Here is a 64,892-nt window from a genome sequence, read left to right on the forward strand (position 1 = left end):
TTCGGTTTTTCGGTTCGGTTCAGTTTCTTATGTGCCCAAACTGAAACCAAACCGATTAATTCGGTTCGGTTCGGTTTTTCGTGTGTTCGGTTCGGTTTTTTTCGGTTTCGGTCCGGTTTTTTCGGTTCAGTTTTCGGTTTTTCGGTCTTAAGTGCCACCCCTATGTGAAATGGTTGGTGATCTCTAGTTGATCGAGCATTGCATGCGTGAAAACTCTTCCATAAGATCCAAAATATGATCAAATGGTGAAACCAAATCGGTTTGATATGTATTTAGTGTTGCGTACGTTGATAATATGTGATTCTCAATGTCTAAATGATTTCTAGCTCGACTTATGTTTCGTACGTAGAAATTAGTGATGTAGGAATAGTCGGATTACCGGAACTAAAGCGATAGAGTGGTTCACAAGCGACCTCCCATGACAACCAGAAAATCAAGAGATAGTAACTTGCCAAACGCAGATCACATTCATGAGCACTATATATCTTGCTTGATGCCGGCCAGTATCAATTATTTGAATGAGAGTTCTAATCAAGCATTATATGTGGGGCGACTGAATTAATATTGCTATGACATTCGTGTTTATGAAATGACCACGTACGTACTTCTTGTCAATTTAATTAATTAGCAGATCAAACATTACTGCAAGCCTCGACATATCAACATGCATGGGGAAAGCTAGCTAGTCGTCCCCATCTTTCAGTGAACTATTTTTGTTATATATATGATGACATATATCTTCTCGATCATCAAATTAAGTTTATGTACGTGAATAATGTGCAAAACGGTTGATGAATTTATTATTTCTTGCACTTAATTATAGTAATGAACTATGGACCATGCATGCACACTTGGAGACGAATTGGTATTTGGAGCATGATTGCTCATGCATGAATACCGTCACTGCCAGTCTAGTGCATAGACAAAATAATCAAGGCTGAGAATTAATCTTCACCAGATTACCAGTCTACCAGAAGCATGCAAACTTAGAATTCTAGATGACGCCTTCATTGCCTTGCTTGTTTTTAGAGATTCGTAGAGACTGGCCGGAATCCAGTTTCAGCGAGAGCATTGCTCACAATGGTTGGCATTGAAGAAGTTGTTTAAGATGGAGAGAGTGAAAGCAAAGATGAAGACTGCAGGGACCATTTGGTTAGGGTTAGTAGCCGTCGAAAACAAAGGACTCAATGATGACCCAAGTCGTATAAACTACAACCTCGTCAGCGTATCATCATCGATGAGTCATATGTTTATCCTAGCTCGCCACGTAATCTAGTAGTCGACTCTCTCATTTTAATTTTTGAAGTGTCCCAACAAAACTAGAACCCTGGAAGAACAAAATTGGTAACGAAATCATAAATATCCGGATATTCCTTCATTTTTCCAAAAAAGTAATGTATCCAAATTGACATATATGTCCAGCTTAAGAGCAAATCATCAATGCAACAGATGGACAAAATGGTAAAACACAAGCTTGTTTGGTTACAATCCCATGATCCTATCCAACCCCAAATTGAAGATAAACAATAATTAAGATTCTGACGTTATGTGGGTGCCAACTATAAATAGACCAGTTTGACAGTAGCTGTAAATCTTCACTGTTTTTGTTTTGCCGGAGGATAGACGATTAGACGCCACCTTATTCATCTGTAAGTGTCCTTTCATCTTTGCCTGGTTTATAATCAATTGCTTCTCTGATGGTTTTGTTTTGAACTCGTAAATTTCGATCATAGGGATGGGATGAACACCCTGTTAGAAACAATCAATACAAACGGCTAGTATGAAATTTGGGTTCTTCAAAGTTTGAACCTTTTTCTTGTTTGATTAGTGAAAGTTCAATTTTTTTTATCTGTTTTGATGATATAAAATTGAATCTTTTTTTTTGGTTTGACGATCGGTATTAGATTAATAATTGAATGAATGGTTTCTATATGTGTATCTGGGATTCTGGGTATTGGTCATAGAATCTGTGTGAGTTCATTAATTGATGGGTGGTGATCGGCGGTGGGTGAGCTTTGAGCTGTTATTTAGGTAGTGTTTTGTCTGAGATGATTGATGTACAATTGATTAGTGTCTTGTTCTGTATTGCAGAGGATTTGTAGACCATGAAAATGAAGGCAGAGAAGATACTGTTGCTGCTTGTTTGTGTCAGCTTCTTTACTTTCGCGGTGGTAAATACTGAATAACCTTGTTTCATCTAGAATGTTAAGTCTCTTTTAAACAGTGTTGAACTTTATTTACCCCTGAAATAATGATGGGGATTGTTTTCAATGCAGACTGCTGGTCCACAGACGTGCCCAGCAGATCTTGAGAGTGATTGCAGTGGTTCTGGGGAATGGAAAGGTGAATTTTTTCCAGAGATTCCTAAGATTAAATATGAGGTACATGGGCTTATTCAACGCAATTTTGGTATGGTTGCATTGATCTTTCTTTAATCGTACTTCTCATGTCTTGGTTTTATAATCGGAAGTTATAATCAGTTAATGGTTATTAGTAAACCATTCACACAACTTGATGGGGGCATCTGAATTTTTACTGTTTATTATCTGTCAAGTTTTGCAGCTACTGTATTGTTGTTCTAAGAAACTCCCCCCCAAGACCTACTTTCATGTGCAGTTTATCTAATTGTATACCTGTATCGCTTTTGATCTTGCAGGGCCCCTCTAGCAAGAACCCCCTTTCATACAAATGGTATAATGCAGATGAGGAGATCCTGGGGAAGAAAATGAAGGTTGGTAACTCTTTGTTTTATTTGAGTTTTCAAGCTGCTTGTATTATATAGTTGTCGACTGAATTTTTTTGCCAATGATAGGATTGGATGAGGTTTAGTGTTGCATTTTGGCACACATTCCGTGGATCAGGAGCTGACCCATTTGGTGCGCCTACAAAGAATTGGCCTTGGGAAGATGGAACAAACTCTGTGGCTATGGCCAAAACAAGAAGTAAGAACATTGTCTGTTATCTTTCTCTTCATGTGTCGGTGTGTTTGGAATTACAATTTTATATAAGCGTAACTTAAAAATTCAGTGAAAGCCAACTTTGAGTTCATAAATAAGCTTGGAGTCGATCGGTGGTGCTTCCACGACAGGGATATTGCTCCGGATGGTAAAACCTTAGAGGTAAATTCGTAAGTTACTGGTACACTTCTATGATGGTCTTCAGTTAGAAGAAAGCATGATTCATAAAAATTAGTATTGCTTGTAAATACAAGATAAACTTGAATTTACCTTGTTTTGTTTGCTACAGGAAACTAACAAAAACTTGGATGAGGTGGTGGCCCTTGCCAAGGAGCTTCAGGTAATTTTGTAGATGTACAGCATGAAATAATGTTTTGATCAAATTCTTGTGATAGCTGAATTAGAATTTTCCATGCCAGTGCCAGTTGGGGTACTGTTGTGAAGGCTAAATGGCTAAATGGCTTGTTGGTTGTTTGCTATTTTTCATATACTTAAAGTCCGTCGATGCATTTTAGCTCGGATTTATAGGCAAAGGAGGCTGATCATTGTCAACCTCCAAAAGCCCATCGTAGTCAACAGAATCTCTGATTATCTGTTCTACGGTTCTTCCGAGTCATCTGATTAGTGAAGAAACCCAAATATTAACAAACCAACATTCTTAGCTCATCCTGTTTATTATTGTTGAGAACATCTCACCATGGCTAGCTGTATTCAGACTTTCAGATCATAATAAGTAGTTCTCATATTAATGCCTTGTTATGGTTGCAGGGAACCAAAATCCGACCTTTGTGGGGCACAGCTCAGCTATTTATGCATCCTCGCTACATGCACGGTGGTGCCACTAGGTGGTCTTCTTGCCAATTATTGAATATACTCTGTCCATGGAATGATTTAACACTAATAATCTGAATACATTACAGCCCTGAATTAGGTGTATATGCATATGCTGCCGCTCAAGTTAAGAAAGCTATTGAGGTAGGTTTTGATCCATGTAATGCATCAATCTGTTGCATCATCCAACCTATAGGTGATGGCACCTCTTTGAAATGTTCTTACTAATTCACACATTCTTCAGGTTACACATTATTTAGGTGGTGAAAATTATGTGTTTTGGGGTGGCCGTGAGGGTTACCAGAGTCTCCTGAATACTGACATGGGCCGAGAGCTTGATCATCTGGTGTGTTTGCTGATATTTCAAAATTGAATCCAGAACTAGGCTGTATTTATCAAATGATTTGACCCCCTATCTCTGTTCATTGTCTTCACTGTATTTTATCCTGGTTCCTGAACATGAGTTGGTGGTGTATTAATACTTTGACAGGCAAGGTTTCTTGAAGCTGCCGTTGCTTACAAGAAAAAAATTGGATTTAATGGTAAATTTACTCGATTTTTATTTATTTAAATGCATTCAGAATACTACTGTTGTATAAATGTTGACTCTTGCCATCCACTGTAATTAACGTGAGTGGTCAATTTCTTGATGCTCAATTTGTTTTCAGTATGATCCTGAATCTTTAAGGAGCTAATTTTTGTTTTGTTTCCTCCTGCTATGCAATTCAGGAACATTGTTGATTGAACCGAAGCCTCAAGAACCTACTAAACACCAGTATGTATCTTGCTTGATTAGTTAGAGATATGGACTCTTTTGTTTAGCAATATACATCCCTTACCTGTTGGTATCCTTTTTTAGGTATGACTGGGATGCTGCAACAACAGCAAACTTCCTCCGAAAATATGGTCTTTTAGGTAATCCTCATAGGTGTCCTCATTAATCTTTTTCCCACTCAATGAAGATGCAATATTCTTGTTTCATATACTTTGTAACTATATAGATTCTGGTAGTATCTTACTATCATGTATACAATAAAACATTATAAGTTCAATCTAACATGTCATGTAGTGGATAAGTTCAATCTAACATGTCATGTAGTTGGAATTTTTATCTTTCTCTCTAAAATTATGGGGTTGATTTCTAATTTTCTAATGACTTCATTCCTTCTATACAAAAATAAAAAAAAATTCTTCACATCATATTCTTGTCATTGAAAACTTATGTGCCATATCATTTAATCGTAACTGGTTGCAATCCTCACCTGGTCATTTAATTTCCTTTTGTAGGAGAATTTAAACTTAACATTGAGTGCAACCATGCCACTCTATCTGGTCACAGGTACCTCAAGTTTTTCATCTTACCACTTGAGCTCATTACATTTCAATTTGTCATTGCTCCAATACATAAGAAAATGTGAACCTTCTGCAAACCTGTGATACTTGTGTACCGTGCAGCTGTCATCATGAGCTTGAAACTGCAAGACTCAATGGTTTACTAGGAAACATTGATGCCAACACTGGAGATCCTCAAATTGGTATTTGCTAGCTTTAATATGCCAACATATGTACATATCTTCATCTGTGTGTGTCTGTTTGTGTGTGCGTGCACATGTACATCAGTGTATATATGTAAACTTACGCTTGCAGTAAAATGTTCCAAGAATGTGTGATACAGAGTCTATATTGTCACAGGGTGGGATACAGATGAGTTTCTCACAGACATTGCAGAAGCAACTCGAGTTATGATCACTGTGGTGAAAAATGTACGCCTAAGATTAATGAATCATTTTGCATTTATAAGATTAAATGGTTTAATGTAACATGAAATTTCATATTAGCCAAAGAAAAAGATGTCTTACAGTTTCATGTGCTGAATATCTTTCTTTTGCCCCCTTGTAACAGGGAGGACTAGCACCAGGAGGCTTTAACTTTGATGCAAAATTGTCAGTACCTTTGTTCCATTGAACCTTATTACCATACATGTCTAATGTTTTAAGGTGGCAGATTAGTTAGCTTTTATAATGTTTGTTTCTTTGTAATTTCACAATTCTCAGACGGAGGGAAAGCACAGATGTCGAGGATTTGTTCATTGCTCATATTAGTGGAATGGATACTCTGGCCCGTGGACTCCGTAATGTTGCCAAGCTTATTGAGGTACTGTGTCTGTGTATTTGTGTTTTATTTGGCTAGTATATCATGTAAACTTTTGAATATATGTTTCCTCTTCCCCATGAATAATACTTTTCCCTTTTCTTTATTAATTTAAGGATGGTTCTCTGGCTGAGCTTGTTCGGAAACGATATGAGAGTTTTGATACAGAAGTTGGGGCCCAGATAGAGGTAATAAACTTCAATTGCTATGTTTGATGTCTTAGTTGTGCATGGCTTAGAAGGCTAATGCATGGTATGCAACTTACACAGGCTGGTAAGGGTGATTTTGAATATCTTGAGAAAAAGGCCATGGAATGGGGTGAACCAAAAGTTCCTTCTGCCAAGCAGGTAATTTAAAACATTTGTTTTTGTTACATTATGTGTGTACACAACTGTGTGCGCATCCGTGCGCACGCATCTTTATATGCTGTGGATGCAAATAGTTGATCACTAAGTCTAAATGACTCATGCATTCTGAGTTCGTACATAACTGGAAAATCTGAAGCCTAATGAGCAGTGTCTGACTCTAAATTGTCAAGGGACATAAGAAATTGATAACAAATTAATAAGAAACTGTTTTGCAAAATTTTATCCTTAATAGGAGACAGTGAAGATCGTTTGCTTGTTAAAGTTTTCATGCATGAGTTTAAGAATTCTTTCCTAAATAAGACAGCAATCGCATGAAGCATCAGTACTGTAATATCATTCTCCCTCAAATAAAGCAAGCAAGTTGATTTGAAACCTTACAGTTGGGGAAATATCTTTTGTTCGATAATAATCATGGTGCATTTTAAAACCCGTATGGAAAATAGGTCCTCCATCAAGCTACCAAGATGTAGAGTGTTTGTTGTTATGTCTGATGTGACCTCTCTGCTTACCCTGGCCTTGGAGTTAATATTTTACCAAGTTACGCTTTGTTGCAGGAACTTGCGGAGAGGCTTTTCCAGTTCGCTTTGTAAACATGTAAAGTTATTAACTAGGAATAAGTAACAGCAACAGTTCTCTATTTTGTTTTCGTGAAATATGAATAGTTTGGAGGTGAAATTTGGTCAGGTCAGGAAGGTATATATAACGCTCGTCTCGTGGCCATGATGTCATTGGGAGATGAGCTTTTCTCTCGACTTTTTTGTTTATATAGTTTAAGGACTGGAGCATGCTTTGTCTTTGCAGTTTGGTGATCCAAGCATTTTCCTTAGCTTAAAGAGAAATATCTCAGTAGCTTTAAGTATTACAAATGAGATATTTGCATCTCATCAGATAAAATTAGTTAAAGTGAAAATTTTAAGAACCCTACCTGATAAATGACTCATTCCAAATTAAGGGTAATTTAGTTTTATTAACTTTAAAACGGTACACGACCTCGACCTAATAATTGTACCTGTTGTCTATCTGTCCGTGAATTTTGTGTAATTATTCAATTGTTAAAGGGTAACATAGTCTCTCTCCCTCTCAGACCCAACCCTTTTCCATAATCCCATCCGGCCATCCTACATCGCAAGTTCGCAACGACTGCGAGTGCGATCCCCTTCCCCTTGCAAATAGAAACCACATATTTAATAGATAAACGAAAAACAAAAGCAAAGAAAAATGAGATGATCGGAGCAGTTGGATTGCGAGTGGTGGCGGCTTGTGTGGTGGTTCTAGTTCCGATGCTCTTCTTCAGCGGCGCCCTCTTTATCACTCTTGCCATCGGTGTCCACCTCACCCCTTACTTCCCTTCCGTCACCGACTTCGTCACCACCGTCTCCTTCGTCGTCATCCAAAACCGCCGCGAGTCCTGCCTTTCCCACCCCCACGACGTCCTCTGGGACGTCATTCCCGACGTCGACGACAACACTACATCCCTCAATTACCACAAGTCCTGGACCTAGGGCGCCTCCTCCGTCGTCGTCACTGCCTGTGGCTTCTAGAAGCTCGGCCAATCCGACGCCGCCGATTTGCTCAACGGATCTTGGATCGTCATCGCCGGCGACTCCCAGGCGAGGCTGGTGGCGGTGCACTGCTGGACCTGGTTTTGGAGCCGGAGAGGATGGACAAGATTCAGAGCGACTTGTTCAAGCGGCACAATGATTATCAGATTATGGTGGATGAGATTGGGATGAGGTTATTCTTCTGGGCTCCATATGCTCTCAATTTGACTACACTCCTGGAAGGTTTTAATCGAAATCGAAACTATCCTGATGTGTTGATTATGGGCTCTGGCCTCTGGCACATGCTGCATTTCACTAACGCATCCGATTATGGAGCTTCATTGCATGTATTGAGGAGCCGTGCTGCTTCTCTGGTCTCGTCGTTCGAGCACAATGAAGCGGTGACAAGATGGTTGTGCGATTTTAACCATTAGGATGCTTGTACGATGTGGGTTTGTCATTCACCCATTTGTATATGTATCATTTTCAAGCTCTGTCCCCTTTTTGGACTACAAGGAGAAGCAACTCGAAGTTAATTACCCAGGAAAGAACAACCCATCAATCTGTAACCAGCTGAATTGAAGTAGGTTTCTGAAGATTCAATCGAAGAGAGGAATGCAGAGCGATAGGGAGCTCGTCGATGTTCTTCTTGCATCTATTTAGAAATAGACGAATTTGCCCTTCAAATGTTGACGGAAAGCACAATATTAACCGAGTTTGTCATGGTGTGTACTTAAATTGGGTCAAGATTAAAAAGTCATGTGCGGTTTTGATGTATTAGAAAGTAAGTTCACCAAATGTTAGAGCGAGCAATTTGTCATATACAGTTCATAAAATTTTCACTTAGTTAAAATTCCCATAGATTGAAATATATATTTTGAGCAATGCAAAATTGAAATGTGCAAATTCTTATTCGAGATTAGGTATTACACTACTAATTGTGCATTGAACACTAACAAGCTCAAGCTCAAGCTCAAGCTCCACCTACTTAAGTCCTCTTTATCTTCTGCTTCAAATCAAACACTTGTATTTGGATTTTTCAGTTACACTACCAAAATGGATCCTTGTATGAGCTCCACTACCACCGGCATATATTTATGTCTCACTGGTACTACAGTCAGTACCATGTTATCTCTGTTGCATTGAACTAATTAGAATATGGGGAAATGCCTTCGGTTACCTCGGGAATGATGGAATCATTACCTTGGGAAATGAAAGTGATTCATTTCACTTGTTTGGGAACCAATGGAAAGGAAGAGGGAAAGAAAAATAATTCCCATAACATTGGAAAATTAGTGGGAAAGTGGTTCCCTCCACACATACCCCATATAATCATTTTTCCATCCAAACATAAAACTTAATAGATCAAACTAATCTTAAGTTTGAATTAGAGTTTTTTTCACCAACAGTCCCTCAACTCTGGTGTACCTACCAATGTGATACCTCAACTCTTAATCGTACCAATGTGATACCCAGACTCTAGTATTGCTATCATTGAAGTACTTCCGTTAGTTTTTTTTCAACTTTTCTGTTATCTTGGTGACGTGGCAGGTACGTGAGGTCCACAAAGAGGGCTAAAAGACAAAATTAACCTCATCTGAGAGGAGCAATGTTTTTTCCGCCCTTTACCTCGAGAAAGACACCCAACAATTCCAATTTTGGCGCCAATTTTCCCTCTCTACTCCTTAATTTGTGTCTCTTATCTAAACTAAAGAACTACCGTCAACCAGTCGACCACAATCTGATAAAACCTAGATCAATCTCATTTTCTATTTTTACCCTAGCACTTGTTAAACTAACAGAATAAATATAGAAATTTATATGGAACATCTCATTTCCACAATCTCATAAGAATATAAAAACACATAACTTAACGAAATTCAAATACATGTTTAAGTACCATTAGTTGCCACCTTTTATGTTGATCTGCCATGATTTTTGCTTGTAAGAACTAATGGTACATGTAGTTGAATTTCGTATTTCCAGATTGGATCTGAGCCTCTGTAAAGATGTACGAAATTCAACTACATGTACCATTAGTTCTTACAAGCAAAAATCATGGCAGATCAACATAAAAGGTGGCAACTAATGGTACTTAAACATGTATTTGAATTTCGTTAAGTTATGTGTTTTTATATTCTTATGAGATTGTGGAAATGAGATGTTCCATATAAATTTCTATATTTATTCTGTTAGTTTAACAAGTGCTAGGGTAAAAATAGAAAATGAGATTGATCTAGGTTTTATCAGATTGTGGTCGACTGGTTGGCGGTAGTTCTTTAGTTTAGATAAGAGACACAAATTAAGGAGTAGGGAGGGAAAATTGGCGCCAAAATTGGAATTGTTGGATGTCTTTCTCAATGTAAAGGGCGGGAAAAACATTGCTCCTCTCAGATAAGGTTAATTTTGTCTTTTAACCCTCTTTGTGGGCCTCACGTACCTGCCACGTCACCAAGATAACGGAAAAGTTGAAAAAAACTAAAGGAAGTACTTCAATGATAGCAATACTAGAGTCTGGGTATCACATTGGTACGATTAAGAGTTGAGGTATCACATTGGTAGGTACACCAGAGTTGAGGGACTGTTGGTGAAAAAAACTCTTTGAATTAATATGAGGGTATTATGGAATTTTGCTTTACATTTCTTAGTCTTTCCAAACACAAGAAAAGAAACTTGATGGGAATTCAAATTTCTCATGGCAATGGAAAGACAAAGAAATTAATTTCTTTTTCTTTCAATTCCGTGAGCCAAACAAGGAAGGAATTAAGTGTTAACGAACAAAAATGGTCATGAATTTGTCTATATCAGGGTTACAGGGTTGAAAGGAAGAATTTTGGTTTCAGTAGTTGTTTTGCTGAAAGTGTTTGATTTGAGCCAAGGATTTTATGTGCAAACTCAGTTGCAATATTTTACTAGAACAGAATCCAAACGTGGGGACTTGGGGTAGTACAGATTGTCAGGAATAACAGAATTTAGGTACCGATTAGATAGAGGTAGTGTTTTTTTTTTTTTGAAGGGTGAATAACTTCATTTAGCTATGGCCGTACAGACGGACTAATGTTAGGTCAAGCAAGAGCACAGTCCACTACAAAACGAGGAACAAGGCTCATTAATCATAGAACTACAACAAAATAAAGCCAAAAACCAAAAGTGAGTTCCAAAAGAAATGCAAAACAAAAGAAAAATCAAACAACGCAATAGCATACGACCGAAGAAAGAAAATTAGCTATGAGGGCAAAGAGGAGGTAGAGCCAAACAGTTGTGAATTGCTCCAACACCGTAGAAGGCGGAGCCACTGTACCGTAGTCAGCGTTGATGGACGCTTATTATACTCTAAATTTCAAAATCAGGGTGTTCAGTACTTATGCGAATCTCTTTTAGCAAGGAAGAAAGAATAAATAATTACTCGTTGGTGCTGTTAAATGTACCCAACTGCTTATTTTTAATAAAAATAAATCAATACAATTTACTCATTTCCATTATGCCCTCATCCTCAACAATTGCTCATTCTTTCTTTTTCCAACATCTTGTACCCAGCCAAACAAAACTAATTGCTCATCCCCCCATCGTGGTCTTTTGTTTCAAATGCCAGATCTAGATTGAGATTGTAATCTAATTCGTAAGAACATATTTTACAAAGTGTTCCTTCCAATGCTCCCTCAGGTTTCATGTTCTTGGTTGAAGTTTGCTTGAACTTTGAATTCCAATAATTTGACCCCAAATCCCATAATTGTTATTTTTCTTCAATAAATTTGCAGTTCATCTGTTTTTCTATTCCCTAACAAATGACATGGCGTCAACTCATGTTTCCAATTATTTTACAATCACAACCACATACTCTTAACCATCATTACCATTCTCAACTAGAGAAGACGTACAACAATAAGATGTTTCGACTTTCGACCAATATATTCTGTTTTCTAACACTGATCTTTAGAAAATTTTTAAAATCAATTTAGGTAACTCCGATGAGGATGATAGCATAACGGAAAAAAAATATAATTATTTATTTATATTATTATTTGAAAATTTAATTTAGTACACTAAGAAATTTGTTGGGTACATTTAAAAATACCCATACTCTTTTATTGGACAAATTTAGAGGTTTTAGGTTAAAAAAAGAAAAGAAAAAAGAAGCCAATTTACTTCATATATTTTACCAGATGCGTAAAAAGAAGGTATTAGACGTCAAATTGTCCTTCAAAACTCGAAACTGCCAAATCCGCGATGCTTCCAATTATGTTCCCCAATTCCGATTCCTTTCCCTCTGAACAATTCTGACGACCCTTTATATCATCTCCCCTACACTAAGCACTCAGTACTACTAGTCCTTCAAATTCTCTCATAACCGGCAGACCCTCTCTCTCCTGTCCCTCAGGTCATCTCTCTCTCTCTCTCTCTCTCTCTCTTCACGCAATCTGTAACAAGTTTGATGCTTTGAATTTGCAGGGAGGTACAGCAGGGTTCTGCGTCGACGTTCGAGATCCGATCTCATTTGATTCATGTCCTGAGAGAGCCAATTCGATTCAGACGCAACAAAGAAATGGGGATTCTCTTCACCAAAATGTTCTCCTCCCTCTTTGGGAACAAGGAGGCTCGGATCCTCGTCCTCGGTTTGGACAATGCCGGCAAAACCACTATTCTCTGTACGCCTTTCCCATCTCCATTGATGTAGTTTTCGATTTTCGAGTCGTGGTTTGACACGGAGTTGTGTTTTGTTTTTTTGTGTGCTGCAGATCGGCTTCAGATGGGGGAGGTTGTTTCCACAATTCCAAGTTGGTACTCTTTCTTTTCAATGTTTTGATTGACATCAGGAAATAGTAAAAGCTGTATTGGAATTGTTTATTGAATGGCTGTGTTTACTTGCATGCAGCGATTGGATTCAATGTTGAGACCGTGCAGTACAACAACATCAAGTTCCAAGTCTGGGATCTCGGTATGCCGGCATTTCACTTTTATCTGTATATTCAATTGCATTAGTAACATATTTAGAGATTGTCAGTGTATGTTTAGAAGAACATTAGTGAGTTTAGAAAGCAGCTGTGCCTTGTTTTGATGTAATTTTAAGCTGTCGGTTTGGATTCAAAGTAAAAGTCTCCAATCAGTAATAATGCAAGTGATGTGAAAGCATTAGAGAAGGACGGGAGGAGGAATCAATGGACTTGACAAGCATCTCTAGTCTTCCTTTTCCTGCGAGCTGAGTAAATAAGAAAGGAAGAGAATGTTGGGCTTACGTTGCAGCCAGATTTTTTGGAATTTCATATATAAATCTGGAAATTTCTTGTTTGATTTCAAGTGAACTGACTAATTGACATTTTTTGGGTAACCTCTTTAACCTATTTGGACAAAGAGTTATTATTTTTCCAGGAGCAATAGGTAGAAGAAAGTTTGTACATCTATGTCATTCAATTTTGTTTAATTCATGTTGTGTTTGAAAGATTACAATGGAATGCTATAACCCTTCCATTCCAGATGATGAGAAAATGGATTTGTAATACCTGTTTCCTATCTAAGACGATGCTCAAACATACAAGGGCGGGTAGTCAACGATTTGTGGTGCACCTTTGTCCTTGCAATGGTGTGTTGGTGTATATTTCAGGGAGCAATGTTTCTTGTAACTCAGGCAGGGTGGAAGATTTAAGCTTTTATATCGTTATGCTCCTGATTGTTTTGAATTGACATCTTGCTTTAGCAGAATCATTTTCTTGATTAAAAGGAAAATATTTGTTTATCAGTTTCTGATAAATTTTGTTTTGTTTGTTGTACAGGTGGACAGACAAGTATCAGGTAATTTTTCTATTTTCCCCAGTCATCTTCTTTGTTGATAATTATCCTGCATTATTGGTATGCGAGTATATAAGCAATTTATTGTTATTCAGTCGTTAGTTTGTCCAGCATATCCCTTTTTTCAGTATTTATGGGTCTGAGGTGTTCTTCTTGGGTTTTTTTTCCTGTAGGAGATGTTTTCTTAAGAAATGATTGATACATATACATTATAATATCTGATCTGTGCACTACCTAAATCCATGATTCTGTCCTAATTACAAAATACCTCAACTTCAGTGTAACTTGTTAGTTCCCCCAATTTTAGTTAAAGTGCCAACCCCTTGTGGGGAGATGACTGTGTTGAACCTGAATCCTTACTGTTCTTTCGTTATCTGTTGTATTTCCTCTGGATTAGCAGTGTCTGTAGCACTTTGCTTAGTTTCGACACACCCTCATAATAACTTATGACCAGGGATCTTTGATCAACTTTAGAGCATGGGGTGACAATTCTTTATGTGTTATTGCGGTTCGCATGGTTTCTGACTGATACGTGAGTTTATTATAAGCTCACTATTTGCTTGTTGGTTTTGTGCCCCAGACCATATTGGAGATGCTATTTTCCAAATACTCAAGCCATAATCTATGTCGTTGACTCTAGCGACACGGACAGGCTAGTAATAGCTAAAGAGGAGTTTCATGCTATATTGGAGGTAACTGACCCTGATTTACATTTACAAAGTTAAAAGTAACTATTGCAATGCGTCTTTGAAGTATGCATTGTTATGAGGGATGCCATGCAGGGGATAGAAATGGATCTATTCAGACTTCTCAAACCTTAATATAATAAGTGCTCTGTAACATGGGATGTTGCCTGCAGCATCTTAACGGGAATTTGATGCGAGGGTTATATTATGTAGAGATATATATAAGTCCATTGGGACTTTCAGTAATTGTAATAATTTGTAATACACTAATACGAGTTGTTGCTGGCCACATTGTTAACTGAATACTCTCTCTCTCTCTCTGATATTTTACTGCACATTGTTTTTCAAATTGGATGTAGATTAAGCCTAAAGGTGTTGATTGAGCTTCTTTTCATATTTCACTTTCACTTTTATTTAACCTGATATGACGATTAGTGTTGCTGAAAATTAGTGTCTTTCCTGTCCTTCAGATTTTAACATCTTCATTTTGATCTTATTACTATTTCTTTCTATTCAAATTAACACACTAAACTAACTGTTCTGGATCTTTTTGCAGGAGGAAGAGTTGAAAGGTGCAGTTGTCCTTATTTTTGCCAATAAGCAGGTAAATGCTGCTGCCTGAGTCTAGGCTTGGGGCAAGCATTACTGTTTAATGATCTCAACAAATCTGATCCCATAGTTGGGGACAGTGTAATGGGCGTTCTATTGAAAGAAACGAATACACTGAGGATAGTTCCTCCCTCATATAGACAAGTAGTCCTATTGCAGTTTCTTTCAATTATTATTTCATTAAATTGTGCAAATTTTTGTAATATGATATTCTCTTATGGCTTATGCAGGATCTTCCTGGTGCACTTGATGATGCTGCAATAACTGAGGCTTTAGAGTTGCACAAGATAAAAAACCGTCAATGGTCTATCTTTAAAACTTCTGCCATTAAAGGCGAAGGTCTTTTTGAGGGCTTGGACTGGTAAGGGAGTCATCATTCTTCAGTAGGTTTAGAGAATTAAAAAAAAAAAGTTCCTTTCGATATTATTGAGGATCTCTTGTATACTATGTTGTTTAGAAGATAAACTTGCATAATTTATTATCTTCGATCCAATTGTAACTAATTTCTTTTGTTTTAAAACTAGATAAGACTAGATGTTGCTTTGGCTTCCCTTATGATATCATACCCAAAAAAAACTAATTGCTAGACTTCCTCTGCGAAGAGCAAAGGTTGAGAAAACTCTTGGTTAAATGCTCAATTCAGATGACTCCAATATGCCCACTACTAGTACTACGTTGGTGTTGCTCTATTTTCTTTTTTGTCTTTATATACTAGTTTAGTGTTATTTATAGTCATGTGTCGATAATTAATTTAACATTGGATATCATGCAGAATATAAAGTCATCAAAGTTGTTTGTTTCGATACAATACTTTTCAACTGTGATATGAATGATAATAATATGGAACATTAATAAGTCACTGATCCCCCTCAATGTAGTAGTAGTAGTACTTTCTAGTGTCTCTACCATAGAAAGAAGTTGGTTTGCTAATGCTTTGGTAGACATCACACTATAATCTTTCAAAGGATTCTTACCATGCAAAACCTGCTAGTTCTCATCCTGAAATTTGATTAGAAGTGTTTACTGCTTTGGAATGTAAGACATTAAATATAGGAAAGCTCCGGTTATCAATGTTTCCGTGTCGCTTGAATCACTTTTAATATTATATGGCAAACTAGTCTAGCAGTTTCTTGACCTTCAAATGTATTAATTTAGTGGTGATGATAAAATCAAAGGTTACATATACTAATATACATGTACATAAAAATGTACTTATATTAGAACTGAAACTGTTTAATGCAGGCTGAGTAACACACTGAAGTCTGGAGGTGGCTAATTCATTGGTATTGTAAATCAAAAGCTTGCTTCTCCAATTTGGGTGGAATGACGTTCTGATATAGAAGATTTCATCAAGATGCATACAGTTTATCAGTTGATCTTCTCCAATTTTTCTTCTGTTGCCATTTTGGACTAAACCAGTGATATACAAGTCAACTTTTCATCGTCCGAATTTATTATGAAAATCAGGTTCTTATATTTGTCTTGTGTATCTTTTATCTTTTGCTAGCTTGTATGCTGTTTGTTCTGCTGTGGGGTTCACTTAGTTAGGTTGGTGAAATCTGTTTCACCCTCGTGGTATATCATAGTGCTGTTCTTTAATTTGTAGTACTAATGACCAAGTGATTGCTGAATATTTTTCCGGTAATAATTCGAGAGAAGGGTTTTTTGTTAAATCATCATGTTGCACACAAGAAAGTGAAAGTTACCATTCTGTTTCTTGCTCGAGGTTAAGATTGCAGATATTCCTTAGTTGTAGTAGTGTATATCTTTCTTGTGTTTAAGACTGACAATAGTCCCTATTTGTAGTAGTCTTTTTTATTCTCTTTGCTCGTGTTTAAGACTGATAATATTCCTCTTTCTAAAAAAAAAAACTGATAATATTCCCCCAATTCTCTCTTTACTTACCTTGTACGCAGACTAAAGTAAATTTACCCAACGGTTGGGCAACCTTTATTATATAAAACATACTAGTACACATTCATAGGCCATAGATTGATCTAGCTAGCAGCTTCTCATTTGATTCTGGGGAATACATGACATGTTGCCCGTTTATTTATAGTGCGATACACGGATGCATGATGCAGAACACTTAGTTGATTATGTTGCATTGCATCGCTCATGATCTTTGTTGTAGCATCTTAATGCCAATGTACCTGACAGTTTGATCCAAAGAGAATAATGTAGGGCGAAGTCAGCAGTTTATATCTATTGGAAGCAAGCAGAGAATGAAGCCAGAATGAACACGTGTGCGTACCTGCCCAACATCATAAGGGGGCTTGAGGATTGGTCCCCGGTGTGAAATTGAGTGTGGATGCATCGACAACACGTAATCCATTGATTCCCATTACCCGCAATCTCTTAACAACCACTTTTCCGACGAGGCATCCGCCGTGGAAATGCCAAATTGTTGATACTGTATCACGACAGAATTGTCCAAAAGATGCATCATCTGTTTGGTTCATGGGTAAAGTTGGACCGTAAAACTTGTAGGCTTTTGTGCTCGACGAAGTTTGAAACTGAAATGCTTTCAGTGAATTGGTATTTAATAATTCCCCAACTTTCTTCATGCCAGAAATACAACGATCAAGATCCAAAGCGTGAGAAAAGTAGTTGAATCGAACATTTGGACCAACTCTCACATCAGATGACGACCGAAGCTTAAGAGTACCACAAGACAATGGTCCTTCCAATTTCATGGCAATGTGTCCCCAGCTTGAATTTATCTTTGTAAGTACAGCTGGATCTGGAAATATACTGAAGGGTGTAGTAGATATTGGCATGCTGGAGAATGTCTCTATGTAGGAATGGTCGGTAATACCAACAATCTTTACAGCTGAGGGCTGTAGTGGAAACGGGGATAACATGTTAATGAAATTACGAGGATTGTCATACATAAAGTTTCCAGTGTGAGGTTGGGGGTGAACAACTGGGATTTTCATAGATGAAAGATAGGACTGAAGGCCAACACCGTTAAGAGTAGAAGCTGAGGACTCCCAATTGCTCCTGCACTCAGAATAACCTCTCCCTTATTACCACGTACAAATGCCCGATGAGAGCTACCATTGGAATCACTATATATCACACCTCGAGCTGAAATACCTGCATGGGAGAAAAAGAAATAGATTTTAGTAATAAAAGTATTTTGGCATCCACACAATATAATCGGAGGCCTTGGAACCCTAGTGTGCTAACTGCTAACTTTGAGCCCTAGTTTTTGAACTCTTGTACTTCTTGCGAGTCATATTATGTGCATGAACTATTGTATATATATTTGATAGACAATGCAAAATATATACTTGGTCCTTTGGAAGCGAAGATGATCTTCTCGACTGTGCCATGTATTCCTACTCGCAAGTTCCTGAGGTTCCCTTTGTTCAGCAATTGATCAGCTCCATGTCTCCTTTCATCTGAATCAAAAGTAGAACCGCCAACTTTACTTCCCTTGATGTGATCTAAACTGAATCCAATGTCGGACCAACACCAGCCTCCAACAATGCTTCTTTCACAACATACTGCCAATCTGTACGTGATAAGTTTGGTCGAGAGACAATAGTGTCTTCAACCCATTGATATGACTTCTCAACCAAATCCATGTCCCATTCAATTCCAGATTTGGCAAAAAATTGCTCGTCTGCTCTGGAGTAGAATCCAGCATTGAGCATGCTCGAGACACCTAATATCCTTCCTCTGACAATAGCAACACCATCCTCTGATGTAAACCTTTGAGCTGGTGTGGTCTTACCATCTCTAACGACCCCAAAATTTCGAGCTTAAAAACTCAAAATTTTAAAGTCGTTAAACACAAAATAATCTCAATGAAATCAAAATCATTTAAAATGTCACAGCGGATCAATTCTGAGTTCTCAATACAACTCAGACACAAACCAATTATTACAAACCAAATTTATAATCCATACATAAAATGGAAATGTAATAATCCTCACAATCACTCACAAATCTCACAAATAAAACCACACTAATTCTCACACACAAATCCACGCTAAAAACCTCACCATAAGTAGGATTCGAACGACTTCGAGCCTCCGGAGTTGTCACTCAATCCCCACTAATCAACACCTGCGGAATTATCCCCTACACCAACGGATTGGTGCACCGGGATTGTAAACACAAACCCGGTAAGCTTATAGCTCGTATGAGTAAAATGAAAATATAATCGCATATCAATATATACGAAGAATCACAAATCATCAAATATAAATGCACTCATGAGTCAATGGACGGCCCATCTGGTCGTCCAAAAGAAATATGAAATAAAACGCTCATGAGAAATTAAGTAACCCTTCTGGTTACCCAAATGCATTTATATTACGGGTACCAAGAACGCTGGTACACATCTGTTACCCCTCTCGTAATACACCGCCGATATTGGATAGCCACCCGCTACCCAACATCCAAAACAATCTGAGTACCCATGAGCAGATAACCACCCGTTACCTCACATGCAGTACTAAGGCAGACATACTAGAGCTCTAACTGTATCGTAACTTTCGCCCGGCCAAAGGCTAAGTTTCTCGACTTGCCAAACACGTACAATAATCTCACATCATATTGTACCAAACATCAGGTCCGAAGACAAATCACATTTTAACAGTCTCAATGTTAAAATCACGTACAATAATCTCACATCATATTGTACAAATCAAAATCACATGCTCGATATATCTTGTCATCAAAATGACATCATCACAATAAAATCATAACAATATATTATATAGCAAACTAAATATATATGTATTTATTTACCATTTATACGATATATATATAAAATCCATTATATCTTATACATGTCATAATTTATAAACACGTCCGAAGACAAAACGTTTAACAAACTCCATATTAAACTCACATGCTTGTCATCGAATTGACCTAATTCAGATGAATTCATAACAGTATATAATATAGCAAATTATATATATGTACTTATTACCATTTATACAATATATATAGAATCCATTATATTGTATACATGTCGTATTTCAATATTAAAAACTCTTGCAAATATCTTAGAATCACCGCAAGGGTAGATTCGTAAATATGTGAGATTTTACTCACCTTATCGACTCGAGCGTAATCCCACAATTTCTGAAGATAATTCCTTTCGTTGCTTTATAGATCACCTTGAAAAGATAAGAAAAGAATTTAGAAACGTTTCGTAAACCTTTAAATGCCGAAACAGTAATAATCGGTTACTGTTAAGCGATTTTCGGTTTTACAAATTTACTGTTCATCGTCAATATTCAGTGTTACTGTTCAGTGTGACTATTCACGACTACTGTTTCTATTCACGATTACTATTCACAGTACTATTCACGTATTAATGTACAAATACATAACCAATACGTACCGTTGTACGAGTACATACTGTTTACGTATTTCTGTACGTATAATTACTATTCAAAAATACATTTTGTCTCAGTAAATATTAATTACTGATTTACCCTTCTGAATTTACTTTTTACATTTACTGAATGTAATTTATATTTACAATTACCGTACGTAAATAAAATTTACATTTACCGTACGTAAATAAAATTTACTTTTACATTTACCGTACGTACAAATAAATTACAAAATTACCTTTCTCGGAATCACTGTTCATGCCGCCGCACGTGACGGCGCGTGGGACCCACGCGCCGAGCCCAAAACCGGCGCGTAGTACGCCACCGCCGCCCTATTTCTCTCATTTCCTTTCTCCTCCACCACTCCACGGCCCAAAGCTGCCCCTACACCATCTCACGCTCTCACACGCGCCGCCTAAGGCTGCGGTGCTCCATTCTCCATCTACACCTCCGATCCTCCTCCAAAAACTTCCCAATCGATCTAAAATTCTCCCAATCAATCCCAAAACATTGTACAACCACACACAACAATCAATTTCATCAATCCTTACCTAGATTGAACGGTGGAGCTTCGATTCGTTGTCGGTGTGAGATGGGTCACCGATCGTTCCGTCGCGTCTTCTTCCTCGATCGTGGTGTTGCAGGGGTTGAGGAGTGACGGAGGTGCACCTGCTCTGCACCCTAGCTTCGTCGGAGAACAGATCGAATTGTGGCGATTCGTAGCAGAGGACGGGGTGTGTCGACGTGATGAATGGCGACGGGGAAGGGCACGATCTTCTCAGGGTTTGACGAGGAGGGCCGTGCGAGGCTTTTGAGGAGGGCGGTGTGTGACACGGACCACGGGTCGGCGAGATCGCCAGTGAGATTTCTGAGGGAGGGAAGAAAATCGGGGAGAGGGCGAGAGAGAAGAGAGAGAAGGTGATGGAGGCGCGGGGTAAGGAGAGAGAAGAGGGTTTCCGAAAATGGAAACCCTACTTTTGATTAGTTTCCTTTTATACCCATTTCTAAATCGGAAACGAACTTCCATCGTTAATAACTTTCACCTCCAACGTCCGATTCGAAAGTGTCACATGTCCACGCTCTCATATCGACGAGCTCTACAACTTTCGTGAAGAAAGTTTTAGCAACCGAGCGACGGAATAAAAGTCGATAATTTCGTTCGGAAACGTAACGTTTTTCTTATTAAACGTTCCGAGAACGTTTCCGTTTCCGTTCCGTAAAGTTGCAAACAATCATATTCATTTAAACTGAATTTCATAACTTTATAGAATTCAAATTAAATCAAATATTGTTTTGAAAAATTTAGGGTTATTACACCATCATCTTCTTGCATGAGACTTCTCAGAAACCCTTCTTCTTGAAAGACATTAGGATGTGCAGTTGGAGCACCACCCCTTTCAAGAACCAGCACCGAGTAGTTTGCGGATAATGTTGCTGCTAATGGACATCCTGCAGTTCCCCCACCAACTAAAATGTAGTTATATTTATTTTCCAGTGGCAGATAAGTGGCATCCTTCACACTCTTCGTGTATCTAAAATCTGTACGTACAATATGAATTACAAAAGAGGATATTTCTAGATCCAAAAAAAGATCATATTAGGTGAGATAGTCTATGGTACATGGATGTATACTATACATTCATTTACAATTAATTGAACAAAATTAATACATTGACAACAATATATTTAATTGAACTAAATTACGACATTGACAACAAAATTATCATATTCATTTTACACATTTATATATCATTGAACAAAATTACCATGTTTACAACAATTTGTTTAAAAACTTATAAAATGTTGTAAGTGAAGTAATTACCTATAATTAACTATAATTATCTAAATAATGATTCGTTTTACCACAATAACAAATTTGTTGTCATATTTGTAAATGTGGGTATCATATACAAGTGGGTACCTAAGAAAATTCCCTTATAGGTTATACGTACATTAGCAAAATGCAATCAAATCTTTTACAAAATCTATCTTTATGATGTAGTAATTTACCATGATCAGATGAAGATGCAATGGCGAATGAAACCACAGCTGATTGAGCAAGAAAACCAATTACGATAAGGTTAAACAACAGTAATCTATCGGCTATTGTTGATTTCTCCATGTATAGAACAATTCATGCACCAGTTGACAACTATTGTCACAACAACTCTGAGTATCTTCCGGTACAAACGGGTGAAATCTTCTTAGGTACCCACCAGTATATGGTACTCATATTTACAATTATGACTACAAATTTATCGTCGTTATAGTAAAATAAATAATTATTTAAGTAATTATAGTTTTACTACTGAAGTAATTATGTCACTTACAACATTTTACAAGTTTTTAAACAAAATGTTGTAATGATGGTAATTTTGTTCAATTATATGTAAATGTGTAAAATGAATGTGATAACTATGTTGTCAATGTTGTAATTTAGTTCAACAAAATTATTATTAATATGGTAATTTTGTTCTATTAGTTGTAAATGTTTGTATGGTATATATCCTCGTACCATAAATTACCCCCAAACTGGCACAAAAGTAGGAATCCAAGAATAAAAAAGATATCGAAGAGAACCTAGAAGACCAAGTATTGCTATATTGATAGACTGATTCTACTCTTCATTCAGTTAATTGGGATACAGTACAATGTACTACCTGATCTCTTATATAGGGATTCTTACAACTAAACTATCAGCCAAGCATTGAATGAGTTATCTCTTTGAAATACAATATGCATATGAGAATAAACAGTCTCGTTCACACAGTCAGTAAGAATCTAAGAATAAAAAAGATATCAAAGAGAACCTAGAAGACCAAGTACTGCTATATTGATAGACTGGTTCTACTCTTCAATCAGTTAATTGGGATATAGTACAATGTACTATATGATCTCTTATATAGGGATTCTTACAACTAAACTATCAGCCAAGCATTGAATGAGTTATCTCTTTACAATACAATATGTATCTGAGAATAAACAGTCTCGTTCACACGGTCAGTAGTTGACTATGATGGTCAACTACTATTGAATATAAATCCAAAGGTAAGGAGAATATTTTTAAAATTAAGTTAGTTTGTTTTCAACCCTTGGATTTACATCCAATTATGGTTAATCATGAATTTCATGATCAGCTACTGACCGTGTGAACGGGACTGGAGAATAAATATATGCAACATGACTAGCTAATGCATAACCCACAATAGAAAAGTGAAAAAATGAAAAACGTGATGGTCATCTAGAAACGCGGCCACCGAACCATTAGTTTGCTCATATATGGGATTTGTACTCTCAACTTCTTAAACCTCCATAAGTAGTTTGTGAATTGGTTCTCTCTTAACTTACATCCCAAAATCTCTTGTCCTAGCTCTTATATATATATATATATATAGGATTTTTCTCAGGTGAAAATTTTCATTTTAGCACCACTTTTCAATCGGAGAAATTGGAGCTCAAATAAGAGGTTTTAACATCGGAGAAAAACTTGGGACTTCCGAAACTTCCCGGTGACTTTCCGGCCAAACCCCGACAATCTGGGTTACAATGAAGGTATGGTTGTGATCACGTCTACTTGTTCTTCATCTTTCATGTTGAATGTTTGTGATTTTGTGGAGTTTTAGGTGGAGTTGTTGGACTGGCGCGTGTCGCCATCTGTGGCGGCGCGTGGGTGGTTGTGGAGGTGCAAGGAGACGGCATAAAGCCATGGAAGGGAGGAGGGGAAGAAAAGAAAGAGTTTTGGGCGGCGGTGAGTAAGCCACGCGCGCCGGTTTCGGCGGCACGTGAGCCCCACGTGCTGCTACTGTGAGTGGCACATGAGCGCCACGAGCGGCTGCCGGAGGTGGCGCGTAAACCCCACGCGCCGCCACGTGCGGTGACGCGTGAACAGTGATTTCGCACAATAAATTTTGTAAAAAGTAATTGTAAAAAGTAATTATGTACAGTAGACGTAAAAAGTAATTTATGTACAATAATTATAAAAAAGTAACTTTCTGAAATAGTAAATCAGTGATTAGTATTTACTGGAACAGTAATTATAATGAAACAGTGCATTGATGTACAGTAATACGTAAACAGTACGTACATGAACAATATTTACGTGAATAGTAATTACGTAAAAAACCGTAAATTGCTGAATAGTAAACAGTAGTACTGATTCGGCATTTGAGGTTTTACGTAACGTTTCTAACCACTTTTTATACAAGTAGGTGATAGACAAAATAAGTGAAGGATTTGCTTTCGATATTGTGAAAATTACGCTCAGGGAAATAAGGTGAGTAAATCTCACTATGACGAGTCTACCCTTGGCGGTGATTCATAATTACGCTTTATTTTAAAAGACCGAACTATGATATGTATATGATATAGTGGGTTGTGTATGTGTACAAATGGTAAACACGATGCATATATATGAGTTGCTATATTATATACTGTCATATTTATATTTCCAAATGAGTTTATTTATAGCATTAATATTTATTTTATCTTAGCATGAGTCGTTTGGTTTTTGTACAACAACATGTGAGGATTGTATTGTACGTGGTTTTAACTTGAGTCATGTTAAAACGTTTTTCTGTCTTCGGACGTGTTGGCATATCGGAACCTAACCTTGGCCGGGTGACAGTTACGATTCAGTTAGAGCTCTAGTCTGTCTGCCGGTGTACCGCATGAGGGGTAACAGATGGGTTACCCGCTTATGAGTACCCATATTTGTTTGATGTTGGGTAGCAGATGGGTTGCCCAATGTCTGACGGCGTATTGCATGAGGGGTAACAGATGAGTACCTGGGTCTCATGAGTACCCGTATTATAAATGTATTCGGGTAAACATATGAGTTGCCCAATTTCTCATGAGCACATATATTTTCAGATATTATTGGACATCCAGATGGGCCGTCATGTGACTCATGAGTGCATTTATAATTAAATGTTTTCAGTATTTTTCTCTTGTATTATTATACGTGTTATACTGTTGTTTTACTCATACGAGCTGCAAAGCTTACAGGGTTTGTGTTACAATCCCGGTGCACATATTCGATGGTGTAAAGGATAGTTCTGCAGGTGTGGATTAGCAGAATTGGAGGGCTACTCTGAAGATTTCGAAGTTTGTTTTTCTATTTTGTGGTGAGGATTGAGAGGATTTTAGATTTTCATTTGATATAATGCTTGAATTATAATTTGATTTTGTAATAATGAAATCGACTGAGATGTACTATGAACTCAGTTACGATGTGCTGTGACTATAAGATGATTTCGATTTATTGAGATTGTTTTAGAGTTTCTCATGGCTTCGATTTTTTAGTTTAACACTTGAAATTTCGAAGTCATCACAGCTTCTAAAGCTTCCCATTTAGTCTTCGCATGCAACCCCTCGATCAAAGTCTAGATTCAATCTAGGTAGCTCGCTAGAAGGAAAAAGAAGGCTTTCCCCATTTATGTTTTTAGGAAAGTTTGTATCGATCATTAAGTTTTCTCTTAATTTTTTAGTTGGCTTTAATCTGATGGTATTAGAGAGACGTTCAAAAAAAAAAATGAGGACACAATTGTATAATCATTGAGTTTTTGTTCACGTACGAGCTATAAAGGGCACCATTTTTCGAGCTGGCCTCAAGTCTCCAGTTTTTGTTCTCCATGTTCTATATCAAATCCGGCCCTTGTAAAAACAAATCACCAGTCTAAAATAAATTTTGTCAACTGGCGACAGCCTTAATTATAACACACAACACACTCTCGGATACATCCGAACGATGGAATCAAAGCTAGAAATTAGATGTAGGGAGCAGCTGCTTCGCATCTTGGAGGATACAGAACATACTAATTGTTCAATTTATTTATGTTGCAAGGTAGCTATCCGAGGATACATGCAGTAGTGCGTACACTTGGTTTATTATATTAATTGCATGCACACTGCATCGCTTTAAGAAGATCTCTGTTGCAACATCTTAGTGCCAATGTACCTGAAAATTTGATTGAAGGAGAACAATGTAGGGCTTTGTTAGCTGGTTATAAATGTTGCAAACAATCCCACACTTAGATTACCAGATGGCTATAGATAATTTCTAGCATATATGATGTATATATGTAATACATGCATATATGATGTGTATGTACGTACCTGCCCAACATCATAAGGCTGGCCTGAGGATTTGTTCCTGGTGTGAAATTGAATGTGGAGGCATCAACAATGCGTAATCCGTCGATTCCCATGACCCTCAAGCTGCTATCAACCACTTTTCCGACGAGGCATCCACCGTGGAAATGCCAAAATGTTGATACTGTATCACGACAGAATTGTCCAAAAGATGCATCGTCTGTCTCGTTCATGGGTAGAGTTTGACCGTAAAACTGGTAAGCTTTTGTGCCGGATGAAGCTTGAACCTTAAATGGTCTCAGTGACTCCGTATTTAATAATTCCCCAATCATCTTCATGCCCGAAACACAGTAATCAAGGTCCAAGGGATCTGCAAAATAGTTGAAGCGGACACTTGGACCAACTTTCACATCAGATGATGATTGAAGCTTAAGAGTACCATAAGAAGAAGGTCCTTCCGATTTCACGGCAATGTGTCCCCAACTTGAATTTATCTCTACAGGTTTAGTTGGATCTGAAAAAATACTGAAGGGTATAGTCGAAATTGGCAAGCTGGAGAAGGTCTCTACGTAGAAATGGTCGGTAATACCAACAATCTTTACATTTGAGGGCTGTAGTGGAATTGGGGATAATATATTAATGAAATTACGAGGATTGTCATACATAAAGTTTCCAGTGTAAGGTTGGGGGTGAACAACTGGGATTTTCAAAGATGATAGATAGGACTGAGGACCAACACCACTAAGAAGTAGAAGCTGAGGACTTCCAATCGCCCCTGCACTCAGAATAACCTCTCTCTTACCACGTACAAACGCCCAATGTGACCTACCGTTGGAATCGGTATATCTCACACCTCGAGCTGAAATACCTGCATGAGAGAAAAGATCATGTTGGCATCCACTAAGTATAGTCCTACACGCAAAACCCTAGTCTACTAACTTTGAATCCTCGACCCTAAACTGATCGAGTAAGCTCTTAATTAGAACTTGTTGTGAGTCATATACTATGCATTATCAAATATTGTAAATGTAGGTATTTGGTAAAACTTTTGTAACATATATACTTGATCCTTTGGAAGAGAAGATGATTCTCTCGACTGTGGCGTGAATTCCCACTTGCAAGTTCCTTATGTTTCCTTTGTTCAGCAATTGATCAGCTCCGTGTCTCCTTCCATCTGAATCAAAAGTAGAACCGCCAACTTTAGTTCCCTTAATGTGATCTAAACTGAATCCATTGTCTGGACCAACACCAGCTTCCAACAACGCTTCTTTCACAACAGACTGCCAATTTGTTCGTAGCAAGTTTGGGCGAGAGACAACAGTGTTTTCAACCCACTGATATGCGTTCTCGACCAAATCTATATCCCAGTCAATTCCTGATTTGATAAAGAATTGTTTGTCAGCTCTGGAGTAGAAACCAGCATTTATCATGGTCGAGCCACCTAATACCCTTCCTCTGACAATAGCAACACCATCTTCTGATGTAAACCTTTGAGCTGGTGTGGTCTTACCATCATCTTCTTGCATGAGAGTACTCAGAAACCCTTCTTCTTTCAAGACATTGGGATGTGTAGTAGGAGCACCACCCCTTTCAAGAACAAGCACAGTGTAGTTTGCTGATAATGTTGCTGCTAGGGGACACCCTGCAGTTCCTCCACCAACTACAATGTAGTCATATGTATTTACCAACGGTAGATCGGTAGCATCCTTCACAATCTTCATGTAACTAAAATCTGTATAATATAAAAGAAACCGAATATTTACATCTTATTAAGTTATTCATTTGCAATCCTATTATCTCCACGAACCATGCCAGTTTATTTCCACGGATCGGACTTGTACGTGGTTTTATTTACATACAAAAGATGTGATGAAGTAATGTACCCTGATCATATGCAGATGCATTGGCGGATGAAAGAAAGGCTGAATGAGCCTGAAAGCCAAGGATGAAAAGATTAAAGAGCAGTAGTCTAGCGGCTGGTGTTGATTTCTCCATCTAATTTTTTTTCCTGCAAAAAAAAAAACAAAAAGAAATTAAGCCATGCATGCATTGTGCTCGAGAATTGATCATTCATTCAATATTTATATCAATGCTGGTTTAGATCTATATCCAGTCAATTCCTTATTTGATAAAGAATTCTTGCCTGCTCATTCATTGAAGATTAATTTATATCTATTATCGTTGTATAATTCATAGTTTATGTACTATATAGCATTAATGGCAATAAATATTAAGCCATGCATGCATGATATATAGCAGCGTGATATAACTGCTGATATATGTGAAAACTAAACTAAACTTGTACGATTCAAGTTGGAAAGAAACTAGATCAAAATTTAATCCTTGACTCTGTACGTATAACTGATAATTAAGCAGGAGGCCTAGCTAGACAGTTGAAACATGGATCGAGGTAGGGTACTCTTGAGATATATGGACTCCATGACGGATCACTATAACAGATGGTCTCAAATAGGAGAAAGGGTTCACCTATATGCGCAACTTTTATATTATATATCGATCATGAACTCGAGAAATTTATAGGACTAGTCCCACACAATTTGGGTGGAAGAAAAAATTAATTAGAGGCTCATTTAACTAATTATGAGTAATCCTACATATAACCCCTCAAGCGATTTTCTGTGGCCTTTGAGCGTTCATCTTGAGAAAACAACGGGGATTCCATTGGAGACAAATGATAGGACTAGTCTCAAACAGACTGGGACTTGACACAAGTTTTTTTATGGTCGGACATGCATGGAAAAGAAAAAGGATCAACGATCCATATCAAAGTGTAAATGAGGAAAGCAAGTGCCCTAGAGGAGAGGGAACCACCAAAAATAACGTGCAAGTAATGGGTTGAAATGCATGCAGAAGACCCAGAATTCCAGAAGCACCTCATACCCCAAGTTATAGGCCAGCATAATTAGCATTTCTATTCGTCCTATTTATTTGGGAAATGATGTACTACCCACCTAGATTTTGTGTAACATGTAACAGTAGTACAGTACAGTATAGAGATATATTTTCGGAAAATCTAAAAATGAAGGAAACAAACGTGGAAGTCTAATGAAGTCTTCTAAAACACAACCTCTTGTTTCAAGGCATATTTAGACTAAATGAATCATAAAATTCCCTCTTCCCTGGGGAATTTCCTACTCAGACTCTTATAGTCTTATACCACATTTATATACCAACTTTGGAAAGATCTGCTATCTCTATACCAGCATATATGCATCAGCTGTCTCTGTCTATTAATTCATATTTAGGAACAAACCAGATAAGATGCCTCAGTCTCCTTTAAATGTTTGCATATATAATTTACTACATGACCAAACTCTTGATATTTATATATATACATATATATATTTAAAAACAAACGTCCAAAATATTATGAACGGTCAAGTGAGATAAATGACCGGTACCCTTCTCGGCCCTACCAGGTACCCTTGGAGATCTTACTCTCGTAAATCGTAATTAGATCGCTAAACTTGCATGTTATTAATTCAATTCTATAAGAAAGCTTCAAGAGTTGGAAGCTAAGCTGCAAGGAAACAGAAACGGATACGTGGAAGTGAAACGTTTGGAAACGCGAAATCATTTTTTTTTAATTTTAGAAACGAGTACGTTTTGGAAACGTCTGAAAAACATAATTATATATATAACAAAATTTTTCATCTTTGTTTATAGGGCCCTTGTTTATATTTCATAATAAATAAAATTAGAAACGGTTTTAACGGTTTTAATTGCTTAAGTAAATTAGAAGTTAAATAATTATTGATAGTGGCATAGTGGCATAGTGCACATAGATGATCAGATGATTAAGACACCATGATCTTGACTAAGTAACGAGATGATGGCCGAGGGTGGTAATCGTGGTAGGTAGGAGGATTCGGCTACTGTGCAGCACTGTACCGTATGCAGCGGGTACTATTTACAATTGTTTTTACCCTAGGTACTATTTAGGTAAAAATAAATAAATAAATAAAATAATTGACCGAGCATGGTGGGCCTTGATTTGTGAGTTTGTTTATTTACGTACTACAAATATATAAATCCATCCTATATTCGAAGGTAAACAGTTATCTTTTTATCATTATAGCAATTGCAATAGCCTCTAGACTTGAATTATTAGCGTTTGCTAAAATTTCCCAGAAAGAACTTCAAGAAGAAAAAGAACAATATAAAAAGTTAATAAAATATAGGAATAACCTTCCCAGAAATACAAAAAATTATTGGGATATTATATATAGAGTTCAACGTAGAATTTACGAATCTGAAGAAAATATTAAAGTTCTTCGAGAAGTCTTCGAAGAAGATCAAAAACCCCTTGATTTTTTGAGGATCGGTTGATTTTTTTAAGCATCGGTTAGATCCGCCGTAGCTGGTATCAGAGCCTAGTTAGCTCAAAAGCAGGTAGGCTAAAAGCCTTATGCCACAAAGTTGGCTTCTCTCAACTAACAAGAGGGAATCCAAACCAAAAAATTATCAGGCATTTTGTATTACAAAAAATTCTGATAGGTGGAAAAAGTGTTTTCATTCAATACATATCCAAGAGGATCAATACTCGATAGAGTATGCCTGTAGAATATTGAATACACTCTATGACGAATTCTCTCATCTTCAACGAGAGATAGGAGTTGAAGAACTTGATCTAACTCGGCCAAGTTTGATAGAATTCCTAAACCATTTATCCAGCAACAAGGCTGTAGAAAAGCTGCTTGAACAACTTAAGAGATTTCATCTCAAGATCAATCAACTTGAAGAAGTAATCACCAGAATTGGAAGGCTTGAAGTAAAGCTTGACTACCTCAAAGAAAAGCAATATCTGCTAGACATAGAAAAGAAGTAGTAAGGACAAAAACCCTTGCTAATAACATTCAAGAGCAAGTAGTTGAACTAAGAAAAACCCAAGAAATTATGAAAAAACAGTTAGAAGCCATTATCGTCCGAATAGGATGAATCAAAGGGTTGAGGTAAAAGTCAGGGAGAGAGATAAAGAAACAAAAAGCTTATATCTTCCTACTTTAGAAGCCCTTGCTGAAAACCTGCAAACAATTATTCATCAGCAAAATTATAATATTACATATATTCAAGAAATAAGTATGGAGCTGGAGGAAAAATTCAGAAAGTTAAATCTTAAACTCTCTCATTTACAAAAAAGCATAGAAAAAATGAAAGTTGAAGCTGGAACAGAGAAAATCGATGAAGAACAACTAGCTCGAAATGTAGCTAGCAAGGTGATCTTACCGTCCTACCCAGGAGAAGAAAGCAACTTTAAGTTTAGTGAACCTAAACTTCTTACCTGGAAATCTCCTAGTTTCACTGAGAAAAGGAACATGAAGATGTTGAGCAGAGTATTCAGCAAAAGGAGCACAATTCCTGTACAACTCATCAATGCTCAAGAATTTGAGTACAATGAAATAGAGTCAAGTGTACGGGAGGCCACAGTTCCTAAATTCAGACTCAACGAAATTTATAAGAGAGGATCTTTCCTTCTTGATTCTCATAGGTTCAAGATTCTTGAACTAACCATTTCGGCAACAGGCGAAGAAACTGACATAAGATTGATAACTCAGAAAGAAGTAAGTGAAGCAATTCGAAGAAGTCATTCATACATGCACATTGGAGCGGTTCAAGTCGGAATAAAACTTCTAGCCAGAGATGGCATAGATTGCTCTGTCTTATGTCTCCTGCAAGATGACAGGATAACAGACTTCAAGAAAAGCCTGTTAGGAACGGTAGAAGCCTCTCTATGTAATCAGGTTGCCTACTTCAATGTTTTTCCAAACTTCACTACGCACCTTAGAGATGCACCACACTATCTCAGGTTGAGAATTAAGACAGACGGGATTTCTATGAAAAAAGGAATGATGGAGCTTGCCATAGATTACCGCATCTATTATAAGCTCATGAGCTCGAATGTAGCCCCAAACACTAAATTCCTTAATAGTCCTGGAATCACTACATCCATCCTCACCAATCCAAGAAATCATACCGAGAAGAAACATATTACAAAATGGAACGAGGTGACATTTCCACGAGAATGGAATCTGACTCCTCCAGTCAAGCAAATTGAGAATACTAAAGCATCAATCTATGAAGACATGGGAGGAAAAATAAGCCTGCAATTCCATAGAAATTCATTTTCCAGTTATGAAGAGGGAAGCACTTCTGGAACAAAGTAATCTACATGCCTTGAAGAATCATTCGAGGAAGAAGATACAAAGAGACCAATGAGGATGCTTAAGGCTGAAAAACTCAAGGATCTATATGTAAAGGCAGAAAGGTGTGAATCAACAGAAGAATTAGAAGAAATCATGCAAAAGATCTCACAAGTCGAGATAAGAAGAAAACCAAGAAGGAAGATTCTTCTATATCAAGAGGCTAAACCAGAATCTGGTGAATCCTCTAACATGGACACAAAAAATATGAATACTGCAAATCCCCCTCAAGGAAGTACAGTAGTTTAGAATATCACAAACTACCCTACTAAGATCATTAGAGAAAATAAAATTAAACTTCCTAAGGGATTAGCCCCAACGGGAAAACCTAGAGAAAAGAGTTCTCAAAAGTTCATTCCTATTGAACCAAAATGGGGACAGTCGGTATCCGAAAGAAGAGTATATCTCGATCTAGACCAAGTTGGAGACAAAAGAAAGGTCATTGACAACTGGGTGGTTAGCTTGAGATTAACCCAAGCCTTGGTATTATCAAAATATGAATACTCTGAAGCACATGCTTATTACGAGTCAACACTGACCAGAATTGTCCAAAAGTGGTATCAATCCTTCAAGAGGAGCACCTAGTGGCCTGATTGGGAGACCAAGTTGGCCAAAACCAACAACCCACTTGATTTTGCATGTCCGATATATGCATAATTTTGCGGAGATATAACGGGACATAGTGAGCAGGCAAAGGAAAGGGCCAAAGCAAACATTCAAAAATTAGGTATCAGCAACATGAGATACTTTGAGGAGTATACCAATAAGTTCCAGAATTGCTATTGCACGATCGAAGACATAGATAATGAAGATCTGGTAAGAACCTATTACATGAAACTACCAGAACCCTGGAATGATGCAGTAGCACAGTCTATAGAAGAAAAACCCTTAATATTTTTTTACAGTCGGAGGGATTGCAGAAAGAGTCAGGGATCTCCTGAGAAGGCAATGCGTAGAGAACAAGAAATTCAAAACTGCGAAGAAACAACTCAGAGGAGTAGAAAACATGTGTCCCAAGATATTGGAGACTCCTACGAAGTGGGGATGTCACACGGAAAGAAAATACAAAAAGAAGTTAAAGTTCTCTAACAACAAAGGTGGAAAGAAAACTTTTTCCTCAAACAAGAAGTACAATATCCGAAAAAGCTTCAAAAGAATATCTGAAGATGGAAAAGGAAAATTTGATTCTAGAAAAAGATTTTTCAAGAGAAAGAAAACCAATCCTGGTTCTACAAGAGATGTTAAGAAATGCAGATGTTAGTTGTGCAAAGCAGAAGGACATTATGCAAATGAGTGTCTAAAAAAAATAAAAGAACATCAAGAGCTCTAATTGAAGAATGTGAAGAAGCGATTGAGTATGCAAACTTGAAAGGATTCGAAATAGTATATTCTGATGAAGAGAATGATTCTATATATTCTCTTGAGTACCCATTAGGAGATGAGTTCGAAGAAGCCTCTTCCTAAAGTACAGAAGAAGAAGATATCAGTAAAATATATCGTCCTATCTTTGTATTGCAGTTTCTCAATTGGAAATAAGATACCCCTGATATTATTAGTGGTTTCTTTCCCAATCCAGGAAAATTCACTTGTGATTTATGTAAGCTCGCAGAAAATGAACTGATTCCAATGTATTGTGAAAGCACAGGAGAAACGTATCATCATGAATGCTTTGTAGCAGAATTAACGAGAAGAACAGGAGAAAAAGAAGCTCATATTCTTATAGAACAAGAATACGCAGAGTTCTATGATTCAATAGAACAAAAGGAAGAATTAACAAAAGCAAAGCTCGAAGAAGACCTGAAAAGGGTAAAGGTAGTAACTTCATTAAGTCAGAAGAAAGAATTAACAAAATCTGTTAATACCAGCAAGGGAATAGAAGATCATTCTACCAGAGAACCTATCATTGAAAGGATTAACCCTTTCATGGAGTTGGTAACCGAAGGAAAAAAGGAAGAACAAGAACATGTCAAGCAAGTTCAGACTAGTAGATTTAGCAACTACATTATCATAGGACTATAGTTTCCCAAATACAAGAAATATCACCTGCATGCGTTCGTCGACAGTGGCTCAGGATATACACTTTCCAAGAGATATGCCATCCCAGACGACTATTGGGAAAAAGCTCCACGAGCAGTCACGGGAGTCGCTATGGGAGAACATGAGATCATCATGAACACTATGGCACGAAATGTTAACATTTTCCTAGCTGGCGGAAACTTTATATGCAAGATTATCTGGCAATGTGAAAGCTAGGGAGCTGATGTGTTGATCGGAAATGATTTCCTTCTCCAACAAACTGTGGTTCAAAATCCACAAATGATCGGGTTTGAGAAGAACCGTAAGTTCTTCTGGGAATCTCGCCTTGCAGAAGCAGTAAGTGTCACTGGAAAAGGATTTACGGATCAATATCAGAGGTCGTCAGCGAAGAGTGGTGATTATAAGCCCATTTTGGAACCCATTTTGTTGTTAAAAGATCATCTAAAAAATCACAGTGAGATAGTGTCAAACATGGACTCAGAAGACTCTGAGCCAGGAGAAGCGTTCAATCTTCTTGAAAATGAATCTGATTCAGATTCACTAGAATTAGAATGCTCATATGGAGAAGAGGAATATATCAGAGAGCATAACATGAAGGTATATGCTAATAGAGTTGAGCAAAAGAGGATGCCAACTGTGGTGGAAATAGAGAATTTGTTAAAGCCAGTAATCAATGAAGATCCTCAACTATACTGGGATAAGGATCCAGTATATTGCCAGCTTAAGATGAATGATGCTAATGCCATATGTCAAGTCAAAGCCATCCCTCATTATAGAGAAGAAGATAGGAAAGAGATGGAAAGTCAGATTCAAGAACTACTTGAGAAAAGGTTAATCAGACCTTCAAACAGTCTGCATCATGCTCGAGCTTTTCTAGTAAGAAACCATGCGGAACAAGTTAGGGGAAAAGCTAGAATGGTCATTGATTACAGAGATGATAATAAGAAGACCGTAAAAGATGGTTATCAGATAGCTCATGTGAGGGTCCTTATAAATCCTCTCAAAGGAGCAAAAATTTTCTCCAAGTTTGATGCTAAATTAGGATTTTGACAAGTAAAAATGCATCCAGATTCCATAGCCCTGACGGCTTTTGGAACACCACAAGGGCATTACGAATGGCTAGTTATGCCGTTTGGTCTCAAGCAAGCTCCTTCTATTTTCCAAAGGAAGATGGACAACATTTTTAAGCCTTATTCAGACTTCTGCACAGTTTATATAGATGACATCTTAGTTTTCTCAAGAACTATGAATGAACATCTGAACCACCTGGAGCATTCATGTTAAAGATGGAGAGATTCGTCTCCAAGAACACATTGTTAAGAAAATCAGCAAATTCCCGGATCAAATCCCTGATGCAAAATCATTGCAAAGATTTTTAGGAGTTGTCAACTTTGCGAGAGACTTTATACCTCAAGTAAGTGGTCTTACTGCCTTACTCTCACCAAAAACCAGTTCCAAGAAAAAATAGTGTTTCACGGAAGATGACAGTAATACTGTTAAAAAGATCAAGGAATTAACCCAGAGTCTACCCCCATTACAATTACCAGAAGAAGGAGACTTAATCATCTTGCAGACAGATGCAAATGATTATTACTGGGCAAGAGTGGTTCTGGCCATGACCCCTGATACCAATCAAGAAAAGATTTGCAAATTCATATCAGGAAAGTTTAATGCAGTGGAATTAAATTATTCCTTCGGGGATAAAGAGGTGTTGGCTCTGATCAAGAGCATCAAAGGCACTGAAGCATTCCTAGGAAACAAATTTGTAGTTAGAACTGACAATAAAAGAGTTAAAAATTTTAAAAACTACAAATTAACTGATGCAGCAAATAGAGGAAGAGTATTAAGATGGAAAATGTTTTTATCCCAATATGAATATGATGTGGAAATGATTGCATGTAACAAGAACTTCTTGCCAGACGCTCTCACTAGAGAAATGGCAACATTCAGAAGAGAAGATGGAGATGAAGATGAAAGGCGAAATCCTAGGAGCAGGAAAACGGAACCACCCAGTCTTTGGAACAGATACAAAAAAGGAGATAGTACTGTTAGACCTCTACATGATGGACCAGGTTACCAATTCACTGTTTCTTATGAAGCAGCTGCATCGGCTCAGCCCAAGACTGAAGATAGGATTCGACCAGGAGGTTGGTGTCAAGAGTCTGAGAAAAGTACTGGAGGATTTGATGAAGAAGAAAAACTCAGAAAAGAATACTTGTTGTGTCCAAAAGATACAACCTTAACTGATCGGTCTCAGGGTAAAAGACCAGCTAGCCCGTCTCAAACGGCAGACGGTAAAGGCTTATCAAGTCCGTTGAAGGATGCTGCTTTGCCAAAAAGCATAATGACCCCTTTTAAGGGAAAAAAGGTTGAAGTCACTGGTAAGAAAAATATTCATGCCTATCCTCTGAAGATATTCAAAGAACCAGTATTCAAAACAGAGAAGCTATTGGCTTTCAACCATGAGATTGTTATGGATAATGTTCTACAGGCTTTCTATGAGGAAGACGAAGAACATCTGTTGAAAAGTCTCAATGCCTTGACAGAAGATTTGTATGGAGTCCATGCAAAAAAAAAACAGAAAATTCGAATGAAAGAGGTGCAATGATCAAGTATGTAGAAGGTTCTGAAAGCATGTGAGTTCCAATTTCAGCCCAAAAGGAATTAGCCTAGTGGGAATTTCACTATAAAATCGGAGATGGTAAAATGCTGCCTTCAACTTTAGCAATAGTCTCTGGCCCATATTATGGGAGATATCTTTTAAATGTTCAAGCCGAACACCCTCAGAAGCAGAAGCTACGGCTCATTGAGAATGGTTTTGTGCACAATCTTTGGACTAAGTCAAACAAGGACCTAAAGGGTCTTCCAGACATCATAACTCAGGCAGTAAGGAACATTCGTCCTGATGGATGCATCTTGAGACTAAAATTCATTTCTACCCCTCCGGAATGGGACGTGGTGGATGGACGCAGAAGCTACATTTCTCCATATCATTATGTGAGAATTATTCAGGGTCCGATCAAGAGTTCAGAAAATTCAGAGAAAAATGGCAATCCTAACAATAGCATTCTGTGGATGAAAGCCATGGCCATAATGTGCATCAAAAACATGGTTCGAAGGGATTATGAGTCCAGTCTTTTAGCCAGGGAGAAAAAATCATCCTCCACCAGATGCCTGTGATTTCTTCTCTGCCATTATGAGAAACGAAATAGATGGAACTCCAGAGACAACTACATGGCTAAAAAAGGTAGATAAAGAAAAAGGATACAGGCTAAAAAAGGTAGATAAAGAAAAAGGATACATGATTCCTTATCCTTTTCCCTACGACTCAGATCTGGATGAAAAAGAAGACATAGAGCAAGAAAGTGACCACGAGGGCCAAGATTCTTTGGCGGATTATGACTGCGCAGATGAAGAATATTACAATATCATAAACATGATGGAAAAGTAAGCTGCCGACGCATCCAAACAAAGAACGAGAAGCTGCTGACACATCCAAACAATAAAAACGTCTCTTTCTGCTTTTGTGAAATAGTTTGCCGACGTATAAGGACAACCAGTTTTTAAAAAGAAGAAGATTCTTTGTCGAACTTTGGCCTGAAGCTCGGAGTCTGAGCTCTATATAAGGAGAATGAACTTCTTTGGGAAGGCAAGAAGTGGAGAGGAAGAAAAAATCAGAAGACTATAGTATAAGTTTCAAAGAGTGTCGTTCTACCAAGGGTTCTGAAAATAAAATAAATAGATATTTTGAGCGTGAGTGTGAGTGTGCTATAGTTGTGTAAAATATTTCTGCTGTATAAATCCGGTGTGGAGTGCATTTTTCAAGTAAGTTTGTATTTTAAATATGAGTAGCTAAACAGCTGTAACTGTTTACCTAAGAGGAAGGCTATGAGTTTTATATATTTGTATTTATGTTGAATAAATAAACTCTATCTGGTGCCCTAAAATCCGTCGCAAAAAATATTTAATTTTACTTAGATTTTTCGAGCATTGCATATGAGTAGTTAATTTTTTTTAATCTGTGTTTATTATGCTCTATTAGAACTCAGTTTTGCTTTCTAGGACAGCAGTGATTCCTCCAAAAATAATTGTTTAGACAAAGAGGTCATTTGGGTAATATTGGCATGTTGAAGGCTAGTTCTTAGGAAAAACAAAAATATGTTCAAAATATAGTAATAAACTTTTACTATCTAGTTTTTACATTTTTCATGTTACTGTGCATAAATACTGTTCATTAATGTACACTATTGTTCATAGGCACTATTCACGCTGCATGTATTATAGATTTTTCCGTAGGTAGGATACACAGAAAGAAAAAGGCACAAACATACATAACTAGAGTTTAGTGTTAACCAGTCTGAGCATGTTGACACCAACGAACACGTAATAATTGGAAAGATTATAAATAGATATCACAAAAGAAGATAAGGATTCAAAAAGTGTTGCAACTCATCAAGTTCCACCAGACATTCTTTAATCATCTCTATGTAGCTCACTAAAACAGTGTGAGGTAAATGCTAAACTGAATGATCTTTGGATTAAGGACGAGAAGTTTTGGCATCAAAGATCTAGGGTTAAATGGCTGACTACGGGAGACTCTAATTCCCGATTCTTCCACCTAACCACCCTCCAGTGCCGTCAAAGAAATCGAATTCTGAGAATCCAGAATTTTGATGGAGCTTGGTTGACTGGAGAGACGATGATCCGAAAGGAATTTGAGGATCATTTTCAAAAGCTATTTACTAGCTCTGGGCCAAGAAATTGGGGAAACTCTCTCAGTGGTATTCGATCTGGAATTTCAGTGGAGATTAATGCTATCCTACTTGCTCTTGTGACTCTTGAGGAGGTCAAATGTGCTATCGACCAATTGGGTGCCTTGAAGGCGCTGGGACCGGATGGTTTCCCGGGTTTATTTTACCAAAAGTATTGGGGTATAGTGAATGAAGTGGTTGTTAATTCTAGCAGGGACTTCATGAAGGGAGGAGTGGATTTACACTCCCTAAACTTGACAAACATTGTTCTAAATTTCTAATTCCTAAGGTGGAGAGTCCGGAGTTGACTTCACACTTTCGTCCTATTAGCCTATGCAACAACTCCCATAAGATCATTTCACAGTGATAGGAGAACAAACTGTGACGTTCTTAATATATATATGCCATATTCTTATGCTTTGTTACTTCTTATTTAGTTCTTTTAAGTTTATATTTGTCATTTGTATGTTCTAAGTAGAGCTATGTCGAAATTGAATGACTTGATGATGAAATTGTACCAAGTATTAGAAATCCTTATTGAGCTAGGATTCCTTACTCAACTAGGACTCTACTTTCCTATTTTCATTCTTTCCTATTCCTTAATCGTCGATTTCTTTTCAGGAAAGACAAATCATACTTGGAATGGAAGTAGTGATGCCGTGATGCATTCCTAGTGAGACAAGGAAATCAAATCCAAGTTGAAGAAGGAGAAGAAGAGGCCGGCCTAGCTATTCCTAATTGGACAAGGAGAGATGCCGTGCAGCCCATATGTGTTCTCCCTATTGGATTTGGTTTCCTACATCAAGTTAGATTTGGAGTACATGAATCAAAATCCATATCAAAGAAGATTTCAGCTTCCCAATTATATTCTATCTCCTAAAAGGGACGGCAAAGAGGGTTTATTTTCTCCTATATATAGAGGCTCGGCCTCCCCATTCATTGATCATCAACCTTGCACACAAGCACAAGCCTAGCTATGCCGAATCAATCCCTCACCCTTCCAAGAAATCCTAAAACCCGATTCCACCAATCTATAGCCTTCAAGTACGCTTGTGAAGAGGTTCCATCCCCTTAGAAGCCACGGCTACACCTTGTAGAATCGCTTGATTGATAAAGTGTAACAATGATTCTCTCTTTGATAAATTCGGTTTTCGTTTCTTCTTTTTGGATGAGCATGCGATTTATGTAGAGTAATCTTGTTTCAATTTTGTCTATGAGATAGCTACTTGATTCAATTTATATAAAGATGCGAATTCATGTTTTGGTTTTATGAATTTTCTGTTTTGGTTTCTGCCGTGCCTTGTTCTTGAATAATTTTGATTCCTAAGTGTTATGATTATGCTTGTAGCATGATATTTAAGTTGTTGGATTAAAGACTTATGGCTAAGAACATGTTTACTCTTTTTTATGTGATTTTCGAAATTGCATGATTGTTGGTTAAGTAGGTGACATGCTTAATAAATTCAATGTGCATGGCTTTGGAATTACATGATCAAGATGAACATGTTAGATTTCGATTATGGCTGCTTGGTATTAATCGAATGTGTTAAGTGTCTATGTGTTTAGGTTACTGCTTAGAACCCTAATTGCATGATCCAACCTTAAGTGTTCATAAAGAGGTCTCAGCATGATTCTAAAGAGAGACATAGAACTTGTTTCGATTTCTTTATGTGAATTGTTTTGGTGATGTATTGTGTGTTGGTTGGTTGATCACATGTATATAGTAGTTTAGGTTTTATTTACAGTTTTATCTTTCAATCCGATCCTATATATCAACAATCTTTTATACCTCTATGAATTCGTGTTAAGTGTTGTGATCCTAAGCCCTGGCTGGATCCCCGGTTTGTGAACGATACCCTCTTGCTTTATACTACTAATGATGCGTACAGGGTTAAAAATTGATGTCGAGTAATCGAACAATCATCAAATGGTGTCGTTGCCGGGGATTCATAGAGATGGATCCCTAACTTTTAATTGCGAATTCATTGTTTATATTGTACATTTGTATATTCTTATCTTGTTTCGTTGTACATATAGTAAATATATCTTAGGTTGTTGGTTTGGTGCTTGAATAAATGATTGTTGTAGGTTGTAAATCGAACGGAATAGGTAAAGTCCCTTTTATTAATATTAGCCTTAACCCTTCATGCTAGCTCTCGGGTTTGCATGAGGTCGATGGCAGCCTTTATTAACACTTGGGGATTTGTCTAACACACAAGGTTACCAGCTGAGTAAGGGGCACGCTCTCTTATTACTCTGGTGCATGGGACCAAAATTGGATCTCAGAGAACTACTGACTGGCATACATCTCGGTGATGGAGTCGATAGGGAGTTCGCTCTCCGTAGTTCAACATATGAGTCCTACCATATTCACTATCTCTAATTGAGCTACACGGCCTTCTGAAACAAAGACTTGATCTTGTGTCTAGGCATTTATACTTAGGCCGCACGTCCACCTTGGTTTACAACTTAGAATCAATCGATCATTCAATCATTGAAACAACACAAAGAACTTGTGAATTGTATGAACTTTTGTAAACGTAAAGAATTAACTCTTTGTAAACTTGACAACATAGTTGACGTGCCTCTTCCATAAGTGTGCGTGTATATGACTAAGGAATGGCACGATTTTTATGTCTTCATTGTGTATTCTTCAATGCTAACTCTTTCACTTTCGTGTCACAGGAACTATGCATGCCCGAAATATCTAAGAGAACACAAGAGCTCAAAGATCGAATTCAAGCATTTAGAGATTTAAACAACTCTTTCACAAGTGGACCCTTAGATTTCGAAACATCTCCAAACAATTCAATCTTAAACTCTTCACCTAGATCAGAAGAAGAGTAGAACCTTTATTTCCCCTTCATCTTCAATTCAGAGCTAGACACAATTGCGGACCGTGACATAATTCATGTTGGTGCTCCAATGGCACTCAAGAATGTGTTCATTCCCACCACCCCTGAATCACCTTCATGCATTGCTTTCACTCCACCTGACGAAGCTAACTTCTCCATTCCAGTTCAATTGCTTGGGCAGCTGCCTAAGTACTCTGGTTCCTCAATGGAAGACCCTAATGTTCACCTTAGGGAGTTCTTGGACATTTGCAGGCTCCAATCGATGCATCATCTTTCTCAAGAAGGCTTGAGGTTTCTTTTGTTTCCATTTACCCTTAAGGACGATGCTAAGCGTTGGTTGTACTCTTTGCCTGCTGGAATCATCACCACATGGGACGAAATGACTAGGAGGTTCTTGAAGCAATTCTTCCCTCTCAACTCACGAAAAGACTTAGGAGGGAGATTCAGAACTTCACTCAAAAGGATGGTGATTCACTCTATAAGGCATGAGAGGAATTTCAGGAACTACAAAGGAAGTGCCCTCACCATGGTATTTCGTTATGACTTGGTGCAATTCTTCTATGAAGGACTCGACACCACCAATAAGAGCATGGTATATTTAGCATGTGGCTGCACATTCATGAACAAGACCGGTCAAGAAGCTTACACCTTGATTGATGACTTGGCTGACAACAATCGCCAATTTAGTTCCAAGGAGAAGAGAGGAAGCAAGAGCCGTGGGGTGTATGATGTTGATGCAAGAAATCAGATGGCTACTCTAGAAAGGAAGCTTGACGTTTTAGTCAAGACATTCAATTGTTCGAGCATCAACACTCAAGCATGTGGCATTTGTTCTTTCAAAGATCACACAACGGAGAATTGTCCAAATGGTGCAATGACTGAAGAAGAGTTGAATTTCATGGAACAACAAAGGCCTAGGTACGATCCTTACTCGAACACATACAATCTTGGACTTAGAGATCATCCCAATTTTCGTTGGAGCAACAATGCTCAACCGTCCAATGCTCAAGATCAAAGACCTCGTCCTTCAGGTTTGTTTGTGAGGCCTCAGGTACCTCAAGGTTATGTTCTTTTTAACTCTAATGTTCATGGTTCGAATAATGCATCTGCACCTAACTATGATGAACTTTTGAAGTCCCTTCCTCAAGGGCAACAAAATTTAAACTCTACTACTCAAGCTTTAGTTACAGGTCAACAAGCTCATTTTAAGGACATAACCGAGCTTAAGAAGCAGATGATATAAGTGATCGACTTCATGGGCAAGATCCATGAAGGAGGAAAGTTGCCAAGCCAAACTGAGTCTAATCCTAACGTGAAGGCCATGGTTACAAGACGTGGGAGGATCTTGGATGCTCCATTGCAGCAAAACAAGAAGGCCGTGCCTTCTAAAGGACAAGAGGCCGAGAGTTTCAATGTCAAGGACTTAGAGAAGGACCATGCCTCCTCTAAGGCTCATGATGTCGTGCCTCTACCCCAAGGAGATCATGCCGTGCATGACAAAGGTAAGGATCCTAACTCTAGTGGTTTGGTTTCAACTCATGATCTTCCTCGTGTTCCCTTCCCTAGTAGATTTGCAAAGCAAAAGAAGGATGACTCTGATCAAGCCATGTCCGACATTTTAAAGAAGATGGAAGTGAACATGCCTCTTATTGAATGCATACAACAAAATCCTAGGTATGCTAATTTTTTGAAAGAATTGTGCACCAATAAGAGCATGACTCGAGAGAAGGAGGTTGTCACAATGAGTGAAACGGTTTATGCCGTGCTCCAAAGGAAGCTACCACCAAAGCTTAAGGATCCAGGGAGTTTTCTATCCCTTGTACAATCGGAAACATGACATTTGAAAAGATAATGCTAGACTTAGGTGCATCTATCAATGTAATGTCGTACTATATCTATGAGGACCTAGGTCTAGGTGATTTGAAACGTGATAATGTTGTGATTCGATTGGCTGATTGTTCCAACAAAGTCCCTTTGGGATATGTTAAAGAAGTTCTTGTGCAGGTTTCGAGCTTAATTTTCCCAGTAGACTTCTATGTCATTGACATGGAACCAACTGAGGCAGATGACAAGGAGGTCCCCATCTTGTTGGGCCGTCCCTTCATGAGGATTGCAAGAACAAACATTGATGTGTTTACTGGATCACTCACTTTTGAGTTCGATGGTAAAGTGATTAGCTTCAACATCTTTGAAGCCATGAGGTATCCTCTTTCGGAATTAAGTGATTGTTTTTCAGTTGACATTCTTGATTCCCTTGCAAATAACTATCTAGATACCTTGGCACATGACGAGTTAGCACTCACTATTGCTCAAGGGGCCGGATTTACAAGTGATGGTTCTAACATTTCGGAGTTAGAAGCTAATGATTTCGTGCCATCCTTTGTTCTAGAGAACGTGACCTCTCTTGAGGTAAGCTATGTCTCTCCTAGTCCAATTCTCTTAACTACTAACAAGAATCTTCCTTCTGTGGTGTAAGCTCCAAAGCTTGATCTTAAGGTTCTTCCGGAGCACTTGAAGTATGTGTTTTTGGAAGATGAGGATACATTGCCAGTGTTCATCTCATCTGCACTCAACGAGGAACAAAAGGAGAGATTGATTGAAGTGCTGAAGAGACACAAGACGACAATAGGATGGACTCTAGCCGACATCAAAGGAATCAGCCCTACCATGTGTGTGCACCGAATTTTGCTTGAAGATGGTGCTAAACCGACCAAGGAAGGTCAGAGACGCCTTCACCCACCAATGATGCAAGTTGTCAAGGATGAAATCACTAAGTTGCACAATTGTGGCGTGATCTACCCAATCTCGGATAGTAGGTGGATTTCTCCCATTTAAGTTGTGCCAAAGAAGTCAGGAATCACGGTGGTGAAGAACAAAGATAACGAGTTGGTGCCTCAAAGGACAGTGACTGGTCATCGTGTGTGTATCGACTATAGGAAGCTCAATGCTACCATAAGGAAGGACCATATGCCATTGTCATTCATTGATCAAATGCTTGAGAGGTTAGCTGGTCATTCTTTCTATTGTTTCCTTGATGGATATAGGGGATACAATCAAATTAGTGTTGCGGAGGAAGATCAAGAGAAGACTACGTTCACATGCCCTTTTGTTACGTTTGCTTATCGTCGCATGCCTTTTGGTTTATGCAACGCTCCAGTTACGTTTCAACGTTGGATGTATCACATTTTCTCTGAGTATATTGGTTCTAAAATTGAAGTTTTCATGGATGATTTTGCTGTTTATGGTAAAAATTTCGAAACATGTCTAAAGAATGTTGAACTTGTACTTAAACGTTGTGAAGAAACTAACTTGGTCTTGAATTGGGAAAAATGTCATTTCATGGTTACGCAAGGCATTGTCTTAGGTCATATTGTTTCATCTAGAGGAATTGAGGTTGATAAGTCTAAAATAGATCTTGTGCGTCACTTACCCCTCCCCACAAGTGTGAGGGATGTTCGATCGTTTCTTGAACATGTAGGTTTCTATCATAGGTTTATCAAGGACTTTTCCAAGTTTGCGAGACCAATGAGTTTATTGCTTCAAAATGACGTTCCCTTTCACTTTGATGAAGATTGCAAGCATGCATTTGAGACCTTGAAGAGGCTCTTAACGTCGGCACCTATCATGGTACCGCCGGATTGGTCCTTACCATTTGAGTTGATGTGTGATGCCTCGGACTATGCAGTTGGAACCTGCTAGGACAGAGGAAGGATAAGCAGCCCTACGCCATTTATTATGCCTCACGAACACTCAATGATGCTCAACAGAACTACACCACAACTGAAAAAGAACTTCTTGCCGTGATCTTTGTTTTACATAAGTTTCGTTCTTACTTACTTCAATCCAAAGTTATTGTTTACACTGACCATGCAGCTTTGAAGTACTTAATGACGAAGAAGGATGCCAAACCAAGATTGATTCGATTGATTCTTTTACTCCAAGAGTTCGATCTTGAGATCAAGGACAATAAAGGAAGTGACAATGTTGTGGCGGATCACTTGAGTTGTTTGGTGAGAGATGCCGAGCCCTTGGCTATCCAAGAGAGTTTTCCGGATGAGCAACTCTTTCGAGTTGAGGTAAGTGAGCCATGGTATGCAGATATTGTGAATTATCTTGTTTCTAAGCAATTTCTGGATACTTTATCGCATGCTCAAAAGAATAGACTCAAGACATTAGCTAAGTATTATGTTTGGGATGAACCATACTTGTGGAAACATTGTGTTGATCAAATCATTAGGAGGTGTGTCCCTGAATGGGAACATCATTCTATACTTACTTTTTGCCATTCTGAATCTTGTGGATGACATTTTGGTTCACGTAGGACTGCTCTTAAAGTGTTAGAATGTGGTTTCTTTTGGCCTACGATTTTCAAAGATGCATATCATTTTGTATGACTTATGATAGATGCCAACGCATGAGAAACTTAGGATCTAGGGATCAAATGCCTATGACCCAATTATATATGTTGAAATATTTGATTGTTGGGGTATTGATTTCATGGGACCTTTTCCTAGCTCTAATGGTTTCTTGTACATACTCGTTTGTATTGACTATGTTTCGAAATGGGTGGAAGCAAAAGCCACCCGGACTAATGATTCTCGAGTTGTTGCAGATTTCCTTCGTTCTAACATTTTCTCTAGGTTTGGTATGCCTAGAGTTATCATTAGTGATGAAGGATCTCACTTTTGCAACCAAACCATTGAGGCGTTGTTGAAGAAGTATGGAATCAAACATAAGGTGGCTACGCCTTATCACCCCCAAACAAGTGGACAAGTGGAGCTATCTAATCGTGAGATCAAGAGAATTTTGGAGAAGTTTGTTGGACCATCACGCAAGGATTGGTCTCAACAATTGGATGATGCTCTTTGGGCCTATAGGACGGCATACAAGACTCCTCTTGGCATGTCACCATTTCGATTAGTCTATGGCAAGGCGTGCCATCTTCCTGTGGAGCTTGAACATCGTGCATGGTGGGCTGTGAAGAATTTTAACATGGACACTGATGAGGCTGGATTGCATAGGAAGTTGCAATTGCATGAGTTTGAAGAAATTCGGAATGAGGCCTATGATTCGGCAATGATTTACAAGGAGAAGACTAAGACATTCAATGACCGCATGATTAGGAAGAAACACTTTGTCGTTGGACAGAAAGTTGTTTTGTTTAATTCTCGACTTAGATTGTTTCCGGGCAAGCTCCGTTCTAGGTGGCTTGGCCCGTTTGTTGTTACTAATGTTTTTCCTTCTGGTGTTATTCGGATCAAAAGTATGGTGCATGGAAAGGAGTTCACGGTCAATGGACATCGCTTGAAGCCATACTATGAGAAGTTTGTGGAGCATAACGTGGAGGAGATCTCTCTCCTTGATCCTACGGCAAGCAAGTGATAATTTGGAGATAGTCTAGGCTATAGACTCTAAACTTAAGCCAATGAAGGAGCCATCAACGAGTGTTTGCATTTTCTATCCCTTATCTCTTTTTAATTTTCGTTGCTTATCATATTGTACATAGAGGGCAATGTAAGTTTTAAGTGTGGGCTGGGGTATACATCATTCGTTGAATTCTATTGTTTGATGCTTATGTGTTTCGATTTGTTGTTTTGTTTTTCAATTTTTAGTGTCATTTTTGGTTTTGTTTTTCGATTTTTAAGTTGTTGTGTTAAGTTGGTTTTGTTTTGAGTCCTAGGTATGCCTTTAACTGTCTAGGATGAGTTGATCTTTGAATTTATGGTAGATAGATGATCACGATATTAAATTGAACTTTATTGTTATTTGATGGTTAATCGATGTGTAGATTTTGTACGATCATCTAGTAGATGAGGATTTTGAAACTTAGGTACAGAATGAGCATGTTCCTTACTTGTTTGAATTCATGTAACCTATGTGAGATTCGAGCCATATATATGTGCCTTTCTTTGGAGAGTTTATTCTATCGTTTCTTGGATTTATAACCTCATTACATCTATTTTGATCAATTCATATGCCATAGAATTGCAATGAACTAGAGAATGCTTGAACTTTGTGAAACTTTCGAAGCTTTATGTCATAATATACTCTGATTTTGAAAAGGATTGTTGGATCTTTTTAGGATATCCACCACTTAAACTAAAAAGCCGTATCCCTATTTGAGCCATGCTTGGGACACCTTAGTTTTAACCCCTTTGAGCCTACGTTAAGCCTTTTCTTTCATCACCAACATGTTATATCCTTGCTTAGTATAGTTATATCTCTACCTTGTCTTTGAGGCTTGGCAGAGCTGATTTTTGGAATTAATATGGAGTGATGATTTGATTCAAGTGTGGGGTTATGCATGCTATTGTATGTATGTTGTGCCGTGGAAAAGAAAAAAATAGAAAGATGACGTGTGAGAAAAAGAAAAGAAGACATAATGCACGGTTAGAAAAAATGAAAAAGAATGATGAAAAGATGTCACGGCATGGCACTTGTTTATGTGAATTTGGAGTTGTGATGTATTTGTTGAACGCTCAATAATGTTATCCTTTAGCCTTTGTTCATTTTCACAATGTTTAAAGTGAAGAATGAGTCCAACATGATGATATTTGGCCTTGTTTTATGGAGTATGGCGACATAAGGTGGATGTTTTGCTCTGCTATGTCTTGAGGATGACCTTTTTGATTCCTTTACCCTGAAAAATGTATCCATGCCGAGCCTAAGCTTACCCTTTTCTAAAGATCCGCATGATTCTTAAAATGAGTAGCTCTTGATCTGTGGAATTTGTTTCATGAGTAAGCATATGGTTTGGGTTCATTTGTGCATATGATTGGTATCTTTCATGAGATTTTTTGATTTCACTATGTTTATAACTCTTGTGTGTGAGAACCATATGCCATGTTCTTGAGAGAAACGATTCGGAGTGTATATCCTTTTGTGAGTTGAATTTGAACTTGTTTTGAACATGTCGAGCTTAATATCACCTTTGTTTCTACCATGTCTTACTTGTTAAACGAAATCTCATGTTTATTAACCATTGAATTCATCATATCTATTTCGATTGAGTGTTATTCTTGATGCTATGAGTTTGAAGATCTCTGAGACAAAATATTGAAGGCATTATTAGTTGTATCGTTATTTTTAGTGTTTTGATTTTTGTTTTATGTTTTGATTTCTCTTTTTAGTGTTTGCAAAGGGACTAGCAAAGTCTAAGTGTGGGGTTGTTGATAGGAGCACAAAGTGTGACGTTCTTAATGTATATATGCCCTATTCTTATGCTTTGTTACTTCTTATTTAATTGTTTTAGGTTCATATTTGTCATTTGTATGTTCTAAGTAGAGCTATGTCGAAATTGAATGATTTGATGATGAAATTGTGCTAAGTGTTAGAAATCCTTATTGAGCTAGGATTCCTTACTCGACTAGAACTCTACTTTCCTATTTTCATTCTTTCCTATTCCTTAATCGTCAATTTCTTTTCAGGAAAGACAAATCATACTTGGAAAGGAAGTAGTGATGCCGTGATGCATTCCTAGTGAGACAAAGAAATCATATCCAAGTTGAAGAATGAGAAGAAGAGGCCGGCCTAGCTATTCTAGTTGGACAAGGAGAGATGACGTGCAGCCCATATGTGTTCTCCTTATTGGATTTGGTTTCCTACATCAAGTTGGATTTGGAGTACATGAATCAAAATCCATATCAAAGAAGATTTCAGCTTCCCAATTGGATTCTATCGCCTAAAAAGGACGGCAAAGAGGGTTTATTTTCTCCTATATATAGAGGCTCGGCCTCCCCATTCATTCATCATCAACCTTACACACAAGCACAAGACTAGCTCTGCCGAATCAATCCCTCACCATTCCAAGAAATCCTAAAACCCGATTCCACCATTCTCCACCAATCTATAGCCTTCAAGCACGCTTGTGAAGATGTTCCATCCCCTTAGAAGCCACGGCTACACCTTGTAGAATCGCTTGATTGATAAAGTGTAACAATGATTCTCTCTTTGATAAATTCGGTTTTGGTTTTCTTGTTCTTGGATGAGCATGCGATTTATGTAGAGTAATCTTGTTTCAATTTTGTCTATGGGATAGCTACTTGATTCAATTTATATAAAGATGCGAATTCATATTTTGGTTTTATGAATTTTCTGTTTTGGTTTCTGTCGTGCCTTGTTCTTGAATAATTTTGATTCCTAAGTGTTATGTTTATGCTTGTAGCATGATATTTAGGTTGTTGGATTAAAGACTTATGCTAAGAACGTTTACTCTTTTCTATGTGATTTTCGAAATTGCATGATTGTTGGTTAAGTAGGTGACATACTTAATGAATTGACTGTGCATTAGATTTCGATTATGGCTGCTCGGTATTAATCGAATGTGTTAAGTGTCTATGTGTTTAGGTTACTGCTTAGAACCCTAATTGCATGATCCAACCTTAAGTATTCATAAAGAGGTCTCGCCATGATTCTAAAGAGAGACATAGAACTTGTTTCGATTTCTTTATGTGAATTATTTTGGTGATGTATTGTGTGTTGGTTGGTTGATCACATGTATATAGTAGTTTAGGTTTTATTTACAGTTTTATCTTTCAATCCGATCCTATATATCAACAATCTTTTATACCTCTATGAATTCGTGTTAAGTGTTGTGATCCTAAGCCCTGGCTGGATCCCCGGTTTGTGAACGATACCCTCTTGCTTTGTACTACTAATGATGCGTACAGGGTTAAAAATTGATGTCGAGTAATCGAACAATCATCAAATGGTGTCGTTGCCGGGGATTCATAGAGATGGATCCCTAACTTTTAATTGCGAATTCATTGTTTATATTGTACATTTGTATATTCTTATCTTGTTTCGTTGTACATATAGTAAATATATCTTAGGTTGTTGGTTTGGTGCTTGAGTAAATGATTGTTGTAGGTTGTTGGTTTGGTGCTTAAGTGTTGTGATCTTAAGCCCTGGCTGGATTCCCGGTTTGTGAACGATACCCTCTTGCTTTATACTACTAATGATGCGTACATGGTTAAATATTGATGTCAAGTAATCGAGCAATCATCACAAAGTTCCTTGCTAATAGGCTTCGAGAAGTGTTGCCAGCCCTTATCTCCCCTAACCAAAATGCTTTTGTTCCGGATCGGCAAATTCAAGACAATTTACTCCTTGCTCATGAGTCCTATCATTACTTGAAGTCTAAGAAGGAGGGTGGCAAGCATGAACTTGGTCTAAAACTTGATATAAATAAAGCTTATGATCGGGTTGAGTGGGATTTTTTGGAGGGAGCTCTCCTTCGATTTGGTTTTGCTAGTGAGTGGGTAAAGCTCATCATGTCTTGTGTTACATCGGTTTCATTTTCTATCGTTCTCAATGGTAAACCGGGTAAGACTTTCTGGCCAAGTCGTGGATTGCGACAAGATAACCCTCTCTCTCCATACTTGTTCCTACTTGTTAGTGAGGTTCTCTCTCTTTGAATAACACATGCAGTTAGGGACAAAATGGTGGTGGGTATGAGAATTGGTAAGGGCGGCCATGTTATCTCTTACCTCTTTTTCGCATATGACGCTTTATTTTTCATCAGAGCAACACTACACAATATCATGCAGTTGACTCTTATTTTCAAGGAGTATTACCTTGCATCGGGTCAAGAGATTAACAGTTTGAAATCTAGTATCTTCTTCACACCTAACACTCATGAGCAAATGACATTTCTATTTTGTGAGCTGTTGGGATTTAAGGAGGTCAAAGACCCTGGCACCTACCTTGGTCTTCCTACAGTATGGGGTCGGTCAAAGAAGGCAGCTCTTAGTTTTGTCATTGACAAAGTTAAAAGAAAAATAGAGGGTTGGAAGGAGAAATCTTTGTTGCTGGCGGGTAAAGAGGTCTTAATAAAGTCGGTGGTTATGTCTCTACCGGTCTACCCGATGGCATGTTTCAAACTCCCAAAGGGTTTCTGTGATGATCTTAACTGTGCAATTAGTAACTTTTGGTGGGGAAGCAATGAAAAAGGGAACAAACTCCATTAGAAGGCTTGGAATCAGTTGGGTAAAGCTAAGTGTGAGGGTGGCTTGGATTTTAAAGACCTCCATCATATCAACATGGCCTTACTTGCCAAACAATGTTGGAGGCTTCTCTCCGAGCCAAACACTTTATGGGCTAGAGTCATGAGAGCCCGATAATTTCTGAAATGTGGATTCATGCAGGCTGTTATTGGCCATAAACCCTCTTGGAGCTGGGCTAGTCTACTGGAGGCTAGAGATGAAATCTTGAAGGATGGTAAATGGATTATTGGAGGTGGTGAATCTGTAAATTTCTAGCAAGATCAATGGTTGAAGAATAAGGAGAATGGCTAGAGTATGACTCTGCCTATGATCAAAGCTCCGCTTGATACATATGTCCATTCTCTCATTGATTGGGATACTAAAGTGTGGAATCTGTCTTCTGTGATTAACCTTATTCATCCCTCAATGATTCCAGCTGTTCTAGAGACTCCTTTTGGTAATAGGGAGGACATTGACAAGTTGGTTTGGCCTCATTGCAAAGATGGATCCTACAAAGTGAAGGATGGCTATTACTGGTATCATAACAAGTCCTCTAATTTGGTGGTTCACGATCCATGTCCTTCTCACCGAATTAATAGGAACGTGTAGAAATTGGTCTGGAAGCTAGAGACTACTCCTAGAATTCGGCACTTCATTTGGAAAGTCCTAAACAACATCGGCCCTACCTTCCAAAATCTACATCGTCGTAAACTAGCTAATTCCCCACTTTGCCCTATCTGCTAGGGAGAGGAGGAGTCCTATATGCATCTACTTGTATTGTGCCCCCGTGGGTGCAGGCCGTCTGGTTTGGCTCTCCTATTGGACTCCACAAAAACAACCAAGCAATTACAACATTTGATATGTGGTTTAATACATTTTTCCAATCTATATCCAGTTCTAGAAACAAGAAAGATGTATTTACCTTATGCTGCTATTTGTTGTGGGGGATCTGGAAGTCCAGGTGTAGCTATGTGTACAAGGGAACTTCTCCATCCCCATCTTTTGTCATCAACGCAGCAACTAATCTGGCAAGTGAGTACTTAGAAGCTCAAAATTCGTCGGTGATTGCTCCGACTATTTATGTGGTCATCCCAAATGCTATGTGGAGTGCTCCTCCCAACTCAGTGATCAAGGTCAACTGTGATGCTGCTTGGAAACCTCCGGACAAGGTGGGAGTGGGGGTTGTTGTCAGAAACAAATCTGGGGAATGCATTGGTGGCCTATCCAAGCTTTTGCATGTTGAGGATGTGGATTCAGCTGAGAGTTTGGCTCTTTTGGAAGGTGTTTCGTTGACTGCTTCAATGGGGCTGAAAAATGTGATTGTGGAATCGGACTCATTGCATGCAATCACAGATTTGAAAAGATCTATTTGTTCAAATTGGAAGGTTTACCATATTTTCAGTCAAATCCGTGCAAAATTGGCCGGTTTTGATGCTTTCTCGTGGAATTGGGTGCCCAGAAAAGCGAATAGAGAAGCTCACACAGCTGCAAAGCTTATCAATCAGAGTGAGGATCCTATCATTTGGACATCACCACCTCCTCTGGCTCTTGTTTCGGTCTTGCGTAGCGATGGTCTCATCGGTCCTCCGCCAGACTCTAGAGATGCTGCACTTTAGCTATTTCCCTTGCTCAATTGGGGTCTCTCTGTATTCTATCTCTTTTTTGAGTTAGTGGAGAGCCTCAGTTTTTTAGTTTCCTCGTGTTGTATTTCTGGTAATTGCCTTTTTGGGGCTTTGTTTTCTTCTGGCTTTGTCCCTAATGAATCTTTCATTTCCAAAAAAAAAAAAGATTCCAAAAGTGGGGGCTGCTGGTTGGCGCCTGGTAATACCCACTAGAAACAACCGAGAAGCCAAAACCTCGTACTAAATAACATGACTCACCCTCCTCCTCTGTTTTAGATTCTTCCAGTTCCCCACAAGTGTTTGGATAAAAGGGACTCTTCGAGTCTTGAAAGCTGGATCAAGTCTGGTCTTGTGGTTAAGAAAATCAGAGTAAGAAAGAAAGATGATACTGGTGGCGATTGTGGCGGAGATGATGGAAGAGTACACAGTGCTGCTGGCTAGGATTCTTGAGCACATGATTCATTCTGCACCTTTTTCCAAGACGGTTCGGTTTCTCATCCTTAGGGACCTTCCTTTTGTATCCACGTACCGTCTTCCTCTTATTCCTCCTCCTTTGCTTGGAGCTACTGCTGCTGCTTAAGGAAACCTGAAGAACAGAGGCTTGCTGACATTCTTTGTATTACTCCTACCCCTCCTCTTCCTTTGACCCTTCGGTCCTTAATTGACCAAAACTTGGTTCGATTACAATACCCAGAATCACGATCCAAACCTCGCGCTTCCAGCATAACACCCTCTTGCGCTTCCACTTAAGAAACTCACGCTTCCGGCAAGCTTCCAAATCCACACTTTTTTTGAAACGCGCTTTCGGGTGCTTCCAAGCGATTCCGACGAGATTCCGACGTGGTTCCGCTTCGGAAGCAGGAAACGCTAACAAGTCCACGTTTCCATGTTACGTAGGTTGGAAGAAAGAAGCAATCACATTTTTTTTGGGTGGAGAAAACATTTCATTAAAACCAAACCAACACTAAACAAACAAGAAGAAAAGCATAAAAGAAAGGAAACTTAAACATCCAAAACCTCAAGAAAAGCCTTAAGGAGGAGGAGCAGCAACATCAAACAGTAGAAAGGGAGGTAGGGGGATTGAGAACCTAATCCACTGGACACACCCTTCGGAGAGGCCAACAAGGGACCAGATCAGCTGCTCTGTTTGCTCTTCTGTTGACCCAGTGCCAGAATATCCGCTCAAAAGAAGTCAACCTTGATCAAATTGCCAACACAGTGTTCGACGCTGGCCAGTCCACCAGCGAGAGTGGATTTAAAAAAGATGAAATCAGGATCAAGCAATCTGATTCCATAGAGAATGAGGTTAGGGAAAGAGTTTTGAGTTTTCGCCAATAGAAACCCGAGGTCGATGCCAAAGCTTCAGCATCAATTGTTATGTTCGAAACACCATGCTTAGAAAGACCACCAATGACCATACCTAAAGAATTCCTGGCGAGAGCAGCAATACCAAAAGACAAAGACGATTCATCCCATGCTGCACCCGTATTAATCTTAATCAAACTCAACCCAGCGGGCGCCACAAACCATTAGCATCACTCGAAATAGCTCGGTTGACATGGTTGCAATTGGGGAACATAAGGAGTACCAAGAAACTCCAAAGCCGCCTTATGTGCAGAAGAAGCCACACCAAAGCAGTCACATCTTGAACAACATCATCCACTTTCTATACGTTTGAGAGAAGGAAGAGAATTTCCTAAAGGCTTGAAGAATTTGGAGAAAAAGTCACCTTAATTTAAAGCAACAGTCGAGATTCACTCATTCAATCCACATAAGGCCGCGCGTTAGTCACATGTCGTACAATTCTTTAGGTCAAAACAAAACACCTCCCACCCAACTGGAAGCCAACATAAGAACCTCGCCATCTAGCCACTCTTAGTCCCAATGTCCCATTGTCCCATATGGCCATATTAATCAGAATGCTCCCAGATATATGAAATTCATTTGCTGCTCATCTCCATCAACTCTTTGCTTCATTGATGCCGGGGTATTTAGATATACACCTATTTAGGTAGATCTGTTTTATATTAAACCCGCCTCTTCATTTTACACCCAACCATATTTATTAGGTTAATTATAAATTAAAAAATTTATTTTGGACGTGAATAACAGAACATAATTTTACAAATATTTACTAAACATGCCATGAACCTAAATTAAAAACCACAATCGTGATTCCATGCTAATTTACCACATCCTAACAAAAAAGGTTGAGATTATTCCATGATTAAAGCTCAATTTATTGCTATCACCATTATAGGTAATTTATTATTACTAATTACATAAATATTTATTTGACTTCATCATACTTGTTATAATATACCTGACTAATAGGAGTTGCTTGATGATAGACTAACCTCTAGGAGTTGGTAAAATAAGAAAATACATATAAAAAATACAAGATTATCTAGAAAAAAGATGAGTACTTTATGATGAGAAACTTTTATCATAAGAAAATGACCTACAAGGAAGACAACATTGTCTTGTTTAATTATACATATAGGGAAGACAATATTATATAGGAATAAGAAATTATACTTATAAGAACGACAATATAATCTACGAAAAAGATGACCAGTACTTTACGATGAGGAACTTTTAGCATAAGAAAATATACCTACAAGGAAGACAACATTGTCTTGTTTAATTATACCTGTAAGGAATACAACATTATCTAGGAATAAGAAAATATACATATAAGAAAGACAATATAATCTAAAACAAAAGATGACCAGTACCTTACGATTAGTAACTTTTAGCATAAGAAAATATACTTATAAGGAAGACAACATTATCTAGAAAGAAAATGATGAACTTTTAGCATAACGTATAAAGTACTTATCAGATCATGTTATATTTCTTGATCTCATATCTCCCAATTTTTTCTTCTCTTTTAATTATCTTTCTTCACTATGACTAGGAGAGTAGGCGAGAAGTACCATGCATGATTGTCCTCCTCTCGCATCTCTCGTTCTCAATATTATGCGATAACATTTGGTATCATTGAGAAAAGTATGTATGAAATTCTTTAAAAACAATTACCTTAATATAACAAAGATAAGAACTACAAATTTGTGTTAGAACAAATGAACACATATATAGAATGTGTGCTCATGTCAGCAACATAAAATAAAGATTATATAAGGAAATAAAAATTAATTAGTCGTAACTACTTATCTATGAAATGTTTTCATTTTTTAACTAGAAAGGCAAAACAGTGAAGCCAGCCAAAACGAAAAAAAATAAATTTATAAAAATAAAACTTATAAGGAATGTTGAAATAATTAATTGGGTGTAGATTCAAAAAAACAAACAAGAGAATGGATTTATATGAAACTTGGGCTTCCAAGATGGGTTTATGACTAATTATCTCTTGATGGCCTCCACAAGTTCCAACTTCCAAGCCTTCTTTGCGTCCCTATTTTCATTAAGCATCTGCTTCGTGACGTTCTTTGATGGCTTAATTACTGTAGACCTCCCGCTCCATCTTTATATGCAGGTAGTGAGCATAGTGTCACGTCCCTATTTTGTGAGTATCGATCTTGGGCGTCGCTGGTTAAAAGAACATCAAGGATATGTGGGATTTGCTCCAAGATTCAATGTGTGGGAGATATATGGCTGCTCCTTCCGAGGGGTTCAGGCATGCCGACCCGGTTAAATTCGGAGAGCTTGTCGCTAGTCGAGGACTTAACGTCAAAGAGGCGAGTTCGCCGCCCTACACACAGGTAGGGGTCTGGAGCCAATCCCCTGATGAGCCCAAGGCAGGGTGAAACCAATGTATTGCCCCGTTGGATAAGGCTGGCTCCATGGGGATGGAGCGCCGCATGGACCAAGTGTGGCAGCCGAATGGCTAGGTCCGTGACAAGTGGTATCAGAGCCACCTCAACATCGTTGTCGTTGTGTTCGCCAAGCGCTCACACGTGTCGCCGTGTCCCCAAGATATGGGGGCTCCGCGGGGGAGTCGAGTAGGCAGGGTCGCCTCCGGAAGGGAGGACCGGACGAGAATATTTGTGGTAAGGGCCATGACAAGAGAGATCCGGTGCGAAGACATTGTTGGGTGTGCGATCTTTGGGAACTCCTTTTCGTTGGTCTAGGCATCGCGGGCGCACAAGGGATGCGCGGGCCGTAAGTGAGGATGCTGTGTACGAGGATGTACACCAAGTTTGGTGGGGTAGGATGTCACGTCCCTATTTCGTGAGTGTCGATCGTAGGCGTCGCTGGTTAAAAGAACATCATGCATATGTGGGATTTGCTCCAAGATTCAATGTGTGGGAGATATATGGCTGCTCCTTCCGAGGGGCTCAGACATGCCGACCCGGTTAAATTCGGAGAGCTTGTCGCTAGTCAAGGACTTAACATCAAAGAGGCGAGTTGGCCGCCCTACACACAGGTAGGGGTCTGGAGCCGATCCCCTGATGAGCCCAAGGCAGTGTGAAACCAGTGTATTGCCTCATTGGATAAGGCTGGCTCCATGGGAATGGAGCGCCGCATGGACCAAATGTGGTAGCCGAATGACTAGGTCCGTGACAATAAGCAAAAACGCCGTAAGTACGTTTTCCACATTGAAAGCACTTGCGGTGGATTAAATATTGTTGGTCTGCACAGCAACATAAGGAACGCCCGCAAGAAGTTTCAACAGGATGACAAAAAGGCCGTTTGCATATGGCACAAGTGAACAATGAGCTATCGTCATATGGGAAATCATTTATTTACTCAAAGCAATTGATCTCTTGATCGCTAGATCTGTTTTTTGTCCCAGTCCCGCAGCCTGTTTGGCATTTTGACCCCAAAAAGACGACAAGTCAAAAATGAACGCAAGGTAGGGTTTCTTACAGCATGCGGATACACTGGTTCAGGGTAATTCATCCTTTTATATATTATGCTTGATCTATTGCTTGATTCTTAAAGCTAGCTCTGCTATAGGCCTGGCAATCAAGTCCGAAACCCGTGAACCCGCCTGATACCCGCACGATTAAACACGCATGAAACCCGTTCAATAACAAAATCGTGCTGCACATATCTGGACCAACTAAAACCCGTTAATTTCGTGTGTGCCGTGCTTTTTCATGGAACCCATTTAGAACCCGTTAACCCACTTAAAAGTTAAAATAAATTTCCAAGCCGTAATCGTGCAACACACCTCTTCAGTCTTCACCGATCTCTCTCTCCTCCACTGTGTTTTTGTGATTTCACAACACAACCTCCTACTGATCTCTCTTTCTCTCTCTCACCATTGTGTTGGAATAATGGTGTCTCAGAGCTTTTGAGTACTATAGGAAAATTTGAAGTAATCATCTCATCTTCATCCTCTTCCTCTTCTGCTTTGTTTTCTTCATTATGGGTAGATTTGAATGTGGGTTTTGTCTTCGATGGTGATTTCATACGAATTGTGAGTAATTGTGTATGTGTGTATATTTGTGGGTACATCTGAATGTGTGTTTTTTTTTCTAATTTTCTGCGAACTCTAGCCAGGTACTCTCTCTCTCTCTCTCTCTCTCTCTCTCTCTCTCTCTCTCTCTCTCTCTCTCTCTCTCTCTCTCTCTCTCTCTCTCTCTCTCTCTCTCTCTCTCTCTCTCTCTCTCTCTCTCTCTCTCTCTCTCTCTCTGAGCTCAAACTCATTTATGGTAAATATAACAACTCAATAACCCACTAAATAGTATCTCATTAAGCTATGTTATTTTCACTTAGTGATCCTAGTTATTTAGAGGTAATAGTTTTATGGGCTACTGGGAAAATTTACACAAAGAGGAATATAACTAAAAATGGAGAAGGGAAAGCTAAATTTGGTAGATCCCAGTTTTAGTGAAAAAGTGAAAACACTTGTAGGCTCTGGCACCCTTCAAAGTTAAGCTTCAGTATGTCTTAGGATTTGTAGTTGGAAAGAAGAGGTATATATAATGTGGCATGTGATAGTTGGTAATGCTTGTAGTGTAGTACAAAGAATTCATGTTTTGGGAGAGATCTCAAAAATGTGGCAGTAGTTGTCATTCTGATATGAGACTGGTTTATATAATTATGAAGGTAATTGCTAGCTTTATTTTGTGTTATTTGACTGAGTACAACTTAGAGATGGGGATTGATCGAAAAAAAAATGGTATTTAATTTTTCAAATAAATGATATTTAGTTTTTCATTTCCCTCATTGCTTCCCATTGAGGGCTTTCTTTTCTCTATCGAGCTTTCTCCACAAGAGAAAATGGTATTTAGTTTTTCAAATAAATCAAAAGCTGCACTAATTTAGATATCATGGCATCATGGAAGGTGAAGTTCATATTAATAGAGTACTTTTTTGAGTTTCTAGATCAACCAATCTATTCAAGTGAATATAATGCTTATTGAAAAGTACTAGGATTTAGAAAAAAATAGAATGATCACTGCTTTAAAATGCAAGTAGCAGCAATTATAATGAAAAGTACTACTAGCAGTGACTTTTACCTTAGTTTACAAATAATCGTCATATTGGTTCATTGTTTAAGGTAAAGTGATTTTAAGGAATATTATCATGCAATGATCTTTATGTTATATCAGAAGATCTCTCTTCTTTTGTGTCTCAGAAGCAGAATGTATGCAAGTCTGTGCGTTATAAAGTTTTGTTTGGGCAAGGCAAGGATTAGGGAATTGGAGGGAAATGTCTTGTTTTGTAATGTAGGGCTTTATTGACATGTATGTAACGGGGACAATTTATTCATCATCATTTTGTAACTATAGATCTCTCCTCATTCTTCTTTTACTGGGTTAAGTTCTTGTTCTTGTCTGTTTTGTTGCAAAAAAAATTACGCTTTTCTGGTTCTGTGTTCTTGAAAGTTCATGGATTAGTTTGCGAAATTTGCTGCTTGTATCTTTTACTTGTTCTACTTCCGTTTTGATTTATTTTTTCAAGTTGGAGAGAAGTGGAAGAAACTTTAGAGATTATGCACCAAATACAGAAATTTTGTGCAAGTTCTCATCTCTAAGATATTGAACTTAGAGTGCAAGCTTGAGCAGTACTAATAGTGAAGAAGAAAGGTAAATGGAAAATAATTTAGTTTGGTTTCACTATTTTAATATTTATGTTATATATATAATTATTAATTTCTAATATTTCAGAAATTTCTAATATCTTGCCGAAGATGTATTTGGGTTTGAGAATGCATGATCGAATATAGGAAGTAGAGAGTTTCACTTGAGAGGAAGCATGATATTGATGTGAACGATGAGAAGACATTAGTTTGTGGTGTATCTTCCATGTTCTCAATTAGTTTGTTGTTGCACTTATAAATAGGCTCTTGAATTCGAATAAGGTTAATTGCAATGTATCTTCCATACTTTCAATTAGTTTGATGAATAAAGTTAATTGCAATGTATCTTACATACTTTCAATTAGTTTGATATTGCACGTAAAAACATGTATTTGAATTCGAACAAGTAGCACTATTAGAAAGGAACCATTACAAAATTAAGGACTCCAAAATCAATAATAAATATAAAAAAATGTTATTTTTCTTAAAATGAATTGTGTAGAAAGAAATCAAAATTTTAAAAAATCAAAATCAAAATCAAAATCGTAAATAAATAAAATTATCGAAACGAATTTTTGAAAAAAAAAAATTTCGCGGGTTTGACAGGTCCAAACGGATAGCACGAAAACTCGTCGTGCTTAACCCGCTTAACCCGTTAACGTAAACGGGTTCTTAGCATGCCGGCCCGCCAAAAACCTGCACGAGCCCGCCCAATTGCCAGGTCTGCTCTAGTAGTTATAAAATGCTTGTAAATAGATTGGTGTTGGGTATGCGGGCTTCTTCACTCCGATTCAATACTCTACTTACATCTGGCTACCAATGTTAATGTCGACATTAATGTTAGCTAGATTTAGTGGTGGATGTGGTGTAATTGTTAGCATAGGTGCCTTTATGCTTTCGGTTGTGAGTCGTCGGTTTCCTTTCACTCCTTTTAGATTGATTGAGTTGGCGAGCCGTACTCTGTATTATTTCCTTTTGACCTAGCGACTAGCGTATGTGCGGGTGTTGTATGTTGGGCTTAGTCCATTTTATGAATTACTCATTAACCAAAAAATAATAATCATCACCTCGCAAGATAAGATAAGATAACGACAATATTGACAGCTTCGTCTTCTTTTTCACGTTCTACTATTGTTTTGTGTTAACGTTATTTAGCCTTAATTGTCCAATGTAAAGCTTTAACCGAATCATTTCACCCATTAACCCAAAAAGTGAAAGATCGAATTCCAGGTGCGCAGCCCCCGCTACTATTAGCATGAGCTTCATATGACACTATTATATTTCTGTATCTATTGCTCTAGAGGATATGAATAACAGTATTTAAAAGTCATTAGGTACGGTTGGGGACACAAAATGAAAAAGAATATCCACGGTTGCGGTCTTTAGTAACCAAAGGTCACGTTTTTTGATTTGGTGTCTCTGTTTTATTTTATTTTATTTTATTTTATTTTATTTTAATTATTTTCTCTAATTTCCATCTTCCATATGGGGCCCACTTTAATTACTAAAAAATCGTTCTGGATTTTTTACAATTCTGTTTTATCGATTATTATATTTGTTTTTCTAGTATATCTGTTCCATTATTTTGAAATTAATTCTATTTCATTTTGGACCTTGTAAAAATCTAATTTCTTTTTTGCCCCATTTGTTGGATCTAGCTGCGGAGGAGCTCCGGCCGCCGTGTTTATCTCTAGACCTCCTCCTCTTTCTCCTCCTTCGTTTTCTTCTATCGCACTGTAGATGAGAAGGTCTCGGTTATCGTAATCAAGTCATGCTTGACTAGGAACAATACACATTCAAAACAAAACTAGACCCAAAAGCTCGCGATAATTAAAATTTAATATGCATTTACATTCATTGAGTTAAAGCTTTACATTATAAAGCTTGCCAAAATTATTATCCGGTGCTATACATGTGGAAGAAAAGAATAAACTAATATTTAAAACAAATCATCATGCATCCTACTCAAGCAAGACCTGTTGTTGTAGACTTGTAGTACTATGTTGTCTCAGCAATCTGCATATTAATCCTCCCATGTTTCCCGTGATATGTGTTTCAAGCAAAGTTCTTATGTATTTGGACTTCCTGATCACCTACGCAATCTGACGCTCATCTTAACTTGAAATAATGACCATTCCTCGCTCTATCATTGTTCGAAGCCGTCGAAGCCTATTCCATATAGATTACGACGAGACGTACTATTGCTGGTCGTTGTTATGGAGAATCTTCTTAATCTTCTTATAAACACCTCGACCAATTCAATACCAATGCGTTTGGAGAATCAAGTTGGTTTTGATTTTCAAACATCTACCACTGCAAAAAAAAAAATCATTTATTCAGTTGCTGCACTGAGATTGGGTGTTGTTAACAAGTCAGAATTCTACTCTACTATGTAATTTATTTTTCCAAATAAACAACCGATTATGTTTCAATTTCATTTAATCAAAAAACACAAAACAACTCTCTTTAGTTAATCCAACATAGGACAACAAGATCTTGATAACTAAATTTGAGATGCACCCACGGAGGCGCACCCTTACAAAAATTGGCGTATGCCAATTGAAGCGATGCACACACGGTATTCTTTAGAAAAGGCGAAAGAATAGTCTCCGTGAATTTTTGTGAGTGCCAAGCAATCTCTGTTCAAAATAGGCGATATCACCGATATATCCCCGATATATCGCTGATATTTCGAATCTGATACGATAAGAGCATATCGGTCAAAATTTATCGGTTAACGCAAAAATGATGGTCAACGGTCAAATATCGGTCAAACTTTGATTTTTATATTATTTTTTCAATTTTTGTTTAATTTTTTAATATTTATTTCCTCTTTTTTAAAAAAAAACTTATATTTATTTTTATTTTTTCATATATATTTTTAATTTATATAAATTTTAAATATATATGATGAATGTTAAATCTAAATAATCATTCTTAAATACCTATTTTTATTATTAGATGTCGTTCGTGTACTTTAATTGTCATTAAATCAAGTATTTATTTTTTTTAGTTTACTTAATACCGTTTTTTTAGTTTATTTGGTACATATTGAAGTATAATTTTATAAATTTTATTGAAAATAAGCAAATCCGATAAAACCGATATATCCCCCGATATATCGTTTTACCTCTCGACCGATACGATGCTGAAAACGATATTTAGACCATTGCAAGCAATGGTCTAAATAACGGTTATCGGCATCGTATCGGTTTTGTAAAATAAGGATATAACGGGTATATATCGAGATATATCGAATTTATCGTGTTTACTCATTTTTAATTAAATTTAATATATCTATAAACATATATATCAAAATATACCAAATAAACTTGAGAAATTAAAATTTATAGAAGTAAATGTACTAAATAAACTTCATAAAAAAATATTTGATTGTTTTGACAATTAAAATATATAAATAGTATTAATTAATAAAAATAGAGGTGATCATTCATCATAAACTCTTTCGTCATCGAATGTTATCGACGAAATTTTCATTTTCTTTAAATTATTTTTTCAAAACGACGTGGTTTTAAAAAAAATAAAAAAAAAACACCGATATATCGGGTCAAACTCGGTTTGACCCATTATATCGTCATTTGACTTGATATTTCGGGTTGACCGATATAATAAACCGATAAGCAATTTATCATATCGTTTTCTTAATATCAGGAATATATTAAGAATATAACGAAATATTTAGAATATTGGTGCCAAGAGCAGCTTTCTTGTATGACCTCGCATTACAGATGCCCAGATCTTATACGATGTGGGACTTGTAGTATTCATCATTAATTTATTACAGGTGTGTTTCATAACTTTTTCTTTTAGACTTGACTTGATAGATTCATATAATAAAATTCACCGGTGCATTAATCCTTGAGATAGATTGATCATTCATTTTAACCATACAATTTCAGCCTAACTGGCACTTTCATCTCTCATAATTTTTTTTTCCTTCCTTCTTATATGGTTCTAAACTTGAAAGTAATGTCAAGAAGTTATACTTTCAGTACAGGAACTGCAGAGCTGCACATAAACGTCCATGA

At 37.7% G+C, this 64,892-nt stretch overlaps 6 protein-coding genes, 1 non-coding gene and 2 pseudogenes across 8 annotated transcripts; 5 read left to right on the top strand and 4 right to left on the bottom strand.

Annotated features, from left to right (window-relative positions):
- The first annotated feature begins 1,561 nt into the window (after positions 1-1,561).
- On the top strand, positions 1,562-7,069 carry LOC126792882 (xylose isomerase). Of its 2 annotated transcripts, none has more exons than XM_050519388.1 (21): positions 1,562-1,649; positions 2,092-2,171; positions 2,277-2,381; positions 2,657-2,731; positions 2,813-2,942; positions 3,028-3,119; positions 3,247-3,297; positions 3,726-3,802; positions 3,878-3,932; positions 4,033-4,134; positions 4,279-4,330; positions 4,518-4,563; positions 4,648-4,703; positions 5,076-5,127; positions 5,244-5,323; positions 5,481-5,551; positions 5,691-5,731; positions 5,843-5,942; positions 6,056-6,127; positions 6,209-6,286; positions 6,862-7,069. In XM_050519388.1, exons 2-21 carry the CDS (start codon positions 2,106-2,108, stop codon positions 6,895-6,897), a joined length of 1,437 nt encoding a protein of 478 aa, XP_050375345.1. In that variant the 5' UTR covers positions 1,562-1,649; positions 2,092-2,105; the 3' UTR covers positions 6,898-7,069. The 2 variants fall into 2 exon arrangements, with proteins under 2 accessions (XP_050375345.1, XP_050375346.1); XM_050519389.1 differs by lacking the exon at positions 1,562-1,649 and adding an exon at positions 1,733-1,778.
- A 461-nt stretch (positions 7,070-7,530) lies between these two features.
- Positions 7,531-8,522, top strand: LOC126791936 (protein ALTERED XYLOGLUCAN 9-like; annotated as a pseudogene).
- A 3,544-nt stretch (positions 8,523-12,066) lies between these two features.
- LOC126790238 (ADP-ribosylation factor 1) lies at positions 12,067-16,373 on the top strand. Its single transcript, XM_050516401.1, has 9 exons — positions 12,067-12,226; positions 12,298-12,494; positions 12,585-12,623; positions 12,722-12,784; positions 13,617-13,635; positions 14,213-14,324; positions 14,875-14,922; positions 15,158-15,288; positions 16,170-16,373. Exons 2-9 carry the CDS (start codon positions 12,392-12,394, stop codon positions 16,201-16,203), a joined length of 549 nt encoding a protein of 182 aa, XP_050372358.1. The 5' UTR covers positions 12,067-12,226; positions 12,298-12,391; the 3' UTR covers positions 16,204-16,373.
- Positions 16,374-16,564: 191 nt separating this feature from the next.
- Positions 16,565-22,409, bottom strand: LOC126790237 ((R)-mandelonitrile lyase 1-like). The gene is given in 8 exon segments (XM_050516400.1): positions 16,565-17,080; positions 17,182-17,200; positions 17,203-17,898; positions 17,901-18,026; positions 18,224-18,394; positions 18,397-18,672; positions 21,605-21,826; positions 22,298-22,409. Coding segments are annotated over 8 exon segments (1,659 nt in total). The 3' UTR covers positions 16,565-17,043.
- Positions 22,410-26,203: 3,794 nt separating this feature from the next.
- Positions 26,204-28,372, bottom strand: LOC126791524 ((R)-mandelonitrile lyase 1-like). Its single transcript, XM_050517982.1, has 4 exons — positions 28,261-28,372; positions 27,441-28,109; positions 26,402-27,245; positions 26,204-26,243 (listed from the first exon to the last, which is right to left on the bottom strand). The coding sequence occupies exons 1-4, from the start codon at positions 28,370-28,372 to the stop codon at positions 26,204-26,206; spliced, it is 1,665 nt and encodes a 554-aa protein (XP_050373939.1).
- A 6,542-nt stretch (positions 28,373-34,914) lies between these two features.
- LOC126792116 (uncharacterized) lies at positions 34,915-35,685 on the top strand. Its single transcript, XM_050518604.1, has one exon. The coding sequence runs from the start codon at positions 34,915-34,917 to the stop codon at positions 35,683-35,685; it is 771 nt and encodes a 256-aa protein (XP_050374561.1).
- A 2,146-nt stretch (positions 35,686-37,831) lies between these two features.
- LOC126792117 (uncharacterized) lies at positions 37,832-39,667 on the top strand. The gene is made up of 2 exons (XM_050518605.1): positions 37,832-38,082; positions 39,127-39,667. Exons 1-2 carry the CDS (start codon positions 37,832-37,834, stop codon positions 39,665-39,667), a joined length of 792 nt encoding a protein of 263 aa, XP_050374562.1.
- Positions 39,668-42,667: 3,000 nt separating this feature from the next.
- On the bottom strand, positions 42,668-42,774 carry LOC126793024 (small nucleolar RNA R71). The gene has a single exon (XR_007672009.1). It is a non-coding gene; the product is annotated as a small nucleolar RNA R71 (small nucleolar RNA).
- A 20,583-nt stretch (positions 42,775-63,357) lies between these two features.
- Positions 63,358-63,480, bottom strand: LOC126793000 (uncharacterized; annotated as a pseudogene).
- Between the last annotated feature and the right edge of the window lie 1,412 nt (positions 63,481-64,892).

This window comes from Argentina anserina, chromosome 4 (assembly GCF_933775445.1).
Source record: "Argentina anserina chromosome 4, drPotAnse1.1, whole genome shotgun sequence".
In the NCBI taxonomy this organism is placed as follows: domain Eukaryota; kingdom Viridiplantae; phylum Streptophyta; class Magnoliopsida; order Rosales; family Rosaceae; genus Argentina; species Argentina anserina.

What these genes read in the sequence shown, in the direction of transcription:
- LOC126792882 (XM_050519388.1), top strand. Translation starts at nt 2,106, where the DNA reads ATGAAAATGAAGGCAGAGAAGATACTGTTGCTGCTTGTTTGTGTCAGC. An exon ending in ATGCACGGTGGTGCCACTAG is followed by an intron (nt 3,803 to 3,877) that starts GTGGTCTTCTTG and finishes AATACATTACAG; the next exon opens with CCCTGAATTAGGTGTATATG. An exon ending in CCGAAAATATGGTCTTTTAG is followed by an intron (nt 4,704 to 5,075) that starts GTAATCCTCATA and finishes TTCCTTTTGTAG; the next exon opens with GAGAATTTAAACTTAACATT.
- LOC126790238 (XM_050516401.1), top strand. Translation starts at nt 12,392, where the DNA reads ATGGGGATTCTCTTCACCAAAATGTTCTCCTCCCTCTTTGGGAACAAG. An exon ending in AGTTTCATGCTATATTGGAG is followed by an intron (nt 14,325 to 14,874) that starts GTAACTGACCCT and finishes ATCTTTTTGCAG; the next exon opens with GAGGAAGAGTTGAAAGGTGC. An exon ending in CTTTTTGAGGGCTTGGACTG is followed by an intron (nt 15,289 to 16,169) that starts GTAAGGGAGTCA and finishes TGTTTAATGCAG; the next exon opens with GCTGAGTAACACACTGAAGT.
- LOC126791524 (XM_050517982.1), bottom strand. Translation starts at nt 28,372, where the DNA reads ATGGAGAAATCAACACCAGCCGCTAGACTACTGCTCTTTAATCTTTTC. An exon ending in TGCATCTGCATATGATCAGG is followed by an intron (nt 28,110 to 28,260) that starts GTACATTACTTC and finishes TATATTATACAG; the next exon opens with ATTTTAGTTACATGAAGATT. An exon ending in CTTCTCTTCCAAAGGATCAA is followed by an intron (nt 27,246 to 27,440) that starts GTATATATGTTA and finishes TCTCTCATGCAG; the next exon opens with GTATTTCAGCTCGAGGTGTG.
- LOC126792116 (XM_050518604.1), top strand. Translation starts at nt 34,915, where the DNA reads ATGATCGGGTTTGAGAAGAACCGTAAGTTCTTCTGGGAATCTCGCCTT.
- LOC126792117 (XM_050518605.1), top strand. Translation starts at nt 37,832, where the DNA reads ATGAGAAACGAAATAGATGGAACTCCAGAGACAACTACATGGCTAAAA. An exon ending in ATCATAAACATGATGGAAAA is followed by an intron (nt 38,083 to 39,126) that starts GTAAGCTGCCGA and finishes ATCTCTATGTAG; the next exon opens with CTCACTAAAACAGTGTGAGG.